The following is a 72,089-nucleotide window of genomic DNA, read 5'->3' as shown; positions in this document are numbered from 1 at the left end:
TGTCTTATACATTATTATTTTTGTAACAAATAAAATACATAGGCTTATGTATTTATTTATTATTTTATAAAGTAATCTCTAATTAATCAAGATATAATTATAGTTAGGTTTTCATCTATATTTTTATTTTTATTTTTATCTGTAATTAAAAATCTAACTAGATATAAAGATAAGTAGAAATTCTAAAACCTTATAAATCATCATATATTATATGAACGGATTTTAATCAGATAAACGGCTAACATCATACTACTTAAATAATTTCAGATTCCGACCCCCCCTATTCAGGATCCCGTGGACATAGCTATCGAGAGTTGATCATTGTCGTAGCAACGTGAACGAGTGGTTGTTTGGTATTTGCAGTGATGGTGAGTAGTCTTATCCCCTAGACGTCTTTCTCAAATTATGTTATATTATATATTATGTACATGCATGTTTTGGCCTCCAGCATGATTATATGACTTTACCTATTGATGATTACAGTCGAGCATATTTTATCATGCATTTGATTATGCTGATATGGGATATGAGTACATTGGTGATATATATAGAGATGTTTACAAATGATTCTATTGTTATGATTGTTTACCGAGTTGATCTGTAGCATGAGTATGCATGTAATAGATTAGCATGAGTATGCATGTGTTGACGATATAGTTGGAGACTATATTGCATCATTTTCTCTTGATTCCTATTCCACCTAAATTCCTGTTATGCATTGACTTGTTATACTGGATATATGCATTTGATCTGTCATTTAGAAGGAAAGCATAAAATGTGATTGATAGGATAGTTGATAGAAAGCGTGAGGATACCTGAGTGGGTGCGAGGGTTAGGATGCGCTTGGTGGATGATTGATCGCTCGACATAGTCACGATCCTGTTGGCCTTACGTCTGAGGTCGTTAGTTTGTGTGCGCAGCAGACATTCGGACATGTGCCGTTCGCTAGGGCATATGTGGTGAGTTATCCTCATGAGATTTCTATTAGCTAGAAGGGTGCCCGATCTGGATGGATGTTGATACCCTTAGCGGATGGCAGGTTATGATTATATTTGAGATACTCCTTGCGGATGGCAAAGTATGCTCTAAGCCTTCGGGCATGATGTTGAGACTGGGTACCGAATTTTGACTGTGCACAGTGGTCTAGTATGATGATATTATACTGAGATGTCGGTGATGATTGATGATTGTGATGTTGAGAAATGCATATGATTTCATTATCATTTGGTTACCTGATTATCGAGTGATCAATATGCATTATATATTGTTGCATTTGATATCATAGTATGGTCATGGTCAGCATGCATCATGTGTCATATTTGAGAGAGAGTTATGATAATGGTATGACATGGAGATTTATTTATACATTGTTGAGGATTATATATTCTATCAGTTATGACATGACATGTTATCTATTTTTCATTTATGTATTATTGATGAACATTCATATACTCATTCATGACATGATGCTCTTTCTGATTCATATTATCTAGTACATGATTTACTCTCTGTTTGACATCACTGATTCGGGGTAAGGTCTATTCATTGAGCCTTTTGCTCATGACTCTTTTTATTTTTTTTCTAACCCTCTCAGATACGTGGTATGTGATAGCGACTTGAGATAACTTGAGAAGATATTTTAGAGTGATGATGAGGTGAGCTATAGATGCGAGACGGTATAAATGATAGTTTATATAGGAATTGAGTTGTACCAGTATTTGATATTTGTACTCTATTGTATTAGACGATGAATTGTGTAATACAGGTCGAATCATAGTGTACTCTTATATTAGTCATTTAGTTGTATCTTGATGGTTTGTTGTGGCCTGTGTGGGTCCTGCCAGATTATGTAGTGGCTTAATGTATATTATTGTGGACTGGGACATTCATATGTTAACATGTTTATTTGGTTAATAATATAATTTAATTAGTGATGGGTTATGTGATCATGGATATGTTAGCAGGTAGTATTTGATGATGTTATGATTGTATGTATACAGGAGAGTATCGGTGTGTGACGGGCTCCGCTCGACCTGTCGCGTGCGTCGTGCGTGCCGTGTGGGCGTACACGTGCCCGTGCCGGGCACGAACATTACAACTTGCATAGCGGACTACAGTATTTGGAGACATGGCAGAAAGGTCGTATCTCTTATTTAAATGAAGCAGTGGTTCTCATCTCCGTATGGTTTTACAAATTAACAATTAAGATGGAAACGAGCTCAGACAACTCTCCTCTCTTGTTCTATTGGACAAATGTTCCTATAAAAAGGCGAGAGACATATCAGCAGAACATCATGGAGCTCACTGTCGGGAAGGTAACCTACCATTCACCACATTTTTTTTATATTTTTTTAAATTAAATATTAGTCTCTATTTTAACCTATATTTTATGTATTTTAGCTATTTACTACATTGCTTGGTATATCGTACAAGTCCATTGGAATACCAAATAGACTAGCAAGTACAAATGTTGGAACCAATCAAAAGCCAAGCACAACTAGAAGAGCCTCCTATGCAAAAGGAGGAGGATGCGGTGTAATTTTGTGATTGTTTTCTATATGGATCTTTTTAATAATATCTATGTATCAGTAATATTAAATATGAGTGTGAAAAATTATATTTCCAGTGCTAGGGATTCCTTTGCACTATAGTGCAGAATTATATCCGTAGTGCTAAGAATTCCTTTGCACTGCAGTGTAGAATTATATTCACAGTGTTGAGGATTCCTTTGCACTACGGAGGAATATGTCCGCATTTATTATCCATTTTTTTAAAATTTGCTTATTATTCATTTATTCACACTTTTTAACTATATTTTTAGGATAAAATAAAGATTTTGATAAATTCTTGAACCAAAGATAGGCTACGCAACGATTCCTTCAACATCTGGATGTATTACAGGAATTAGTCCGCGCAACTATGAGAAAATATTCGTCAAATATTCTCCGGTAGTCAGCAAATTGCGAAACTAAGTAGATTAGATCCGTAACTTCTTGATCTACAACTTTCTTATTTATGCCCTTCTCAGATTTGAATTGCAACGGGGATGAAAATATGGAATAATATGTGTGATGGTGGTGGTGACAAGTGGAGTGGATGTTAGGGTTATGGATGGGTATGGAGATGAAGGTGGATTGTGGATGTGATCAAGGGATATAGACGAAGGGAACGAAGTGGTCAAGATCCCAAAGAAGAGGGGTGGCTCGATAGTCGAGGGAGATTAGAAGTTAGGAGAAACCTTGCCAATGGTAGAGGTGGAATGATGGTGAAGAGGGAGAATGGAGATTAGGGTAGATAGATAATAGAGAGGCAAGAAATAAATATTCCAATATCATTCTGAAGTTGGCTACCATCCAAATATTTATAGAGGCTAGCCAACAAGTCCTAAAACAATAAGTAATCATAATTCTAGAAGATTCCCGTCGATCGCGTTCGAACAAGCCCGATCGTGTTCGAACGTGCCCGATCATGTTCGAACGCACAAAAGACATTCTCTGTATGTGCGAACGCGATACAAGAGTTTGAATGCGGGTGTTCGAACTCGCCCGACCGTGTTTGAACGCACAATATGCGTTCTCTGTATTTGCGAACCTAATACAAGCATTCACAAGGGCGTTCGAATACGACCTACATGAATTTTATTTTAATAAAAATAAACAACTAATGCGATAAGAAAAGATCCTAACAAAGTGTATCAGACAAAGATGTGCAGCTTAATGCCGTTCGGTCTTCGCCGATTCCTGCGATGTAGCCTATGGTGGGGCTACCTTGTGCGTATGATTTAGCCTATCTTCTTCAGTTAGGATCAGCAGGAGATGAGCCTCAAACGAGTTCAGATACTACCATTGAATTGCCTAATTTATTAGATAACTTTTCTGGACTGTTTGAGGAGCCACAGGAGTTACCACCGAGGAGAGCGGCGGACCATCACATAGAGATTGTACCCAGGGCTGCACCGACGAACGTGAGGCCATATCGGTATCCACATGTTTAAAAAGAAGTTATCTCAAAGATAGTAGCCGAGATGTTGGAGCAAGGTCTCATTCAACCAAATCATAGCTCATACTCATCCCCCGTGCTATTGGTGCGAAAAAAGGATGAGACATGGCATTTTTGTGTTGACTATCGGGCACTAAACGCTATTACCATCAAGGATCAGTATCCTATTTTGGTTATAGAGGAGCTACTGGACAATCTTGCAGGGGCAACTATATTCAGCAAGCTTGACTTGAGGGCTGGATATCAATAAATTAGAGTTCACCTAGCGGATGTGCACAAAACTGCGTTTCAAACTCCAGACGGGCATTACGTGTTCCGAGTGATGCCTTTTGGTCTCACCAATGCTCCAGCTACCTTTCAAGGCCTCTGAATGATATTTCAGCCTCTCTTGCGAAGGTATGTCTTGGTATTTTTTGACGGTATTTTGGTGTATAGTATGACTAAATTGGAGCATTGGAGGCATTTGGAGGATGTGCTGAATTTGTTGAAGAAAAATAAATTGAAGATTAAGAAGTCCAAGTGCCTGTGGGGACAATTAGAGTATTTAGACCACATTATTTCAGCGGATGGTGTAGCGGCGGATCCTCAAAAGGTTGCATGCATGACCGCTTAGCCTATTCCCACTACTACCACTAGATTGAGAGGATTTTTGGGGCTGACCGAATATTATCACCGATTCATCGCCGGATATGGTAAGATCGCTGCTCCTCTTACTTCTTTGCTGAAGGACTCTTTTAGATGGACGGATGAAGCCACTTTAGTTTTTGAAAAACTGAAAATAGCAATGACGACGGCACCCGTTCTAGTTCTACTGGACTTCACCAAAGAGTTCATTATGGAATGTGATGCGTTAGGTGTTGGCATAGGAACTATACTAATACAAGGAGGACGTCCCATTGCCTATCTTAGTAAGATTTTATCATAAAATCTCAGCAATTATCGACTTATAAGAGAGAGATGTTGACAATTTTGCATGGGGTTACAAAGTGGAGGCCTTATTTGATCGATAGACAATTCATTATACGAACCGATCAAAAGAGTCTTCCATACTTTATGGGATAGTATATACACACTCCAGCACAATAGAGATGAGTCACAAAATTGTTGGGGTATGATTATGAAATACAATACAAGAAGGGAACGAAAAATAGAGCGACGGATGCACTATCGCGCAAAACCGATACCGCCGAGCTTGCAGCCCATTCTTCTCCTATCTTTCCCTTCCTTGACGAGCTGAGGTATGCATGTACATCTGACCCAGATGTTTTAAGATTATTGCCGGAGGTGTTGGATGTTCCTGAGCGCTATCTAGAGTTGGAGAATCGAGGCGGTTTGCTGCTGGACCGGGTGCCCGCAAATATCGAGCACATTTGGGTGCTCGCAAATGATGGATTGCGGCAGAAATTGTTGGAGCACTTCCACCAAACTCCAGAGGCTGGTCATGAGGGTGTCTTGAGGATTTATAGGAGAATATCTCAGAGTTGCACATGGCTAGGATTGAGGTGGGATGTGAAGAGTTTTGTCCGTGCTTGTGAAGTCTGTCAAAGGGCTAAAGCAACCACATTGAAACCGGCCGGATTACTTCAGCCTTTACCTATATCGGACTGTGTTTGGGAAGACATTTCTATGGATTTCATAGAGGGTCTTCCGCTAGTACGTGGTTATTCCGTTATCTTTGTGGTGGTTGATAGATTGAGCAAGTATGTGCACTTTTTGACATTATCACATCCGTTTTTAGCCAAGTTGGTGGCTGAAATTTTTGTTAGAGAGGTTGCTCAATTACATGGCATGCCACGCACGATTGTCTTGGATCGTGATCATGCATTTATTAGTGACTTTTGGATGCGAGGAGCTGACATAGTCCTTGGCACTAAGTGGTTACAGAGTTTGGGACTAGTCATATTTGATTTCCGAAGCATATGAATGAAATTTAAACAAGGAGACAATGATAAGCTCTGATACCAACTGATAGGTTTTTGTACCAAAAGATCGACTACGGAACAATTCCTTAAGATCTGAATTTATTGCAGGAAGCAGTCTGTGCAACCAAATATTTATCAAATATTCTTCAGTAGTCATAAAATTACGAAACTAATTGGGTTAGATCCGTAACTTCTTAATCTATAACTTTTGTATTTACGCCTTTCGCAGATTCGAACTGCAACTGGGACGAAAATATGAAATAACGTGGGTGATAGTAGTGGTGACGGGTGGAGTGGATGTTAGGGTTATGGATAGGTATGGAGATAAAGGTGGATGGTAGGTGTGATTAAGGGATGTAGACGAAGGGAACGAGTTGGTCGAGATAATATGCATTCTCTATATTTACGAACCTGATGTAGGCATTCGCAAGGGCATTCGAACGCAACCTATATGAATTTTATTTTAATAAAAATAAACAACTAATGCAATAAGAAAAGATCCTAACTAAGTGTATCAGCCCACCACGCTTCCCCTACCTTGCCTTCATGGTGAAAAGTTAGGGAAACGCTCCAAAATGTTAGTCTCCATATCACATGTCACCTCATCGGATGGCTTACCAAGCCATTTAACTAAAATCTCCATCTCCAATCTGGTACCATGTCGTCGTCAGCGTCTAGCAAGTAAAGCCCACTTGGCTATGAACAACTAGGTTAGGATGATGGGATACGGGGAAAGGGAGGTGATGCCTCCCCAGACCCGAGAACGCTCAGCTAGAGCGCATCTAGGGTCAAGGTTGGTAAGTTTAGCCTCATCATTATTCCTTCACGGAGAAAGACTATCACTAACCTAGGAAAGGAAAACCCTAGTGAGAACACTTCGGCTACCAAGGTTGATCTGGGAGGTTATATGGCGAGCCCTGAACCCTTGTTAGTAGAAGAGATAGTGGCTCAGGAGGATTCCACCCGAGTGAGCGAGAGCACTGCAAGAGGTGAGGGGATGGATATGAACAACCATACCTTGATCATCAAAAGAGCGAGAGAAGCCCTGATAGGGATGCAGAGCCTTGAACATGGAGGTCAAAAGGTGCATGCCATGGAGGAATCTGATGATGAGTGGGCCGAGAAGGAGCAAGAAGAGAATCGAGAAAGCATGGACACTACAACGGGTGGAAGCAAGCATGTTAGAAGATCTGGGGAGGCAAGTGGAAGCCTAGATGTAGCTCGAAGAGTTCTTTGAAAGAAGGCAAAGAAAAGTGGACCTAAACCCTATGCCAAGGGAAAAGGAGGAGGAAAAGAGAAAAATACCTCGGATGGGGAACCTCTTCTTAATCCATGTCAATAATAGTATGGAATTGTTGAGGGGCCTCAAAACTAGACACAATCAATCGGTGTTGCAAGCTAAGTATACTTTATAAACCGTTTATATTTATTCTATTAGAAACAAGAATAGACTCTATTAAAGGTGTTTTTATGGCTAGCAAATTAGGGCGAGAATGGAAGGCTGAGGCGATGCCAAGTAGAGGATTCTCTGTGGTTATCATAATGGCTTGGAACCAAGAAATGGTGCGAGTGTCTCCTTTCTGCACGGATGATCAAGTAATACAGGCGATAGTTACAGTACCAGGTATGAACCCTTGGATAATATCAGGGATATATGTGAGTAATAATTATTTTATTAGACATAATATGTGAGCTAAATTGGAGGTTTTAAACTTGATTAGTACGATTTGCTATTTTATTGGTGATTTTGACGTTATTTTGGATGCGGATGAAAAGAGAAGGGGTAAAAGGTTTTATCTCAGTCGTAAAGTGTTAGGTTTTTAATTATTGGCAATTGTGTATAAAATATTCTAAGTGTATTTTTACATGTATATGAGCTTTATACAAGTCTAGAATATCTCTGGTTTGAAGAATTGCAAAATTATTGAAAAAAAGCTGTTGAGTTCACACCGCGTTCACAAATGCGTTCGAACGCAGGTACTGCGTTCACACAGACTGAAAGCTGCGTTCACAAACGCATTCGGACGCGGGTACTACGTTCACACAGATCGAGAGCTGCGTTCATAAACGCGTTCGAACGCGGGTACATACGTTCACACAGACCAAGAGCTGCGTTCACAAACGCGTTCGAACGCAACCTGAAGAATTCAAGCTGTCGCGTTCGAACGCACTCGGGCCCATTTGAACGCACCTGAGATCAAGTTAGGCCGTTCGAACGCACTCGGGCCACGTTCGAATGCACCAACGAAGTTTGAAAATATTGGATTCTCGTGAGTTCGGATAAGACTTGGATTTGGCTCTATCTTGGAGATTATATATAAGAATTGTGATGCCCTATCTGCCTTATCTCTAGGGTGGTTGAAGAAGCATTATTGAAGGAGACTTCTTAAGGCTACATCGGTTCTTCAACTAACAAGGTTCCACTCATCTACAAAACTTAATCTTTCGTCTTAAAGGCTATCTAGACGAAAGATCAATCTCGATGGCTACTGAGGTTGGACTTCAATCACGAGAAGCAGTGAATCATGAGTTCTAGCTAGCAAGACTGAGGAAAGGGCCAAGGTGTGGGCTAGGCTGGACGAGACCTTAGCCAATGAGGAGTGGATTAATTCCTTTCCTCATAGTTCTGTTAGATATCTTGAGAAAACTAGGTATGATCATGCGCCGTTGCTCCTAACGCTTGATCTCCCTCGTGAAAGAATAAAAAAGCCTTTTAGATTTGAGAATTTTTGGTTTGAGTACCCGGATGTTAAGAATATTATGGCTAATGTATGAGTTGGTGGATTTGATAGAATAAGCACAGTTTGACTCACGCTAAAAATGGCTAGGGTTATGCTTCACGCTAAAAATGTTACTCAAAGGTTTTAGGCAAGAGGAGTCAATATAGCGGTACATGTGATAAATCGTGTTTATCTAAGACTAGGTACAAAAATGATTGCATATGAAATCTGGAAAGGTAAGAAACCTAGTGTTAAATATTTTCAAGTTTTTGGTAGTAAATGTTATATCTTGTGTGATCGAGAACATTTGACTAAATTTGACATTAAAAGTTTTCTTAGGGTATTCTAATAATAGCAGAGCCTATAGAGTATTTAATCTTAACACTTCTACTGTTATTGAATCTGCTAATGTTATGATAGATGAATCCGCGACTGATGTAACTAAAGCTACTCCTATTTTTGTTTCTAAAGATACATATGACGAAGAAATTGGAAAAGCGCTTGATCTAAAAATTGAGAATCAAGATGAGGACAAAGTTGAAATGAACAAAGATGACTGCAACGTACCAAGACCATCTGCCAGAGTGAAATCAAATCATCCACTGTCACAAGTGATCGAAGACATGAATGAACCAATTAAGACAAGACGACAAATCCAAAGTGAGGTATCATTTACTTGTTATACATCTTCTTTTGAACCTAAAAATGTGAAAGAAGCATTGTTAGATGATTCTTGGGTTAATGCTATGCATGAGGAATTAGAGCAATTTTCTAGGAATGATGTTTGGTATTTAGTTCCTAGACCTAAGAATGTGAACGACATTGGAACAAAATGGATTTACAAGAATAAAAGTGATGAACATGGCAATATAGTTCGAAATAAAGCTAGACTAGTAACATAGGGATATACTTAGGTTGAGGGTATAGATTTTGATGAGATATTTGCTCCTATTGCTAGATTAGAGTTTATTCGTATACTGCTTGCTATTACTTGTCATTTAAAATTTAAATTGTTTCAAATGGATGTTAAAAGTGCTTTCTTGAATGGTATTCTGAATGAAGATGTTTATGTGAAACAACCGAAAGGGTTCGAAGATCAAAAATTTCCTTCTCATGTGTTTAAATTAAAAAAGACCCTCTACAGGCTAAAACAAGCTCCAAGAGCTTGGTATGAGAAGTTGACCATTTTTTTAGTGGATGCGGGGTTCACTCGAGGGGGAGTGGACAAGACATTGTTCATTAGACGGTTGAATAAGAGTTTAGTTATGACACAAATATATGTGGATGACATTGTCTTCGGGGCAATGAGTCAATCTTTAGCTAAGGAGTTTGCATATCTCATGCATAGTTATTTTGAGATGGGCATGATGGGTGAGTTGAAGTTCTTTTTGGGATTTCAAATTACTCAATTGGAAAGAGGGATATTTATCGCTCAAACCAAGTATTCTAAGGATCTTGTGACTAAATTCGGTTTAGAAAATACAAAACATGCTAGAACTCCTATGAGTACAACTACCAAACTAGGTAAGTATATTTCAGGAAAAAATGTTGATCAGACACTATATAGGAGCATGATTGATAGTCATTTGTACTTAACTGCTAGTAGACCAGATATTGCATTTAGTGTTGGTGTGTGTGCTAGGTTTCAGTCTGAACCTAAGGAGACACATTTGTTTGCTGTGAAACGTATCATAAAATATGTCGGTGGCATAGTTGATTTAGGTATCTAATTTACTTATGACTCGAGAGCTATCATATTTGGATACACAAATTCTGATTGGGTAGGTTCATGTGATGATAGAAAAAGTATCTCAGGTGGATGTTTTTATATTGGAAACAATCTGGTTGCTTGGCACAGTAAGAAACAAAACTCGATATCTTTATCTACTGCAGAGGCCGAGTACATTGCAGCGGGAAGTTGTTGTTCTCAGTTACTATGGATGAAACAGATAGTCAAAGATTATGGCATTGAACAAGATACTATGGTGCTTTATTGTGACAATATGAGTGCTATTAATATATCGAAAAATTCTGTTCAACACTCGCGTACAAAACATATTGATATCCAACATCATTTTATACGCGAGTTAGTTGAAGATAAAATAATAGCACTGGAACATGTTGAGACGGAGAAATAGTTGTGTGATCTATTTACAAAACCTTTGGATTTACAGACATTTGAGTATCTTCGTACTTCTTTAGGGATTTATGCTTTGGATTGATTTTTTTTGTTTTGGTTTGCGTGTTTTTTTTAGTATTTCTTTTCGTTTCTTTTTAGGTTTTTTTTACTCTGAACTTTTCTTTGGTTTTAGTTTCAGATTTGTCGAGAGTTTTTGTCATAAAAAAATTGATGCACTCCTAGATTCAATAATATACTCTTGACGTATAAATATAATTTTTCTCTTCATTATGAGTTATTATAGTCAATTTTGTCATCTTGTAGTATATTGTATCATTTCTGATTTTTTCACTCTCTCGACTTCTATAATAATTAAACTAAATTTAATGCACTCATAATGTGTGTATATTCTTGAGTGAGTATGACATCATAAATTTTTTTTAGATAGCTCACTATTGACTTTGATTTACACAGTTTGACCTCATTCTTAGTCATCACAAATATGTTCATAAAAGATCAATGAAAAGGGCTACAATAAATAAGTGTGAAAGCCATCTTGTTTAGAGTCTAGTTTGACTCAGTACATTGCTTGCAAATTAAATAATTTTTTTTTGATATTTGTGAATATCTTCTTGCACATTGTTTGATATGTACTACAAGAAAAGTGCTACATACTCATGTGTGAAAGCCATCATTGCACCTATATGGTTTTAGTATAAAAAACAAATTACAGAAAAAATTCTTGTCCTGTTATGGAGAATAAGTTGAAAAGTGCAAATTTAAATACTAAGTCAGTTTGACGACTGTGTTGTATCATTGTTTAAATAGGAAAGTTTATTTAAGAAGAATGTTTCATGTTATCTATGCTCAACTTGCATATGCATATTGTTATGATCAATCAAGATTAATTTAATTTTAAGTGATGGATTAGAATTGATTATAATATGCTTTTGATGATTTGATTGATCTGTGTATAACTTATTTCATTCGATTGTCATATTCTATGTCTTGAATCTATTTTCAATTTCTAGAAGTGCATCTCCAAAATTTTTTTTTATTTTTTCTTAGACTTTTTACTTAAAAAAAAGGGCGTTCGAACGCAGATTTTTGAGTTCGAACGTGATGACTGGCGTGTTCGAACACGCAGACTGGTGCTTTCGAACGCACTCGAGGGTTCTTTAAATATTGCATCCGAACCCAAGGGTTTTCATCTTCCATCTTCCAAACCCTAGAAACCCTTCATTTTCTCCCTCTCAAATCTTCAAGATCTTGGTCTTATTCATCAAAATTTTCACTTCAAACCCTTTTAGAGGGTATTTGTCCTCCGGATCTAGCGTCTTTCGGCTGAATCTTTTAGTTTTTTTCTTCACTTTTGCGAGGTATGATCATCCATCAATTTTCCTATTTTTTATTCAATTAAGTCTCTTGATCTTGATTAATTTCGTGCGTTTTCGAGTTTTGATCACGTTAAAGTTACTATCTTGATGTTTCTTATGTGATTGAACGTTATATCTTAGCGTTTTCAAATGGAAGATTGATTTCATTTAGAGCCTTCATGATTTCTAGAATTTTTTGGATTTCTTGTTATCTTTTTGTTTGCTTTGGGCATGTATTGAATCTTGCAACTTGTTTCTTTCTCAAGAATGCCTAGAAAAAGCTACAGTTTCCAAGAAACCAAGGCCGCCTTCGTCACCTACTTCGGCTCCCAAGTTTTCTACATCTACGGCTGCAGGGCGATATAAACATAATTTTGGCACTCGACCTGTTATCTGTGAACGGCCAGTGGTCATTTCTGATTTTTCTGCCTTGGTGATTGAACAGATCTTTATTGAGCGAGGATGGTTATCCGTGTGTCGGATGAGTGGGACTGCATATGTGGAAGTTGTCAGGGAATTTTTTAGTAATGCCACGGTTTTGGAACATTGTATACGTTCTACTGTCCGTGGAGTTTCGATATACTTGGACTCCGATATCATTCGTGCTGAACTCCAACTTTCTGATGGCGAGTTCTAGTATCCATCGTCTGCTCCGCTTCCTGATGTCAAAGACTATGATGGTACTGTGTTAATCAAAGGGGAACATTAGAAGGAAAACATGATGCCTCATGCGAAACTGACATCAGTGGCTCGCATGCTTCACCTACTGTGTCTGTACAACGTTACCCACAAGACTCGACATTCCAGTATTAGTCTGGATTGTGCCTTCCTCCTTCATGTGATGCTGTCGGGAGTTTCTATTGATTTGGCTATGGTGATATACAATTCCATTCTGATAGCTGCATAGAAAGAAGCGCCTCGTGAAGGGTTGCCTTTTGGCATTTTTATTATCAATTTGTGCACTCAGAGTGGGGTTCAAGTGGATGCCTCAGAAGCTTCGCTTACTTCGCATAAATTGTTGGATCGGATAACTCTTAAGCGGAGTCAAGCTCATGATCAGTCGTCTCCTCTCAAGCCATCCTCTTCCGCCGCTGGATGTTCATCACACCTCGACATTTCTGATGACAGTTCTAACGATGATTCATCTCATACTTAGGGGGAGTTACCATAGTTCTCTAACTGTTTTGATCAGCTTAGCACTCAGGTGCAGGACTTCCATTCAGTTGTGAATGATTTACGAGCTGAGCAAGCTCGTTAGGGGACCGTACTCGACTCCGTGTTGTCGATTCTTCATCGTCAGTTCCCTCAGAGTTCCTAGACTTTGACATTTGTGTCAAAAAGGGGGAGAGTGTGTGTGAGTTTAGATGTATGTTTAGAGTTTAGGAGTTTATTAGTATAGGGGGAGTGCTGGCATAGGGGGAGTTTACTAGTTTATGTTTACTGCATAATAACTTTGCTTGAATACCTGTGAACTTTGTTTGCTTGAGTACTTGTGAACTGCTTGCTTGATAACTTGTGTTTGGATTGTTATTCATGTCAGATTATTTTCACTTGATCTTGGATTGGTATATGTTTATTTGCAGGGATTGATGTGCTAAATGTACTAGACTTGTTGAATGCTTATTTTGAAGTCTTTGTAATATCTTGTAATCTAGATGTTTTGTCACAAATTGCCAAAGGGAGAGATTGTTAGGGTTTTAATTATTGGCAATTGTGTACAAAATATTCTAAGTGTATTTTTACATGTATATGAGCTTTATACAAGTCTAGAATATCTCTGGTTTGAAGAATTGCAACATTATTGGAGAAAAGCTGTTGAGTTCACACCGCGTTCACAAACGCATTCGAACGCGGGTACTGCGTTCACACATACTGAGAGCTGCGTTCACAAACGCGTTCGAACGCAACCTAAAGAATTCAAGCTGTCGCGTTCGAACGCACTCGGGCCCATTTGAACGCACCTGAGATCAAGTTAGGCCGTTCGAACGCACTCGGGCCACGTTTGAATGCACCAACGAAGTTTGAAAATATTGGATTCTCGTGAGTTCGGATAAGACTTGGATTTGGCTCTATCTTGGAGATTATATATAAGAATTGTGATGCCCTATCTGCCTTATCTCTAGGGTGGTTGAAGAAGCATTATTGAAGGAGACTTCTTAAGGCTACATCGGTTCTTCAACTAACAAGGTTCCACTCATCTACAAAACTTAATCTTTCGTCTTAAAGGCTATCTAGACGAAAGATCAATCTCGATGGCTACTGAGGTTGGACTTCAATCACGAGAAGCAGTGAATCATGAGTTCTAGCTAGCAAGACTGAGGAAAGGGCCAAGGTGTGGGCTAGGCTGGACGAGACCTTAGCCAATGAGGAGTGGATTAATTCCTTTCCTCATAGTTCTGTTAGATATCTTGAGAAAACTAGGTATGATCATGCGCCGTTGCTCCTAACGCTTGATCTCCCTCGTGAAAGAATAAAAAAGCCTTTTAGATTTGAGAATTTTTGGTTTGAGTACCCGGATGTTAAGAATATTATGGCTAATGTATGGGTTGGTGGATTTGATAGAATAAGCACAGTTTGGGGAAACTTGAAAATGTTTTGAAGTTGGTGAGGGATAGGATTAATTTCTTGGAGACTAGGGACAGTGATGGTGCCTTGAGCTATAATGAGTCCCTAGAGCTCCAAATTGCCTATAGAAGGCATATTGCTCTTCTGTGGCAAGTGGACCAAAAATGGTGGGTGAAGTCTAGGAACAATTGGTTCAAAAAGGAGAAAGAAATACTGGATTTTTTCATACTACTACTATTATTCACAAAAGGAGAAATCGTATTATCTCGAGCTTAGTGATGATAATATTTATATTGATAATTGGAATGGCTTTGTGAATTGCTTTACTAATTATTATGCTAAAATCTGGGCGCATGCTAATGATGTGAATGCCGATAAGGTGTGGCTTGTGTTACCTATGGTTAATCCTCTTTGCAATGATGAGCTCACCAAACCTTTGTCTTATAATGAAATCTGTAAGACCCTTTGGTCTATGGTGGTGGGTAAAGCCCCTCGGCTTGATGGCTATCATGTTGAGTTTTATAAAAATTATTGGGATGTTGTGGGGAATAATCTTTGTGAGGCTCTAAAAGGATTTCAAAATTCTAGTAACCTGCCCAATGAATGGGGAAGAACACATGTAGTTCTTATCTCAAAAATTCCTAATCCTATGAATGTGAAAATCTTTAGACCCATCTCTTTATGAAACATTATTTATAGACTGTTGGCTAAAACTGTTGCCTAAAGTTTTGGTTAATTGGATGAAACCGTGGCTTTCTAGTTTAGTGAGAACTGAGCAATCTGCCTTTGTAGCGGGAATATCTATTGTAAATAACACAATTTTAGCGCAAGAGCTTGTGCATTCTATTTAGGGGGGTAATAGAGATGAGCATACATGATCATTAAATTGGATATGGAAAAAGTGTATGATAGGTTTAGAGGGGTATTATTGATGTTATAAATATGATGGGTTTCGACAAGTATTGGCATGCATTACTTCTCCATCTTTTGCTTTTATGATAAATGGGTTGGCGTTGTCTTGGATGAAGAGCTCATGTGGGCTGAGACAAGGCGAACCTTTGTCCCCATATCTATTTATTTTATGTGCGCAAGTGTTGTCTATTCTCCTTAATACTGGTATGGATGATGGGTCTTTGGATGGTTTTCAAATTACGAATAGTTTAAAAATTTGTCTGATGTTTGGTGATGACATTTAATTCATTATTAAACCAAATTCCTTTAATTGTGAGATCTTAAATGAAATTTTGGATAAATACTTTGTGCTTACCAATCAAAAGGTTAACCAAAGCAAATCGGCCTTCTTTTTTCCTACTTGGGCTGGTCACCACCTAGGTCAATCTATGGCTAGAGGGCCCTTAATATGAGACAGGGGAGCTATCCATTTACCTATTTGGGCATTAATATTCAACCATCCTATCCTAAAGTTAAGCACTTTGAGCATATTATAAATAGGGCCAAGAGTAAACTTAATGGGTGGAAGCTTGCAACCCTAAGTCAGGCGGCGCGAGCTACCCTTATCAAGTCTACAATTCATGCTATTCCTACTTATGCTATGTGTAGTACTGTGGTGCCTCTCACGGTGATTGACAAAGTGGATAGGGTGGCCAGAGCTTTTCTATAGGGTAAAGGCAAGGATGCCAAGGGGCTTCATCTTATTGGATGGGATAAATATTGTTGGGAGCATAAGGCTGGTGGGCTAGGTTTAAGGCAGCTTCAGGATGCTAGAATTGCTCTTTCTGGTTCTCATGCTTTTGATTTCTTGCATGCCAAGGACAAGAATTAGGTTAAGCTCATGATCCGAAAGTATGGGAGGGTTAAGCCGTGGAGGAGGCTGCGGGGGAGGGCTAGTAAGTCTGTCATTTTTCGGAGTATGGTCAATGCGTTGCAATCAATCAAGTTGGGCCTTGTTAAGTCTGTAGGAAATGGGAGGTTTATACGAGTATTTTGGATGATCCTTGGATTTCTAATATTCCCGTAGCTATGTGGCCTACGTTTGTCAATATGAACCTTAGGTTGCATGATAAGAAAGTGTGTTGGTTAATCACCGACCAACAATGAGATAGAAGGAAAACTCTCAAGTGTTTTGAGTCGGTTCTTGGCAATATCATTATGACTAAGCAGATACCTCAATTTGAGGTCAATGATACTTGGGTTTGGGGCCCAAATCCCATGGGCAAACCAACCTCAACGTTTATTACTAAGTATATCAGAGAGTCTAGGGCTAAACCGGTGACTACTAGGTGTGATTGGAAAATCGTTTGGAGGATGCCGATTGCTCGAAAAATTAAAATGTTTTATGGAAATTCTTATGGAATAGATTGCCGACTAATTCCTCCATGAGCTTTCATTATGGCCTAGCAAACTTTGCCAGCTATGCTGGCAGAAGATGAAATTGAAAAACACTTGTCGATGGAGTGTGCTAGAGCTAAAGGCCTATGGCAAACCTTGGAACAACACTTGGGTTTGACTTTCAGGTCAAGCAATGACCGGATAGAAGGAAGCTGGATGAAGGAAGGAGATAGTATGACAAAAGAGGCTGCGACATTTGTGAAATATATGGTTGCTTGTGGCATGTGGATTATTTGGAAGGCCCGAAATGAAGAGCTGTTCTAGCAGAAAAAGAGTACAAACAGGCAGCTTATGTTAAGAAGACTGGCCCTTGCACTAGAGACTATGCAACAAAACAGAGTCACCAACAAGCCCCCTAATGCTAGTAGCGAACCAAGAAGATGGAGGCCACCACCGAGAGGGAGGCTTATACTCAAATTCTGATGGATCATTCCTTAAACAAGATGGATCTTCTGGATTGGGTTAGGTATTTAGAGACTCAGAGGGGGTTGCTAATTCTATAGCTGGGGCCCTGGGTGGGAATGTTGAAGACCCACTGAAGGCAGAAGCAGAAATGCTGAAGGCTGCCCTTATTGAAGCAAGAAAATATAATCTATCTGAGTTCCTAGTGGAGTCTGACTTGCAAATGCTAATCAACATTTTTCAATCCAAGAAGGATTATCCCATGGCAATGGCGACATAACTTTTTGAATATTTTCAACTTTTTCTTTTTCTTAAGATCGACATTTTCCCCCACTATTGTTTGAAGGCCAATCTAGTTGTTCATTGGTTGGCTAACCAAGGGAGAGTTCAGTCCTTCTCCACGATTTGGTTTAACACCCAATCAAATGATGTTTCTAGTCTATTGTATAGGGATGCTTTGGGTATCTCGCTGGATACCAGATAGCACTTTTGGTCCTCTTTTGTGGTAATAAATATATAGATATATGTTTGTTGCCAAAAAAAAAGAAAAGAAGTGATCAAGCTACCATCCTCATGCCTTCTAATAGGGCTAGAGTTTCACCAGTTAAGATATCAGATAGTGATTGAGGTAGGTGCTTTTCGCTTCACAAAACTGATTCGGATATTTGCTGATAAGGATGCCGATACCACTCGAGCAGTTACCCCTCTAGGAGGCATCTACCCAACACACAAGGTCGCCACTGCTCGACTTCTCTTGCACCATCTGGCGAGTTGTAACAATCTCGGCTTTGTTTTGCTGGTGTTTAGGCTGAGCTTCATCCCTTTTCGCCTTCTCAAGCACAGAGCTTCTATGATTCTAGAGATCCTTCCACGTTCCACACTTTTGATAGGGCATTCCTAAGCCCTGTCATGCTGTAGGATCTGTCGGATATGAGCTTACCTACGAGGGGTTGCGAGAAGGAACAATACTATCTTCCTACAAGGGGATGGCTACTTCCATGTTGTCACTGGAGAGAAGAGATGAGAACCTTTGCAGTAATTCCTCATCTATCGACATAGTTGTGGAGCAAGGATGAACTGGTCTTGATAGAGGAGAGGATGGTGGGAGTGGGAGGAGCAAGTCACGAATGAGGTCAGGGAATGGATAGAAGTGACAAGGCGGCATGGATAAAGATGAGGGAGTGAGCCGATAGAGGAACCAGGTACCAGGTAGAGGGACGTAAGAATGGAGGGTGAGGGATGGAGGAAGGGAAACGAGGTGGCAAGAGGAGGATAGTGAAGAAGGAAGAAGGAAGGTCACAAGTGAAGACAGATAAAGGAAGGAGAGCCCTAGCAGGAGCTTTGGGGTCAAGACAATGGAGAAAGAGGGTGGAACCTCAGGGAAACCCTAGCAGAGCTAGAGGAAGAATGCATTTTTTTTTTCCATGCGTGTTGGTCCATTTATCTAATAGCCAGACCAATGGCACAGCCAAGCTATACGATTTTGTGATCATATTTGAGGGATTCATGCTGAATGATCCCCACTTCAAGGCTCACATCTACACTGAAAGACCCCACAAGTGTGAGGTGAGGTATGACAGGAATAAAATAATTTCCGGAATTTCAGCACAACAAAATTCCTAGATTTCAGAAAGAAAACAAATCCAGATTTCAATTTTCTGCACTTAAACGGTTTCAGATTTCAGAAATTTTCAGTTTCAGATTTTCAATAAATACAATTCAGATTTCTGTAAATCAGTAATTTCAGCACCATAATTTCCAGCAAATAAATTTTAGAATTTTCAGTAGTATAAAAACAGATTTAAGCACCAACGCTTTTATAAATTTCTAATTACTTCCGAGAAAATTAAGTGTCAAATACGTATCAGTAAAAATGTGCTAAGAGCATCCAAATTCGTCTAAGGTCAAGAGAGAATATGAAAATGAAATCCAACCATAGCAACAAAGTTTGTTAAGACTGCTCTGTTAGGACAGAGGAAATCCGATAAAAGGCATACAGTCCAAAACATGATACATTAATAAATTCGAACAAAAGGGCCGAAACCTAATCCAATAACAACTGCCCTAAACCTCTAAGTCAAAGAAAACATCCAAGTCACAAGATGCATCAATTTGAAATTCAATAAGCCAAAAGAATATGATGATAAAATCTACCCAAAAATACAAGATAAATCAATGCACTCCGTGCATCAATGAAAACCATCATAAGGGCCAAAATGTAAAACAATAAAAAATGTCCAAAACTTATAGTCAAGTACAAATAAATTTCAAAAGGTTCCCTGACAGAAATAATCCAAAAGTGGATCACTCGGGTACACCATCATGAAAGGGTGCAGTGCAATCACTTTTCTTCACCTATACAATTTGGTTTTCAAATAAGTCACTCATGCAAAAACATAATTCATGGTTCTCTTTCTTTTACTAACACCCATATTATGAAACACATCTTTTGTTCCACCTTTATACATTCTTCTCTTCAATTTATTATAACTGGGGTTCCCATCGACTCTCAAGAAAAAAAATTGATATATGAACCATTTCTTATCAATTTCCTTTCTTTTTTTACTTGCTTTTGTGCTGATAAAAAACTCAGAAGTCCACAACACTACAGATAGAGTTCCGTAGGTGCATTCCATAGAAACATCACACTTATAGACAATTCCCATCAATAAACAACTCTTCTATATGGTGTGACAAATGCTATAGAAATCAAAGACATTGAATTGTATGAGATTATATAACAGCAAAGAGGCCTAAGCTGTGGGCGTAGAAAGATGAGACAGTCTTTCAATTTCTTTGACAACTAAATCTTTCTCCTCTTCAAATTGCTCATCTTCACCTGCTAAAGAAACAGTAAGTCAAGGGACTGTTAAAGAGGAACCATGGTGAAACTGATATAGCTGAAAACCTGCCAATTCTATAACCTAACAGGTTTCTTGACAGATTACAATAAATAGCCAACCAGACCTAACAATTGGCAGGTTTTACCAAGTTCTTGAGCAGGCTTTACCAAGTTCCATTTATGAAGTCATTAAGAAAAGAAGGCATCCAATTGCAGGAGGCTCCCACCAATGGGGGTTTACAAAAGGGAGATGAATAGTCTTTATTTTCATTTATAGAGGTGGATTTTCCAAACTTGAATGCATTAGATGGGTGATACAGAGTTGCACCAAGCGACGTCCTCATGATTATCAATGAAAACACAATCTATACATGCTGTGAATGTGTGTAGATGATGCCAAATAATTTTAAAAGCATTTGATTGACAGAAAAAACACATCAATTAGTGAATATATTTTAATAGATATATCTCTTACCCTCATGCCCTCTTTCATTTATGTGTAGGTACAACGAATGGCTCAAAAGGTGTTACAAGTTTTTATAAACTTTTTGTCACACAAACACACATGTTGAGTATCCTTTTCCTATTAGGTTTGGAAATACAATAACACAAAGATCTTAAGTTTTTGAAATAGTGTAATGTAAAAAAGAAGAGCTGCAAGATTGAGGCTAAACAGTAAAAACACTTCGAAATAAATAGTTAATCAGTGTGGTCTCATATTGGGATCAAATTCATTATTTAAGTGGGTTTTCAAGTATTCATCGAAAGGAGTGAAGATGCAATTGCTTACTCTATAAGGTATTGTCAAACAAAATTTACTTATTATATAAGAACATAGAGTTTCTAATAAGTACAGTCATTTTAACTAATACATATATAGATATTTTATATAAATAGACAAATAGTATACAAAATTACAAATAGTTAGATATTTTCTAATTTCATAATATAAGTTTCTATATATAAAAATAGCAACATGTCATCAAGCTGTGGAGAGTGCCATAAGAATGATCTGAGATGAATGTATGTGTTGGGTCCACTTTTTTAAAGTACATGTGATAAGTTCTTAGACTAAGCTATATAAAACAGATAAAGTTCACCTTTGCTTGTAGGCAGTTTGTGGAGCAGTTTCAATAACTCCTCATTATTGTTTATGAGGAACTGAATAACATCACGTGGCTTATTTGGATTAGCAACAAATACCTGCTTCCAGACAAAGGAACAAATAAAAGAGCTAATTGTTAAGACAGGTTTCATGAATTGTCATTGTTCACCTAAAAGATCTTAGGAAGTACAAAATTTACATATGAGTAGATTTAAATTTCCCAAGATCATAAAACTAATAAACTATCATATATTTCACAAAATGGCCTCAAGATTCTTGGTTAATCTTCCTCTGATGAATGAAGATTCCACAGACTCGAAAGGTAGGCATCATTTGACCAAGATTGCATAGATAGAACATTAACATGTATGACAAGCCAAAACAGAAAGGAAATATTTTTTTATCCTAATGACCGTTAGATGTTCTAGGGAAGAACCCTTCAAGCAAACTTTAAAAATTAACATCTTTCATAACAAGTCTAGAAGCTGAGAAGAAATTCAAAAATTCCTTATAGAATTAAAGCTCTTTTACCATATTGGCAGGATTAAAGTTGAAGATGGCCATAGCAAAGCAAGGAAAATGCTCCATGTAAATGATGAGCAAACCTCAGTAACTCTGGATGAAGACTAACTGCTGTCTCAGTTTTTTTTTTTTTTTTTTTTTTTTTTTTTTTGGTTACTTGGTCTATGTGATACTGGTGTTGTATTTTGTTTGGTGATTGTTACTATGGGTTCTTGGTACAGCTCAGGTGTTTGATATGTGCTCCCTTCTGGTTCTGTTGTTAGACAGAACAGGAGGTAATTAAAGTTTCGGCCTTTGCCCCTTTGCTAAAAAAGAAAAAGAAAAAGAAATTCAACATGACTAATTGAAAAAAGAGGACTCTGTTAAATTGGAAAGAAGAATATCTAGTGCAATTAGTTCCAAGGAGATATAAAATATTCAGAAGCAAGAATAGAACAACAATTATTGTCTCATTGACAAGTGACAACCACTTTTTGCACTTGGCAAAGTGGACTTATTAAACTTCATGTGCAAGCATATCAAGTCTTCTTCATAGTTCATACATACCCACTCATGTGCATAAAAACATCAGGAAACTCAGTACTCATTTTGAATTTTTGATGTCATGTCATAGTCACTAGTTAGCAAATACTAAATCAAAAGTACAAGTACTATATATGACAATATTTAACAGGGCTAATTAACTCTTGAATCTGGATAGATAACACAAACTTAACAGATCTAAAGATATATTCATGAGAAATAGCTATTGATTTTACTTATAATCCTTGACATTACAATGAATATGTTTCACTAATTACAACTTCAGCTTCAAGGGAGACCTATCGCTTTTCGTTTATAAGGTTAATGACAATTATGGGTTAAATCCATATTAAGAAATTATTGCCAAGTGCTTTTCCTTCAACGGTAACAGCAGCGCCAAAAACCAACATGGCTACAGGAAAAAAGTGCTCTTTACGTGTAATATTACCTTAAAAATGTGGAAGGCACAAATCTGGATGTTTTTGCTCGAGTCCTGCATCAATATGGTACTATTAAAATTGGCAAAGCAGAGAGAGAGAGAGAGAGAGAGAGAGAGAAGAAAGAAAATATCCGAAGAGGTATAAAGTATAAACTGACAAAACAACAACCTGATTCCCCCAATTTGATGATCAAACATGAACTTTTATCGCACCCTCACAAACCAAGCTAATTTTAACATTAGTAATTTTTGAAAGAATCAGTTCAAATTTGTAGTTTTTTACAATTAAGAAGCTGAAAAGTGCTGTTCTAACAATCAGGCAACCGAAATTATATATAATAGAAAAAAGTGGACCTTTGATCTCTATGCATTTCAAAACCATGTATAATTTTCAAACCATATCACTTGGCCAAAAAAAAGGCATTAAATATGCTGAGGTTCATTTAACTTTTTTTTTTAGTTTAAAGATAAAGAATCCAGCTTCCAATTTATTGACTGGCACAATCCTCCAATATTTATACTTAACCACTCATAAGCAATGCCTAGCACTCAGATAAGCAATAATTAGTCGTATCAACATGTGAGAACCATTAAGGCTGCAAAAAAAGTTCATCAAATTGTGAATGACTTATGAGAAACTAAAGAAACATATTTCCAACTAACAAAAATTCTGTTTATGCTACTTAGTCCACGAATATGGATATTTAACTTTTACCTTACAAAGGAAAAGATTGAACGCATGACCAAATTTATTCTTCCCTTCCAAAGGGGAAACAGAAAAAGAAAAAACAGATCAATTGCATGACCCAATGAACTTTCCCTTAAAATGAAAAAGAAAAAAGAGTATTTGCACGACCACATTAATTTTACCTTACAAAAAAAGAAAGAGTATCAACTTGCATGACAAAATTGACAATTGCAAGTGGCCTTCCTGATTTACTATATGACCACCTAACAGGAACAGATCCAAACTAGAACATACTTCCTTATAAAAATTACACAAAGTTCCAAAGTTGAAACTAACTAATAGTTATAAAAAATAAAATAAAGAAGACATAACCCAAGACAAAAACTGTAATCTTTATTACAGAGGACAGAATCCAAAACCATCTTTATACACTAATTATCAGTAGATACTATAACTTCATCACTTCCCATGTCCAAACTACAAGTTTAATATGTAAACTTATTTTGGTGGTGTTGTTGCAAAGGTTCCGAAAATCAGTACCGATATCAGGATCGACTATCCCGAAAAACGATACGTATCGGCTTGTTGTATTAGATCAGACTATTTTAAGTAAATAAAATTCTAAATTTTATTTTAAAATATTGAGAAATTTCTAAAAATCTAGAAAAAATTATAAAAAACTAAAAAAATAATAATTACTCACATATAAAGCCTAAAAATATCTCTTCCTCTCTATCCCTCTAACTATTAGTCTGCTGTACCCTCTCTCTATCTCTCTCTCTCTCTCTCTCTCTCTCTCTCTAGGCTACTGCTGTAGCAGGCCTGCTACAGTGTCAAAACCAGTCAAGCCCGGATCGAGATCGGCCGAAAGTGGGATCTATGGTTGCAAATAATATCTCCATGTTATGTTTTCTATTTAAGAGTATATAAATGGCACCACGATGTTCTTTAATATTTTTGTTATTGAATTTAGTATATTGAAAAAGGGAAGAAAATCAATTGTCATAGTATAGGTAGATAATCAAATATTACAGGCATTTGAGGTATGTTATAGGTCTTGCGCTCTATTGAGCATTATCCTAAAAGGGTTGCGGCCAGTCATACTCGTCTATTATAGTGTTAGCAGGTGTGGCAAAGAGGATTTGCAAAATAAATACTTGAAGTAATAGTGAACCAACAACTACTTAACCCTGTCCTACCCTTAAAATTAAAAATCAAGAGATCATTCTGGTTGTTCATTGCAGTAAACTCCTAAAGCTAGAAATTTTTGCAGTTCTTTGTTACTCAATTAAGACTGTATTTCCTACTGCATTTATGCATTTAGTTGACAAGGTGGAGATGAAAGTTTACTGTAAAGAAGAGAATACAGAAGAATGGTTCTCCTTAGCTAATCGATCAGGCCAGTTTATGCCATCGAAGTCCTTTTGTGCAAAAATCTAGACAAGCAAGTGATGCTTATTGAGAACAGGAAGTGTGCTGAATCAATAAAATTAATAGCATGCAACTTTAGTTTACTTTACACCAAAATTGTAGTTATGGATAAAGTGTCATGACATTGTATTTCTTGTAAGTACAAGTACATCTCTTACAAAAAAAAATATATATATACACATACATATTTACCATTTAAGTGATAAACTAGGGCATCGCTGCAGTTTATAGCAGCTAGGACAACTATCCTCCAAGTACATGACTAGGGTTTAAATTCAAGAGAAGTTCTGCTCTGAAGCTTCTGCATGCTATATCAGCTTTCTACAACCCAGGAAAAAAAGAAGGAAAGCAGCCCAACTTGTCAAGTTTCATATGTTAAAACAAAATATTTAGGTGACAAGCCAAAACCATTTGGTTGTCCAACTCCAATTTTGCATTTCCAAAGCTAATGATTTAATATGACAGGAGGACCACAGAAGGAGCAGAATCATCCACCAAATCTAAAATAGTAAAATGTATAGAAAAGATAAAGGTATAAAATAATCAAGCACAGAATAAGAAGAAAGATTTGTATAGTTTCATTCACTTAAACCCACTGTAATCTTTCAGATGGTTACAGTAACAAACAAGGAGTCAAGAAAATCTAATTCTTCTACTTTGATTGGCATTGAATTGAACAATTGCTATAAATATATAATGAAGAGCACACAATGGAAAATCCCAACTGAATGACTCAAACTGATTAAACAGACAGTATTACACAAAATTCTCCAATATGGTCATACCTCGGTCAAAGATTAAACAGTAAACAGAGTAAGAATTTGACAAACAAAGATTGTAACTTAAAAAAAAAAGTTTCCCTTCATCATGTATTTACTTCATTTCACTCATATTTCAGCAACTTGGTCATGAAAAAGCCAAAGGAAAGATGTTAATACCTTTAGTAGTCCCATCATAATTTGTAAGTATCGTACTTCTAAAATGTACCGCTTCATTATTTGTGAATTAGGAGGCTCCAAAAGAAACTCTGACAGAAACTGAAATATAACAAACTGTTAGCAGTTCATTGTTTCAATGACATTAAATAAAGGAAATACCATAGCAAGATAGATTGGCTAACCTTCACCGATTGTCTTCTTGTTACATAATTAGTAGAAGTCAAAAGCTTTTCATAAAGCTCAAAGAACTGGAACAACACTTTATGTCAGATCAGTTGCATAAAACTTAATATGAAAATCTAGACTCCACAATTGCCTCTTCTGAAGAACTTTGAGCATCTAAATTCCAAAAAGTATTGTACATTGTGAACTTATAAGCTGACCTGCTCATAATTGGAGCTCAAGAATTGAGATACAGCAATTTCATGTTTAGTAAGCAAGTCCTGTCAAACATCTTGTTTAGTACAGATAATGACTGAGAAGCATTTGATAAAATTTATGACATACAGAACTTTACTATTAAATGTCAAAAGCACCATCATAGAATAAACCTTGAAAGTAGCAAGAGCATCTGAAGCAATATCAAAGGTTGGCAATTCCACATACTTGAAGAACAGTTCGAAGCTAGTCGACTCCAATATATATCTGAAAGAGCACCACAAATCAAAATGCATGAAAAATCAAAATTTCCTTGTCTTAGGATAAGAAAGCATGGAAAACATGGAGTATATGACTTTAAACAAATACATCAAAACTACAGTCTGCAATTTGCATGAGAATGAGATGGATTGTTTTGAATTAGTCATTGAGGATTCACAAACAAAGTCGGATCTAGAAAATGTGTGGTTTAACCTAAAAAGTACTCTGTCGAGGTAATTCTGTTAAGTTCATGGCCTATCGTACATTAAACGACTACAATAATACAATTTGTGCATGTACTCCTGGTAAAATATGGACACTTTACTCCATTTCATTGATCAAGAACAATCGAAAAAGAAAGTAAGACGAGGATGATATCTCTTAAAATACTGAATTGAATATAGTAATACCACCAATTGTACTCTTCCATTTTTACTAGTTCTTATACTAGAACTTCCACGTTCACTACCACTTACATTTTCAGTACAAATGAAATTGTAAATGTAACAGTCGCTGGAATTGTCAGTACCACCTAAGATGGAACTATTAATCAATCCTTTACCTGGATTTTAATGAAAAAAATACTTCGATTTGAATAGAATATGCTATAAATCCCTAGCCATTTTTTCTCCTATGACTACTGCAAATCCTTGTTTATCAGACAAGCAATTATTCTGATAAGGCCCTTAAGTTATCAAAGTCTTAAAAAAGTAAGGAACACCTCAGACAACAAAAGCTAGATAAGTTTCTCTGGTTGTGAAAAGTGGAGATCTAAAGACAAATTTTACAATTCAGCAAGCTAAGTAGGATTACAGAATCAGAAACAACAGATACTGAATGAAAAGTCATACTGCCAATTTTCTAACTTATAATCGAACTGACGTAACAAAAATGACATGGTCATATACTCATATGACAGCATACAGCCACCAAATCAATATTAAAAAAATTCAAGTCATTTAAAAGAAAAGAATTTTTACTAGGTCCATATTAATCTGCTCTCGGATTGACTTAGCAAATTGAAGCAAGTCATCAAGTATGGAATACCAACAGTGTATTAAAAGACGGTCGCGAATTGCGCACCTAGGCAGAAGGTAGGCGCCAAGGCGGACGCTAAGGCGGTCTAGCAATTTAATATATAAAAAAAAAAATTGTATATGATAATATATATATAGTATTTATAAAATTTTAATAGTGCAATTCACAACTATAAAAATAATAGATTATAAATTTATAATTCACAAATATGTATACATATTCTATTAACATCTTAATAATAAATTATCATGATCTGAAATTAAATGCATTAGTTGGTGGTTTGAAATGCATTAATAGTTGGTGTCTTTGGTGATTTCCAATGTTTAACATGAGCCGGGCTCTCTTTTCCATATGGCCTCTCTTTTTCCCACCACTCTCTCTTTCCCACGTGGCCTCTCTATCTTTTCCAACACTCTCTCTTTCCCACTATTAAAGCACAGAGAAAGAAAGACAAAAAAAAGGTGGTTTTGATGCCACAGAGAGAGAGATAAAAAGAAGAAAAGAGGAGGAGAAGATGAAACAATTAGCAATCCTCAGCCTGCTATGCGACTTGGCGGTCTGCCACGCGACTTGGCGGCCTGCCAAGTTCACCTAGGCGGTATGGCACCATTCCTGTTGCTGGGGCGGCCGGTGTGCCGCCCTGCCAAGGCGGCCGTCATAGCCGCTTTTCAATTCAATGAATACCAATAATTGTAAATTTAAAAAATCATGAGATATAGTTCGCAGAGAAGGTCAAGATTAAGAATTTTGATAAAACCATGTTCATCATAAATTTTGACCCAGTGTTAAGCAGGTATTTTCAACAACTAAATCCAAAGGCCACAATATTCCCAATGGTTTCTAAACTCATCTGAATTCCATCTTATTTTATCCAATTTTCATAACATAGCCTCTCCAGATTCCAGATCTATTTATAGTGTGCAATTATATATACTTTTGCTTTATTAATGTATTATGCTACAACATAAATTTATTTGAGTAGACCAAGATCGATTCTTCCACCCAACAATAAAAGTAGAACGTCTGAGCTCACCCTGCATACTAGGTGCTTACATGCACCACCATGTTCTTATAACATTACCCTTCAGCACTAATCTGTTCTGACTTAATTTGCCTTCCAGAAACATTGCAAAAGTCAGATGAACCTACGTCAACTAAATATGCTTAAACATCCAATTCTTTTGATAAATTTGTGTAGATAAATATCGCCGGTAATCTAATAAGCTTTGGAAACTATTGTACAACTCATGCTAGACTCTGAATCATGTTGAAGTAAAATTGAAGCTAGACTAGATCTGTTATGAGAGGAAATCAACATCTTATTCAACAGGAGTTTTAATATTAAGTTACAAGAAGGTCCCATACAAGGGGAAAAAATCATATCAGCAAGGTCAGGAGGAAGCAGTTTAAGTATGCGTTACTTAACTAGAAATGGTATCATCCAACTTCAATAAAAAAAGACAAATTAATAAAACTGACAAATTTGAAAACCATCTTCATCTAAATTTAACCATTCAATTTCACACATCATCATGTCATGATAATTAAATCCAATAATAGGTAAAATATTGACCATATTCACATATAACTATATAAGGCAACTTGTCATAATATCTAGCATATGTAAAAATTAACAAATAATGATTGGCCTAGCCATTGCAAATCTAACAAATATTGATTGGCCTAGCCATTGCAAATCAAATATTATGAAAAGGTCCTGAATCACTATTATTGTATGACAGTAAATGGAAGAACTGATCAAAAGATACTAAAATCTTACTTTGCAAGTGTTGGATACTTAATACATTCTCTCAGCATATTGCCACAATTCAACGCAATTTCCTTGTTATTATAGCTGTCTCAAAACAGTTTGAACTGAGTCAAGTTTCAAAAGAGAATGCATTGACAAAACTTAGCCAATAATCAACAAAAAACTAGTACAAAAGGAGGAAAACTCTATAAAACCCCACACATAGAGACTTTGTGATTTAAACCCTGCAGTTTCCATACTTCGAACTCAAACTTATGTTTTCCAAAATGGTGATAAATCACTCCAAAAAAGTTCTAACTTGACAACATCTATAAAGACACAAAAAAAGATATATTTTATCCGATATTTATTTATGTGATACTAATACCTAGGATGTACCTTCCCATCCATTTCTTCTATATTATCACCTCAAAGTTCTTATACATTAGACTTCATCCTCCTCTCGCTCCTTCTCCCAAAGAGGAGAAAGATGTATTTATCTAATTAAATAGAGTTGACAGTCTTAAAGTTCGGTGCATACTGGAAATAACACGTCATGCTCACTCTCTCGCATTTGAGGTGTAAGGTTCGTTCAGGGCATCAACCCCTATTAAAAGTATTGATATGTTGGCATCTGATGTGGCAGGATAAAAAGCAAATAGAGGCCACTATTTCAGTAAACTACATCTTGTCTCAAGTTCAGTTTGTTGATAGCCTTAATGCTGTATTTTGTTAGTTCATAAAATTTGAAAAATTACTCTCCATTCATCACTGAGTACTTCATCTTATTCTTATTGTCAAAGAGAGAAAGGATCTGACCACGGAATTTGTACAAATATGAAATTCACTGGGTTGCAATCAGAACAAAATTGAACTTGTTTCTCTCACTTTATCTAGGCGGGATTTATGCAGCTTTTACAGGGTAACACAACTTGTGTCCATCCTTGACATACCTTTGTATTAGATCATAGGTTCAAACTGTCTTACTATATGTAAGACATTTGTAATTGAGAAGCAAAATGTAAAAAACTAAGTACATCATGTCACACTTAATAATCTTACTGTTTTTCAAGGGTACACAGTAGAAATGGACAATTTAAAATGGACAATTTAAAATGGACTTTCATAAAGGAAATGGAGAGTGAAGAGTACAAGAATGAGAATAGAAGACTCCAGGGAAACACTACCAGATACACTCAAATAAAGAAGTCTTCTTTCTAAAAAGGAAAAAAAGAGAGCAGAAATGTGAATATTTCAAGAGGAACTTTGGGAGGGAGGAAATTACCTCTATAGGGATTCATACTCAATAATCTCCGTGCCTTTTAGAGAGCTTATAACACAACAGAGATGGAAGATTGCAAATTTGGCTTCTTGTAGAGAAAAAGCTAAACTTTTCTAATAAATGGAAGTAAAGAATACAAGAAAAAAAATAAGAGGTTCTAGGGAAGCTCTTCTCCACTCTTAGTACAAAATTTAGTTTTGAAAAAGAAGAAAAGAAGAAAATCCATGGATATTTCAGTTCTCTTTTTCTCCTTTCTATTCTTCTCATCGCACTCATTATCGCCAAAAAGGGGATCCACGCTCTCAGGCATTTTGGCAGGAATGTCATCACAGACTCACAGCAATGTCATCACTATCACTCTTAGTAAAAGTTAGTCATACTATCACCTGAATCATGCATTTTTGGCAACGAGGAAAATACTGGAAGATCTGGTCCCTATTCTTCTACGCAGCACAAGCTTGTAATCATCAAATCCTATTGATGTGTTAGTTACTGATCATGATCATACCTCACAGCTGAAGTGCTCCTCAACCTACTCTTAAGAACCACTAAAAAAACAAAGGGTATGATGTAAGAGAGAGCACGAGGAATGAAAGAAGAGGGAGATATTGTACCTTGAAGAAGGGTTGAGCTTAAGAAGAAAGGAGGCCCAAGGAGGAAGAGAAGTAGACGACTTCAACGGGAAGAAATTGAAGGAGGTAGAGTTAGAGAAACCTGGATGATAGCAATCTCTAGAGAAAGGAGGTTGGTCTAAGACTAGTAGAGGAAAGGTACACAATATACAGTCATGAGTATTAACACCATTTTGTGGGTCGTGCAGACGTGTTCGAGGCATCATGCCGATGTAAAAATTGCAAAATAAATAAATAGGGCAAAGAGAGACATCGGGAGAGAGAGAGGGAAAGGGAGAGAAAGAGAGAGGGTAACTTCATTGAAAACCTCTGCCACCCTCGAAAGCACTCGCCTTCGCCATTGCCTTTGTAGTAGTTGTGGCAGAGAAGAGGAAGGAATAGTAGTGGAATAGTAGTAGATCATAAATTATAACAATCTAAGCAAATTTAAGTTAGGATCCATTTAGGGCGGATCTAACTTAGGAAACGATCCGCTTGGGCATATGTCTTGCTCCTCACGCTCAATGCTATTGCCGCAATTACCACCTTCTTGATCCCTTTTGTCATCATCTCCCCTACCCCTATGTCTACTACAAACACCTCCTCTGACCACCCTTCGCTATGAACTACCTCTAAGAGCTCTTCGCAACTACAAATTGCTACAAAGATGTGAGAGGGGGGTGTCATGTAGCATCCCTCATGCCACAAGCTGATACTACCTTGGCACAGTAATTGCCTGACCGACAAATGTCGGCCGACACCTCGTGCCAATCGGCCCAACCATTCTTGCCCTAAACACCACAAAATAGAAATGACATAATATAAACTACTCAGGATCAAATTCCTTAAGGGATCATCAGTTATTGGTGCCACTTCCGCTGATACATGCTCCAGCATGATCCGTCAATGATGCTCGCATTATAAGAGAGAATGTTGGTGCAATATTATGTAATGAAAAATTTGTGGACACAAAACACAAGTAATAATATACAATCTAGGATTTTATGTAACCAACAAATCTGCAACAAATGGTTTGAACCGTGGAACTAATTATGCACCGAAACATATGAGGAATATGTAACATCCTGTATCATCATTAAAAAAATGGCACATGCACTGCTATACAAACCCCTCCCTAGTTCTTCTCCCTCTTTTCTTTTCTCCTCCCCCCCCCCCTCACAGCCATCATTCTCCCCCTTCTTCTTCCCATTGCGCCGAAGGGCCATCAAAGCCCGTCGACACCGTGGTTTAACTCGTCGGTAAGTCTAGCTTACGAAATTAATTTTGGTTTAATTAGCTCCTTGGTATGCTTTCCCTTTCCTCTCCTTGTTTCTATCTCATTAAGCAATTGGCTGGCCGACGATCTCTTGTCGACCTTGCACCAATTCGAGGAGCTTCCCATCATCATCCTCTCTCATTGGGTACCCTTCTTGGTACTATATACTCTCAATGGAGACTACACCCCGTAACCTCCCATCACTGGCTTCTTGATGTTTTTTCAACCGTTGTGGTAGATATGCTCCCTCTCCCTTGGTTTAGTTGTATTCCTCTCCTTCTCTAAGAGCCTGTGCAACCGTCTTTTGGGGCTCTCATGGCCTAGTGGGTTGAAGTGGAAACCTCCATAGCCGCTAGCTATGGGGATAGTTTTCCCATCACTGCCAACCGCCCTGGCTGGCCAATCCTTGGTTCCCGTCGACTTCCCCTTTATGATGGATTCATTCTTCTTTCATTGTCCCCTCAACATTTTCCTCGACATGCTCTTCTTTGCCTTTGGGTTTTTCTCATTGAGGTGAATGCAACATTGCTTCACTTCTGGCCGAGGACCCACCTCAACCTTTGTCGCTAGTCCCAGTCGGGTCCTAGCTTGGCTGGCCTTGACTGCTGGCGATCACCATTGACAGTCACCTCACCACTCCCTTGGTGTATTGTTTTGGGAGAGGAGAGAAGAGAGGTGTGCTGGGTTGGGCTGTCAATGAAATCTAGCATGAGGTGGGCTTGGTTGGGTGCAGCCCAACCCAGGTAGCTGGTGGGTTGGGTTGCGGCCCAGCCCATATTAGTTGAGTTGGGCTATGGCTCAACCTAAGTGGCATTCTAGGCTTTGGACCCAATCTTAGTAGGTTTGTGTTAGGCTTTTTGGGCTTTGAGTTGGCCCAAGTAGATTAGTTGCTCCCTAATTTACTTTAATTTACTTTAGTCATTTTATTTATTTATCCTTGTCAATTTGAGCATTAAAATTAATTATCAATATAGAGTGATTTTGTTAGTTATAGTAATTGCTATAAATCAATTAATAAATGATGCGGTGGTATGAGAGGACCAATACTAATTGCTATTAATAGGGATTTGTCTATAACTGGAGTTTGGTAATAATATTAGACATGCTTTTATATTCAATAAAGTTAATTAAATGTGGTCTATTTTATTTTCTTTTAAGTCGATAGCAATTAGTGGAACGGTGTATATGATGATGATTGTGTAAATAACATTTAATAGTGTAACAGACCGTCATAATTAATATACCAACTTTATCTAATTAGTTAATTCAGGTAGGTTGAAACTCATGCTTTATTACTTTTGTTATCAAGGTGAACTCTCTACTATACGAAGATGATTTTTGACGCAATTGGAGTGGATTAACTTAAAAACGATGTCAAGCAAGTGAATCCTCCATAGTCTAGGAATAGTGTAATATTGAAGTGGTGTTTGACTTTATGTTTTTAAGGCATTCATATCATACATGTACAGATATTTATTTACTGTTTAGCATAATCATATTTCCTTTACTGGTTCATAGTTATTCATGGATTGGGGATGCATGTCAGAGTATGAATAACTTCGATGTACATGTCATATGACTGATGATATTGATCATTGCATCACTTGCACATATTACCAGGTACTTAAGTCCAAGGTTTCCAGTTTTAACCGATCCCCTCTACATGCCTCTCTTTCTCTCTTTTCTCTTCTTTTCTATCTCTAATTCTTCTTCTTTTTTTCTCACTTCTTTCACCGACAATCAAGCAAATCTCGAGCAACCTCAACTATCGGCGACGTTTTTCGACAACCTCAACCTCCAATGACCTTGAGTGAGTTTTTCTTTAATTTCTAATTCTTCTCTTTCTCTTCTTACGGTGAAGCAGCAGCAGGTGCTGCGGTGCCCCTATAGTAGGGGCAGGTAGTGCTGTTGTGGAGCAGCAACTGCTTCTTCACCGCAGCAACAATGGCTGCTGAGAACCTAAGAGAGAGAAAGAGGGTGAAAAGAAGTAAAGAAAGAAAATTAGAAAAAAATTTGAGAGGGTTTTACTTTCTTAAATTTTAAATTATTTTATACTTTATTTTAATTTTTGTTTATATTTTTTTAGCTACAGAGTTACAATGAAAAATATAAAATAGCAATGGCTTCAAAACATAAGTTATATGATACAAACATCAAGTGGCAACATTGCGGCACTATTGGACAAGATAAAAGACGTATTAAATACAACTGGTGTAGAAAGAAAATGAGTGGTATTGTTAGCCGTTTGAACAAATATTTAATTGGAAGATAAAAAAATATAGCAGCTTGTACTTAGGTGTCTTAAAAGTTAGAAAATAGATGTTGGCTCATCTAATTGCCAAAAATAAGAATAAACAATGTACATAACAGAGAGAGTCAATGAAGAATTGATATATAATCTTGTACATATTAATGATGATAGCAGTGAGTAGAGTAGGGAGGATGATCATATACAGAAAAAAAGAGAATATGAGGGCAACAGTTTTACCTCTAGAACTCCTAGTGTTACAGCGAAATCTGAAAATATTGGACCAATGGATACAAATCTTTAAATAAAAGAGATTATACACAAACTTCGATTAAAACAACTCTAAAAGAAATTAAAAATAGAAAAAAACACATTAATAAGGCTAGCTCTAAATTTTTCTTCTACAATCATTTTTTTTCAATGTAGCTGAAAGTTCTTATTATCACACTATGATGGATGTTATACAATTATTAGGGCCTGGTATTCTGCCTTCTAGTTGAAATGATATGGCTACTAAATATCTTGACTTAGAGGTAGATGAGCTTCGTACTTACATTAAGACATTTAAACGGTATTAGGACGAATTTGGTTGTACACTAATGTGTGATGGGTAGAGTACACAAAAATATTTCAAAATGCAGATTATATCTGTCAGTTTATGGATGAGGTGGTGTAAGAAATAGGTGAAAAAAGAATATTCCAAGTAATTACTGATAATATGGCCAATTATAACGCCGTTGGTAATTCACTTGTGATAAAATGACCTTATTTATATTGGACGCCGTGTATTGCACATTGTATTGATTTAATATTAAAAGATATCACAAAAAAACCTAAAATTGGCAAGGTCATACATAAAGGTCAGAGATTGACAAATTTTATATATAACCATAGTTGGATTTTAATTTACTTAGACAGATGACTAATGGTAGAAAATCATCAGACTCGGCGTCACTAGATTTGTCACTCATTTTTTAACCTTGGAGAGCATCATGCGCTACAAGAATGATATTACGCAAATGTTTACATCACAGCAGATCTATAAAATTCAAGAATATGAAACTTAAAAATAAAACTTTAAGTGAAACTTTGAATAGTATGGCTCTTGAAAATATATTTTGGAATGATATTACAATGTCACCGCAATATTTGAGCCTCTTGTAGACATTGATGACAAGTCTGAAATAGGTTTCTTATATGAGGCAATAAATATAGCAAGAATCAATTAAAAAATAATATGGGCCAAAGTTATAGGATGTGGAAAATTATTGATTCTAGATGGAACATACAATTACATAAAAATATATATGCTACTGGTAAGCGTGTTTTTAAGTTTTAATTTACTAATTTACTTTTATTTATGAAATATTTAAAAATTTGAATGCTTACAAATTTTAAATTTTTAAAGAGTATTTTCTTAATCCAAGATTTCAATTCTCAACAAATATTAATAATTATAATGAAGTCTTCTTGAGAGTTAGGAAGATAATGAGTAGGCTTGAGCCCGATATTCATAAATAAATCTTTTGTGATAAAAAAGTGAGTTATGATTAAATTAAATAATTTTATTTTTATTTATTTCAAATTTTAACTTTTAATATGATCAGTTTCTTATTAAATGTATATAATAATATATTTATGATTTTAAATGGAGAGATATAAATTGAGAGATGGGCAATTCAATACTGCTAAAGTTACTGCAGCTATATCTCATAACACTCCAACTTAATAGTGATCAATCTATAGATAGAAAAATACACCAAATTTAACACCAATAGCAAAGAAAATTTTAAGTCAAACTATATCTTCATCACAGTGTAAAAAAAATTAAACTACTTTTTCTTTAATCCACACCAAAATATGTAATTGATTGATAATGAAAAGATTAGAAAAATTAGTTTTCTGTCATTATAATATGAGATTAAGGGAGAAATTTTTTAAAAAAAATATAAAAAATGAATAATTGATTGATTTAAATTATGTTTTTGATAAAGAAGACCCTTTTAACTCCATAGATCAAAGAAATAGATGACAAAGATAACCCATAGTTAGATGAGATATTGTGAGAGACCACAACAAGGGTCTGATATAAGTCATTTGACAGTGAGAAATAGTATATCTATCAATGTCGGTCATAATTCTGATGATACATCTGGTGGTGAGATCATCCTATATACATTTGCTGAGGAAAGTCAAGAAGGCAGAAGAATTGAAAAAAAAAAGAAATTGAGAATGTATATACATATTAATGACGTCATGAGAATATTGCTTCATATGATTATAGTGCATCGAGTATTTATTGTTTGGAGCCATCACAAGATCCATATGCTAGTTATTATCCTTATTATTTTCAGACACAATTCATATGCTGGTTATTATTCTCCTCAGACACAAGTCACACAATAAAATCCATACAATATGACTAGTATAATGGAATCACTTTTGAGAGCATCAAGTCTTAAGCATCATTATTTACAAACTTATGATAATTATGATAATAAAGATCATAGAAATTTACGAGAGCCAACTCGGTATTCATCAAAGTTTTAAATTTTGAGTAAATACATTTTTTAAGTTTTTAAGCTTCATATGTGAGTAATTTTTATTTTATTATGTTCCTATCATATTTTCTAAATTTTTAAAAAAAATTCTGCATTTTTAAATAATATTTAGAATTTTACGTAATTAAAAAATAAGCTGATCCGATACGAGTGGCCAATACGTATCATTTTTCTAGACAGTCGATACCGATTTTGATCCTGATACTAGGATCCTTGGTTAAATCCTGATTAGGCAGCCCTCCATTAACTCAACCTGGGGTTAACGGTAGAGTTCATTATATGGTGCTTATAATATTAGCGGTCTATGTCTGAGGTCGTTAGCCTGTGTGGCATTCCGACAATCACACTGCCTTATTAAATACTAAACATTAGGTAATATGAAACCATGATTGGGAGGTAGGGATCGCAGATCTAGCAGAACTCAATGACGCAGGGTCAAGACATTAAGCTGTGTGCTCTTAATTTTGCTATGTGTGATGATGATGATGATGATAGAGGTAGGGTTGTGGGCTTACGACTGAAGTCCTTAATCTAATGGCCATAGACAACTAGTCACATGCGATGTCGCCAAGCATGTACAGGCGATATTATTACTAGATGTCTATCCCTCATAAATGTATGAGTTGATGTGCGAGCATATGTTTATTATGTGATGGATAGCTCTATAAGCATATGTTTATTATATACTGGATAGCTCTGTAAGCATATAATGATAATTTATAGCTATGGCTCTATGTGAGCATGATAGAAAGGATTTGATAGTTTGAATGATACATATCATGTGTTCCTTTAGTAATATATGCATGGTTCGTCAGATCGGCCGATTCGAATCAGGATCAGCCAAACCTGATCCCGATTCGAGCTCTCTCTCTTTTTCACTCTTTCTTCTCACTCTCTCTTACTCTCTTCCACTATTTCTTTCTTTTTTTCTCTCCTTACCATATAACTATTGTTTCTCTTATGGAGAGATATAGCTCTGATGAACTCCAACAAACTTTGGCAAACTCCAGTATATAATTTTTTAATTATTTCTTTATTTTTCTCTCAATTTTTTTCATTTCTTCCATTCTCTCCCTTTTTCTTCTCTTTTACTCTTCTTCTTTTTCAGTGCACCATAGTTTTTTTCTTTTGTTTGATTTTCTTCCACTCACTCTCTTTCTAATCTTTTCTTCTTTTCAATTTTTATTCCACCATAGTTTTTCTTTTTTATTATTTTCTTTTTTTGATAAATTTTTAGAAGTTTTCTTGCATTTTTAAATAATATTCAGAATTTTACGTAATTAAAAAGTCCAATCCAATCTAGGTGACTGATACGGTCGATTCGACCGTTACGTATCGTTTTTTTGGAAGGCCGATCCCGATGCATTACTATAATTATTTTGGCATATACATATATATTATGTGGCATCCTTCTTTACATTACTTTTAGATTATAAAAGTGTATACTTGCTGAGTTTTATGCTCACCATTTTTTAGTAGAAATATTTTTGGATCAAGAGATGAAGCTAAGTCTATGGAGAAGCTGGTGAAGATTTATCTATAATCTCTTTTTATCTATGTTATTGTTGTAAAATAAGTTAGATGGATTATAACCCCTACGCGAGCATTTATTTAGTTAACATGTACCTGTGATATTTTGGACTTCTTTTTACTGGTATTATTTGTGAAAATGTTGGATTTTTAGCTTTTATTGGTATATTGTGTTGAAACATTAACCAACATATCACGTATAAATCGCATGGGTCCTACCAATGTAAAGGGCACGAGTATTTGGTGGCGAGTGTTTTAGAATATAAGTTCGATGTGAACCGCACTCAAATCAATTCGAATTGGTCGTGTAGAACAGTAAAAGAAAATTTAGAAATACAATCAAACTTGGTAGTTCCTTTATTGATTCTTCTAGTAAGAACCAAAGATGTTACCCCACATTCATAAAAGCATACTAAGGATATTAGACGTTAGAACAATTGAGGAAACTACTGAAGGGAGATCAAAGTTCATAAACTTTAGAGTTGTACTTTCTTCAAAGAGCTTTATTTTCTACAAATCTAAGGATAGTTCATTAGTTTGTGAACTTGGAGATTTGCTACCATGTATTAAAGCACAACTGAAGAGCTTAAAGGATAGAGGACATATGTACTACCTTCAACGAGCGAGAGTGAGGTTATCCATATCAAATTAAGGGCAACATACAAAAAACAATCTATGTTCATAGAGTAGTTCATTGAAAAGGAATTCGAGCAAAAGAACTTCAATTTAATGATTATTCGGAGTACGATAGGGAAGATTGCAAGTGAATCTTGTATCTAAGAATTTAGAGAAATAGATTGATCCAAAAAGTTAATTGGATCCGTAATTTTTTCCTCCCTTCAGTGAGAGAAGTTTTTTAAAAATCGTGTCTCGATCTTTTGCTTTTTTCCTATTTAGTTTTGGATTTGGTTTTACATTCCCTACTCAGTTTCGATTTTCTAAGTTTAATTTCATATCAATCTTTTAAACCTTGTGGGATTCGATCTTCCTAGTTTGACTCAAATTTGACTTTCCATAATTCTTTTCCTAGTTGGTCAAGAATTCCTATATTTCCCCCGAAATTTTCAAAGACATTCCCTCTCTCTAGTGATGGTGCAGAATCTAATGAGTTAACCAATATAATTCGGTCCTGATCAGGTCATATCGGAGTCCGAGTAAGAAAATTAGTCCGTCTCAAAATTGCAGAAAATTACAATCTACGCATTTCCAAGAAAATATTCATCAGATATTTATGCAATATTAGGGGTGAAAAGGGATCGGATACGAACCGGAGATTGCTCAACCCACAACCGAATCCACATTTTTAGTCCGAATACGGATTCGAATACGGATATTGAACGATAGCAAAATTTAAAACCATATCCTAACTAAACAGATACGAATAATTTTCAGATAGAGAATCGGATCTTAAATAGATGTTATCGAATTTTAAACTAATTATTATCTTTTATTTAAACATAATTAACACAAATATTAAGAGTTTCACAAAACATAAATTTTTTGTATGTCAAATATAGATAAAATTAGAAAATTTAATATCTACAAATAATATATAACACATCATTAATAACAATATCAATATTCACTATTTAAATAAGCAAACTAAAAACTATAAATTATTCAAAAAATTATGAAAATAAATGGATATTCAATATTCGTAACCGAATCCGAAAATTATATCCAACCCATATCCGAATCTATATCCAGATTTTTTTCAAAAATTCTATCCGTATACGAATCGGATAGGAATTTTTTATCCGAATCCGATATGATCGGGTCGGATAGCAGGTCGGGTTGGAGTTAATCCGACCCGTTTTCACTCTTACGCGATGTCCAAATAAAATAAAACCAGATGGATCAGATAGGTGATGTCATGATTTATATCTTTCGTATTCTAAATTTCTTTCGGTTTGGACTCTATCTATATTGGGCGAAACAAAGTTACAATTCAAGGAGAGGACAAGTTAGATAGGTTTAATTATTTATTTTTTATTTGATTTAGAATTCTTTTGTTCCATTCGCTATACATAGAGTTTTATAGTTTTTATCATAGGCATGCTTTGGAATTGAATGAATTTATCTTCCTCAATCTCCCGATCTCTCCCGACCTAACTTTCTCTTTATCGTCTAGTAAGTCTTTTTTCTATTGTAGCCCTCTCCTCTTAGTGGCTTTTCACTTTCACTATAATGGTACTATTTCTCATCCTAAACAACCTTACCAAAGTCATTGCCACAGGTATAGGCCAATCATAGCAATTAGCTATCTATTGTATCCAATGTTTAGGCGGAGCAGCTGAGTGGGCGATTCGTGTTAGAGGGAAACGCATGTTTAAAATGGGATTAAATGAAATAGCGATTAGTGTTTAATCGGTCAAAACACATTGTTGTGGTTACGTGTGTTTTGTTTATAAGTTATATGACTTATGGATCTGGTTTCAAAAGATCCATATCCTTTAAAGTAATATACTAGTCAAAACTCAACATGTGTTTACCTTTTCCTCACCTAACCACAGCAATATAAATTCCAATCACCACCAAGAGAGAGCTCTCCCCCATCTCGAGCAAGGCGGCAATAGAACTAGAATTGACACAACCAAAAAGGTACACTACTAAGCTCTCCCTCCCTCCCTCCCTCCCTCTCATTTTTTTCTCGGCATCATCACTGTGCTCACTGTGGGCAGCGGCAGCATGCATCGTCACAACCAAAAAGGTACACTACTAAGCATCATCACTGTGCTCACTGAGGGCAGCGGTAGCATGAATCGACACAACCAAAAAGGTACACTACTAAGCTCTCTCTCTCTCTCTCTCTCTCATTTTTTTCTCGGCATCATCACTGTGCTCACTGCGGGCAGCGGCAGCATGCATCGTCGCTGCGCTCGTTGCAGGCAGCGGGGATGTACATTGTCACTGCAATCGCTGCGGCAGCGGCAGCAGCGTTCGTCGCTGCGCTCGTTGCGGGCAGCAGCGGCATTCATTGTCACTGTGCTTGCTGCAGCAGTGGCATTCTCTGCGGGCAGCAACAGGCATGCGTCGTTGTTGTGCTCGCATTGCGGGTTGTGGTGGCATTAATTTACTACTCTTTTTAGATAATATGCAGATTGCGGCTATTATAATGTCTTCGGGGACGTCAGATATCAATAGCAAAAGAGATCCAGGTTGAAACTTGGAAGTATTGCATAAAGCCTGACCTAAAGGATAACAATAAACTGAAGTGTAATTATTGCGGCATATTTCAAGTGCTGGTATCTTTAGATTCAAAAAACATCTAGCTGGTTTAAAAGATGATGTTGCAGCCTGCAAAAAAGTACCAAAGGAAGTTAAACAAGAAATTCAAGAAGTCTTCAATGAAGCAAAACAAAAAAACAAATGAAAAGGCAAAAGAGTTGCAAGAACTACATAGTAGAGTTAATAATTTAATATATCCAGAGGAGATGAAGACAATGATTACGATTATGGAGACAATGATATTGTTGTAGTTGAAAGTTATTTGGTAGACAAAAGCGACCTCATACCAAAAGGGCTATGGACAAATTTATTGCACCAGATCCTAAAATGCTTCTGCATGAAAGAAATATGAGACAAACAACTATGAAGGACAGTTTGAAAAAGGAGGAAAGATGGTCCTGGTTGAAGCTATATATCAAGCAGGAATCTCATTACACACAGCTACGTTGCATAGTTTCCAAGTAATGCTTGAAGCTATTGGTCAAGATGGTCCTGGTTTTATAGGGCCAACACTTTATGAACTTCATGAGAAATTACTCAATAAAGAAGTGCAATTTAACAAGAGAGGGACTACAAAGTCATATAGATTCATGGGTGACATATGGTTGTTCCGTTATGACAAATAGTTGGACTGATAGAAAAGATAGAAGCATAATGAATCCTTCTGTAAATTGTCATTTGGGCATGAGCTTTTTGAGGTCCATTGATGCCTCTAGTGAAGTGCATACAGCAAAATTTGTGTTCAAGCTTATTGCAAAATGTATCAAAGAAATTGGGGAGAAAAATGTGGTACAATTAGTGACTGATAATGCTTTATGCTGCTTCAAAGATGATAAGAGATAGATGGCCAAACAAATTTTGGACACTATGTGCAGCTCATTGTTTGGATCTTATGCTCGAAGCTATTGGAAAAATGCGCAAGATACAAAATATGATTACTAAAGTCAAATCTATTACAACTTTCATATATAGTTATCATATCACCTTGAGCATGATGAGAGAATGCACAGGTAAAAGAGACTTGGTAAGACCTAGTGTTACACGTTTTGCAACAGCATTTTTAACTTTGCATAGCTATTTAGAGAAAAGAGAAAAGCTCAAGTATATGTTCACTTCTAATGAATGGTTAAGTAGCAAATGGTCCAAGAATACCAAATGGAGTAAAGTTACAGCAACAATTCTCAGCAATAATTTTTGGAATGGTGTCGTTCATACATTGAAATTATTTTATCCACTTGTAAAGGTGTTACAACTTGTAGATGGAGATCAAAAATCGGCTATGGATTTTATTTATGCTGCAATGCAAGAAGCAAGAAAAGACATCGTGAAAACTTGTGATAATAAAGAGAGTTCATACAGAGTTATTATCGAACTGATAACAAATGGGATTCAAGGCTTTATTGCCCATTGTATGCGGTTGGTCACTTTCTCAACCCATATTATTATTATGGCAATAAACAAATTGAAAGAAATAATACTATGATGAATGGTTTCACATAATGTGTTGAACGTTTCTATCATGGTAATCTCATAACACAAGATAAGATCACCGATGAACTTGACGCTTATAAGTATGCAAGTGGCTCTTTTGGTAAAGAAATTGCTATGAGACAAAGGGCTAATCCAGATATCAATCCAGGTATTAGTTGATTAGCTTTATAGTTATATTTGAATACTTCTAGAATTTTATTATCTTAAAGTTTAAAGTGCCTTATTTTATTTTTATTTTTCTCATTGTTTTGAGCAGTTAAATGGTGTCTTTATTTTTCTGAGACACCTCATCTACAAGAAATGGCTTTAAGAATTTTAAACTTGACATATAGTTCTTCTAGTTGCGAGCAAAATTGGAGTTTTTTGAGATGGTAGGAAAGAAAAGTTGTGATACTTATCTTTCTATTGTGATTGTTTCTTTTTTATTTTATGGTTTTTTCACAGATCCATACCAAAAAATGAAATAAGCTTGAGCAACAAAGCAAGAATTCACAAGGAAGGTTCGAAGAAAGATCCTATAGCATCAAAGAATACAAAGAACATTGTTGCAAGGCTATCTAATTTAAAAATAAATGAAGAGGAAGTATTCCTTCGCTCTGGGTTAACATGGAGTATGGTTGAAGATACCTCCGGTGCAATGGAAGTAATGCCTCCATGAAAAAGTTCTAGATTTGCAGCATTAGGTGTTTCTAATTCTAGAAGGTTGGATGACATTGATGAAGAACATTTAGACTCTGAGGATGACACAGACGAGAAAGTAGAAGTAAATTTGGAATTAAATAATGATGATTCTTATGACAAGATAAGATCCAATGAAGAGCTTCATATTGATTAAGCTGAAGCTTCAGGCTCAGAGTGATAATTATCTTATTTTGATTATGATACTCGATTTCTTTGCATGTACATATCTTTCCTAAGTAATGCGACTTAATCATGTCTTTTATTTTTTTAGAATTTTACAAATATGGATGTAATGATTTTGTGGTGTTTTGTTCTTCATCTTAGTTTTCTATGGGTGCTATAGACATTATCATTAGATTTTTGAAACAATCTTTTTGATATATTACTAGCACTCAATATATTTTTATTATAGGATGATTAAATATAGTTTTCTATGGATAAATATAATACTTTGTATATGTATCGCCGCCTTAATTCTAAGCGCCCGCCTATACTTTGTATATGTATCGCCGCCAATTTCGATTAACTTCGACCTAACTGGCCAACTAACTCGACTCGGATATAGGATTCGGGTAAGAAAATCCTGTCCAATCCGAATACAGATACGGGTAGAGTTTTTAGATACGGATATGGATGCGAATTGGATAGATTTTTTCATATACGGACATGGATATGGATATCTGATATCCCTTTATCCGTATAGAACTAAATAATAAACCAGACCCCAAATTCCCTCACATTCACTTCATTATTCTTCATTCATCTCTCTTAATCCCACTTCTCTAGTCTCTCCTCAGAGTTTTGGCGCCTCATTTATCGCTCCTTCACCCTCCACCTCGCCATATGCTCTCCCCCGCCATTGTCGTGGTTGTTGCACGCCGACAATGTATGGTCTCCACCGCCTCCTGTCTCTATCGGATTTCTCCATCCATATCCACACCCATGCCGTCACCCAGGAGGCCTTGATGGCCATCCCCTTCACTACTCCTCTTGAGTCCTTCCGCCGCTCTCCTGTGACCGGGGTGGTCGAGACCTCTTGCTGAAAGGTAACACAACACCTACGACTAGGCTTGTGGCACAAAGTTGCGGAAGTGCAGTTGGGCTCAGCTTCACCAAGATTCGGTCTGATCAAACTTGCTCTGAGTCTAGATTTTATATTCTAGTTTCGTCATTCAATCGAAGTCCAAATTGGTTTTGGAACACTTTCCTGAATCTTGATCTAAACTTCACTCAAGATTGAATATATGTACTTTTCTTCATTCCATTTTTCTTTAATGGGCTTAAGTACCGATTCAAGTTTTTAAGTAGCAATGAAGCTTGAACCATCACTTCTTCAATAGCTACTACCAGCAGAATGGCAACTCCGACATTGCTTGTTACTTCAGCAAGACTGCAGCGATTGCTAGCAAGTAACTCTTCTTCCATCTACCTTCTCAAACCAAGTTTTTAGTTTTTTTCAAGTAACACCTTATAATATAAGAAATTTATACAATTAAGACCCTGTTTCTAAGCTATATACAGCCAGACTTTTTTTTCTCCAACTATAGGAAAAATGCAAACGCCTTGAGTAATTGAGTAACAAGTTAAGAAAATGTATGACTTACCAAACAACAAGGAAATCTAAAAGTTCTGAATTGTTCTCGACATACTCCACACAGCAATAACTAGAAGTAGAATCAACCTTTTGCCTCAACAAAATGCACCAGCAGTGCACCAGATCTTTTCTTGCCTGCAATACATAGCGGATTAAGTTCCTGCGTTCTGAAAAAACTGAAAATCATATTATATAGATGGAAAACATACTTCCCACCCCAATGATGGTAACTTATGGACAAAGAGGGAAAGAACATCCTCCTTGCAAATTTCAAGAGCTATTTGCAAAACCTGCTCCTGATTTGGTTCAGCTTCTCCATCTCCAGTAAGTATCTGTCTCAATGAAAGGATATACTTTTCAACTTCTTCCAGAGCCTGAAAAATGCAAGCAAATAAATGAAGTGATTTTCTAATTTCATATAACTAGACATGCATGTGCATTACATCTGCGAACACAGAAACTGAAGGGAAGGCATCTATTTACGGACCTAGGAAACAGGTGGCTTATCATTATTAACAATCAAATTTAATAATAAAAATTTCCAGTATAAGAACCTTTTAGGACCAGCAGCAAGGGGGTTGGGACTAAACAACCCACAGTAGGACCAGCAACAAAGAATCAGAAACATGCACACAGACACACCAGAGAAATGAAATCCTAGCTGCCTGCCATGGTGGCACTCATCAACACCCAAATACTTTGCAATTTTGTGTTACACATATGTAAAGAGATTGGAGATATAGTTTAATCACCATCATTGATATAAAAGTGAGCGCAATGAACAAATATTTGGAAAACCAGATACTTCTGTAACGACCCAGAATTTTAAAACATAAATAAATAAATAAATAAAATAGAACAGAAATAAACATTTAAATAATTAGGATTTTCATTTTATCTTTTATATTTTAAGATTCAGATTAAATTAAATTAAATTTTTAAGTATATCTTCAAGATATTAATATCTCTATTCTAATAGGACTCTTATTATATTTTTTTAATAATAAAAGGGGGCCTAGAAGAAAACCCTAGGTATGATTTTAAGAAAGTAGGTAAGGGTGGCACGGTAGCAGTGCTACAGTACCGAAATTAGGGAGAAAAAAAAGAAACCATTCTCGAGAGAGATTAGAGAGAAGAAATATAGGAAGAGAGGAAAGAGAAAAGAGTAGAAAAAGAGAAGAGAATAGAGAATAGATAAAAAAAAGAGCTTATCATACCAAAGGAAAAAAAAATGAAAGAAGACAATAATGGAGTGCATTGAAATCCGTGCAGATTATAATTAGGATGCAAAAATTAAATTATTTTTAGATTGAGCGATCAAGGCAAATTCCCACTCATATTTATTAAATTTTTATTATTCAAAAGTAGAATTAATGAATTGAAAAGTATCTCTTTTTATTTATTCTTATCCTGTTTAAATTATGAGATAAAAAATTATGATATGATGATGTTGCGGTTCTTGATTTAGGTGCATAGTGGACATGATTAAACTGCTTCAAATTGCATCAATTTTTGTTTATGTTTTAGAAAAATAAGATAGTTTCTGGCAGATGCGTTCGAATGCCTAATTTGCGTTTGTACATACAAAGAACGAGTTTTGGTCGTTCGAATGCTTGATTCGCATTCGCACATCTAGAGGCCTATTTTGGGGCATTTGAATGCGATCGGGGTGGTTCGAACGTGCAACGAGTAAATTGAGTTGTAATAGGATTTGTTTAGGGTTTTTAGATAATTGGCTAGCCTCCAAATATATAGGAAAAGCAGTCTCTTTGGATTATTGATCATTCGAACTTGTTTCTTTTATCTAGGTTTGAGCCAACTTCTCCCTCCTCCTTTCTCCCCCTCAGTATCTAACCCAAACTCTTGTCTACGGCTGAGGTTAATCTTCTAGCACTTCCCCCTCCTCCCTCTAGCAACCAGCCATACCTGGAAGCTCCTTTCTCCCACCTCATCTAGTTCAAAGCACTAACTCATCCACCATACCCATAATCATATCCCATAACCCTAACCACATATTCCACATCCATCTCACTACCTCCTGACCTTTGGTTATTGTTTCCTACATAATACTAACTCAATCGACAAGATTCTGATTGCGTTGAATTCCTAACTTATAAAGGAACAACATATCCGAATCTTAGATCGTTCCGACGGTTGGATCGATCCTAATTGCCTTCGCAAGTTCCATGTTGAATTCTGTCCAGATTATCAAATCGGATAGAAAATCATCTTCACCAAAAGCGACCATAACAAATTATGTCAATTATACAACACGTATAGGAAAATTAAGAATTAAGAATTTTCAATGATAAATTAGAGATGTTAAGATTATTTGTATTCTATAGAAAATTCAGATTTATTATTTTCAGAATAAAAAAAGGATTTTATTGTTTATATTTTTAGATATCTGAAAATACTTATTTTTATTTTAGAAAATAAGATATAAATTAGAAAGATTTCAGGAAGGATTTCAGTTTAAAATAATTTCAGATTTCTAAAAATATTAAATATTTATTTTTATTCCAAAAAATAAGATATAAATTGGAAGTATTTAAATTTAAATGAATTTCAGATTTCTAAAAATATTTTATATTATATTTTATTTTCAGAAAATAACATATGAAATCTTTATGCTAACACATTTTATTTTCTGTAAATAAAATATAAGAGATTTTTATTAAAAAGAAAGTTATTTGAGAAGATGATCAAAAATAAAATATTATATTTGAGATGTGCAATTTTACAAGACCAAATATTAGATCATTATTTATTCATATTTTCTGACTTATTAAGAATAATTTATGTTATATTAGAGAAAATAATAGTATTTAGATTTATGGATTATTCATGCATATATTGTATTTGAAAAATTAAGAATTTTGATGACCGAGGAATATGATATATGAAATCATTATGAATAATTATAATTAAATACTGATAAAAGTGAGATCTGAAACCTAATTTATTTTCAAGAAGATAAATCTAAAACATTATTGGAATGTAACGTTGCGACGTACTACCAAGTGACTCTGGCGGGATTAGCGAAAAAATTCTTGAATTTTTGTCCTAATGACTCTAATCTTACTCAATGGCTAATGAAAAAATCGGTAGGGCACTATAGAATACTTACTGTAACCCTAGACAGATCGGCTATCTAAAAAAGTCTCGGCCGTCATTCTGCTGGTGACTAGATAGTACGATGTGACCACAGGTCAGAGCACCCATTAAAAAAATAATATGGCATTTTATCATTTTTGGTGAGTTTCCATGATAATACACTTTTATCAGAGATTGATTCGTTTTATATTAATTTATTTAAATTGAGATATTATAAATGATTTATAATTCGATTTCTATGATAGTACACTTTTAGCATAGATTGATTTATTTTATATCAATTAATTTAAATTAAAATATTATGAATGATTTGTAATTCGATTTTCATGATAGTACACTTTTAGTAGAGATCAATTCTTTTTATATTGAAATATTATAAATGATTTATAATTCGATTTCCATGATAGTATTTTATAAAGATTACTTCTTGTTATATTAATTTACTCAATATGAAATAATATAAATGATTTCTGATCTTAATTTAGCATAAATTGGATTTTGAAATTTAGTATAAAAGATAAGAAAATTATTTATTTTTGAAGACGGCTTATATATATTATTATGATTCTTTTTCAACTACTATATGTATCACATGTTAATATTTATCATTAGACATATTCTTAGTAGAGTGGGTTAATTACTAGGCGTTTAGTTCATGAAGACTTATTATTTTGCAGGATTTTAAAAAATCGATTAGTGAAGACTTTAAATGTCGAGTTCCATTTCGTTGTATCAATTTACTTTTAGGATTTGATAATTATTTAATCTTTCGTGTTTTCTCCGGGTTTTATCCTACAGATTCGCGACCATCATGTTTCCGAATTGGGGCACGACAACTTTGGCATTTAATAGTCATCTAGTGGCATTAACTAAATGTGAGAATATGTTCGCAGTAACTGCAAGCAATTTCAGAAAGTATTCAACTGTAGCAAGAAATGGTTCTAACATACCCATATGTATCAGTTTCCATATGTAATATAATATGTATGAGCAATTATAACCTAAAGTATGATTCATCACATTGTAAGACTGGTCAATGATCTTGTCTAAGATTGTTTGCATGAACCTATATTAGTCTATGTGAAAATTTTCATACTAGGTAGTTGGACGCCAAGATAGGTAGGTATGCTATTCTTCCATCTATAACATACTCTTATGATGATCCTAGTGGAATAAATTATCCTAACAGGAAGATTATAAACAACTATGTTAAAAATGCATAGTAATTCATGAACAAAGCACTTAAGCAATTTATCAAACCAAAACAGCCAGCAAAACCCTGTCATTATAATAATACTTGAATCACGTAAAAGATCCAAGTACTTTGTTTGCCAGAGAGTTGCTGAAAGGAGCAAAATGAGGTACCATATAGATGGCCCAACTTTTAATAACGAAAATGATGCTTGTTTGCAGCATATTTTGGAGGTGTTGTTTATCATGATTTTTGCTTCTGTTTATATTTTCATAAAGCATGAAGGAGGTTTGTTTCGTCAGAACACTTTAGTTAAAGAAGACTTGATTTGAAATCTCCAGAACTAAAAGAGCTAGAAGAGTCACCGGAGGATTTTTCTATTGTTAAAAAATGTATGATTTTATATGAGCTACTGAGCTATATCTTCTTCTTCTTTTCTTATTTTTGTACGATCAGTTCTTAAATTAAAGAATGAGTCTCTTTTTCAATCATTTAGTTGGATAGTAATGATTAACTTTTTGTATCTAAAACTGCCCTATGCTATGGACGAAGAAGAGGGAGAAACCATACAGACCTATGGGAGGGGAAAAAGCCAAAAAGGGCATCAACATTTGTACAATTAAATCCTAAATCCGGGCCAACCAACTTGATAGTCAGCTAGCAAATTGATCACACTAAATCAAATCAAATTGTACGAAGCCTACATCAATTGTTAAATGCTAAGTGTTAGCTAATCAAGAATAGTCTGTGAAGCATGGATATGGAACAAGGATGGCCGTGTCAGTAGTAGCACGATATTTGGCACGAGGTGTGCCAGTGGAGCCCTTTTTTTTAATTTTTTCTTATTTTCAACAATTATTATCAAATCAACTTATCAATTGATCATTTAGAAGGCTTAGATAAAATTGATGATGATGAGACTAGAAATGATAATGATAATGATAATGATAATGATGGTAATGGTGATAATGGCGATAATGGTGATAATGACAAGACTTAGTCTGATGGCGGTGATGATGGAGATGAGACATTCGTCCCTATTACACAACTTTCTTAAAGAAGTGTTATTTTTACATAAGACTTAAGTCTGTAGATAACAAGACATCAGGAAAGGTGCGTCACAATACTCTTACCATACTTTATATCCACAATCTACATATGCTTATAGTGTGTATGTGTTTATGCCGGTGCCGATCGTTCCCGTGCATATTTGATTATTCATAACATATTATAGTTGAATTATAAAATTTTATTTATATGAAGATTATTTGAGACGTTACAGTAAATAATACTATCAATGGATGAGCTTTGAAGAATATTAACAGTATTTAATGCAACATTTTTGTGTTATTTTTATGCCAACAAATAAAATATTTGATCATCCTCGTCATTCTCTGTTCAATTAGATATTAGTTTTAATTATTAAATTATTATTAATTAATATTATGTGTTGAATGTTATTATGTGTTCAATTTTATTATGGAGTGTTCGATCATTAATATTAGTTTTAATGAATGTATTCAATCCTATTATGTGCTGAATAATATTTATATTTAACTGTTGCTTTATCTTTAATAAAATTTGTCATTTACAAAAATAATCTAAAAATAAAGCAATATAATGTAGGTTTTACATATATTTAAACAAAAACCAAAGATTAACATTCTAACAACTTAAAAATATCTCTAATTATGGAGTGTTCGATCATTAATATTAGTTTTAATGAATGTATTCAATCTTATTATGTGCTGAATAATATTTATATTTAACTGTTGCTTTATCTTTAATAAAATTTGTCATTTACAAAAATAATCTAAAAATAAAGCACTATAATGTAGGTTTTACATATATTTAAACAAAAACCAAAGATTAACATTCTAACAACTTAAAAATATCTCTAAACATCCTAAAAATTTATTAAAAATATTATACATACATGCTAGTGGCACGTAGGAGCGTGCCAACGACACGTGCCTCTAGCGCGGCCATCGTTAATATGAATACAAGAATGCGTCGATATGAGATATGGGGATACAACAATTTCTTAGGAAATATGATATGGATACAGCTAAGGTTCCTAATATCGGAATTAGGATCGATATCAGTCGTCCAGAAAAACGATATGTATTAGCAATATCTGTCGCTCGTATCGAATTGGACTATTTTTTAATTACATAAAATTCTAGGTATTATTTAAAAATGCAGAAAATTTTCTAAAAATTTAGAAAAAATGAGGAAAATAAGAAAATAAAAATTATTAACATATGAAGCCTAAAAACTTAAAAAAATATTAATTTACTTAAAATTCAGATGTTTGATGAATATCGAGCCCTCCTTCCTTTTCCTCCTCTCAAAATTCAAAACTTACTAAAAAATTACTCACATAGACAAAATTCTCATTTTTTTCTTTACTTCTTCCCCTCTCTCTCTCTCTCTTAAGCTCTCAGCAACTGGTGCTGCTGCTTCACCTCAGCAGCAATAGTAAAGGTCATCGTATCTACTCAGTGCAGAAAAAGAAAAAGAGAATGAGAGAGGAATTTAAAACTAAAAAAAAAATTAAAAAAACTCATCCGAGGTCGCAGGGTTGAGGTCGTCGAATCTTCGTAGGAAAATGTCGCCAGAGGTCGGGGTTGCCGAAGATCTACTCGGTCGCTGGTGGAAAAGATGAGAAAGAAGAGAGAGAAAAAGAGAGAAAGAAGAAAGAGAGAAAAGAGAGAAAGAGAGGCAAATGGGGGGTGGGGTCCGAGTCAGATCCAACCCATTCCCGCCCGTTTCGAGCAGGATCAGCTAAGGCCGATCCTGATCCGTTTCGGCCAATCCCACTCGTGATCGGCCAAAACTGGCGCGATCGGCCAAAACTGGGATCCTTGAATACTACAAAAATAAGTTAATAAACAAATTAATAAAAAGAACATTTTACAATCTTTTGTCAACATCAAAATATTTGCAAACTAACATATTTCTCTCACCATCCCATACTAATATATTTCTAACATCAAAATATTTTGTACAAATTCTATGGCCTATACTAACATATGTCTAACATCAAAACATTTTACCGCAACCATCTTTAAGAAAAAAAAATGAAAGGAAAAGAAAAGAAATAAAAGCTTTTCAGGCTTGCCAAGACAAAAGAAAAAGAGAAAAAAGGAAAGACTAGTTACATATGAGAGAGAGAGAGGAAGAAGTGGAAGACCTACATTGAGAGAGAAAGGCACCCATCAAGAAAGAAAGACTAGCAAGCACTAGGGCATGTTGTCGAGAGAGCAAAATGAGGGGAACAGGGCTTGATAGCTTCTTTCTCCCACTTAAAGTTTAATGGGTCGATAGTTTCTTTCCACCCGATATAACTAATAACCAATAGAAAAACATATCCATTGCATATCCAGGCATATCTCAACCGTATCTGGCAATTAAAATGATTTATTTTTAATCTGAATACTCCCGATATGTATCAAACATGTATTTGGGCGTATCTGACCCATTTCTGCATCCAATACAAATCAGATACAGATACTCCACCTATTTTGGAGTATCCATGCTTCATAGGGAATAGTACATTTAATTTAGTTAAGGGACTCCCTCATCAAAAAAAGAATGAGATAATAACCTATCACCTAAAGAAAGTCAAAGCCAAAACAAAAGTACAAAACTCAACTCTTTAGATTAGTTTCTCGAATTCTTGTTAAATAGAGGACCTTACCAGCATTGACAACCAAAAAGTCACAAATACAAGGAGCTATAATGAATTAAGCTTCATCAAAGAATAAGAAGACACTAAACACTAGGCAAGTAGATACTAGAATCTGACTCATAAAGCATTCTGTTGCATCATAGCCATGTCAATTAAAAGATAACAGTCATATTGGGAACATCATTAAAAACCTAGTTGCAAAGAAGAAGCAAAACAGACATGAGAAGGGTTTAAGCAATCATGATTAGTTTTCCTGAAAATAATACAGTTATAGAGTATCCCACCTAGGATATATGAACCTTTCAGCATTCATTCCAAGCCTACAACAATAACAGCTCTAGACTCATGGGAACTAACGAATATGTGTATTGTTCTTAATGCACATAAAAGTGAAATGCATTTACATGCATATCGTATGTAATGGGTAATGAAACTACCTATTACTGACGTTGCCAAATGTGAACAATGGAAGCTGTCCTATCATGTTACTAACGAAATTGCAAAATAATATGGAAAAGAAAATGTTCAGTTAGAGTTCATATCAGATAACTAAATGCATGTGAGGATTTGTACAAATTGTTGATTCATTGGTCAAATCCAAAAATTAACAGTCTCAAATGCGTAAAACTAAAAATAGAAAGTCCAAACGCATTCTATGTCACAGCTGACAACATTATGCTATTCGATCCATATGACAGCAATCGGCCACTATAGAAACAATGAAAATTGGGAAAACTAAGAACAATCTCATAGATATAACGAATACATATTAGCACACAAGATCACCACCCAACTCATCCTAGGGTACAAATCCATCAAGACGGGAGCAAGAATTGAACAGAATCAAGCAAAACCCATACTAGATCCTTAAAGGTAGAACCGGTAGAGAGTAAAGATAGGCCTTTTCCAAGATTTTTAGAGAAACCCAATTCGATGGGAAGGGAAGGTATTTTACCTTCACGACGGTCTTAGTGTCGAGGGCGAGGAGGCTTTCCTTGATGGCCTTGACGAGCTCTATTGGAGTCGACCTGGGCTTCGAGGCCTTGAAGAAGAAGGACATTGCGATAAGCTCCCGCCGGCGACTCTCTCTCTCTCTCTCTCTCTCTCTCTCTCTCTCTCTCTCTCTCTCTCTCTCTTTCTCTCTCTCTCTCTCTCTCTCTCCTCCCGCGATGAAAGCTAGCTACGGCTTTATGCTTTGCAAGGACTGACACATGAGAGTTTTTTTTTTTTTGACGAGTTTTCGACTAGCACGACCTTTTTGCACATAAACGCAAGATGGTTTGATACAGTGGGTCGATCCCGTTTCATATATTCATTATAAAATCATCTAATTTTATTATTTTCTAACTAAATTACTCTTACTTAATTTTTGAGCAGAAGATAGAAATTTCTGTTTTTCATTTAATATCAATTTCTTATTTTTCAAAATAAAACAGCATTTCTTCTTTTTTTTTAGAACGAGTATATTCAAATTCAACCCTTCCAAGGCTTTGAATTAGAATATAACAACCTCAAAAACTAAGTAATGTGTTTTTCTTTCTAAGTAATTCACAGTCTAAGGATAGTTAGGTGAGAATGGACCTTCACGGCCAATTATACAAAACTCTAACCCATAACTATCCGGTGTGTTGCCCAATCAGCCACTTGCCACCTCTAATAGTATGTTGCACTCTACCTTTGCGAAGTCCCCTGATTAACTCCAAGCACTCTCCCTTAATGGCTTTGACTGCCTTTGAAGAGTCCATCTCTACAACCATATCAGCCTCCCTAGAGACCAACTTGAGGCCCATCTGGATCGCCCAAAGTTCTAGGAGTAAGGTCGACACGCTAGGACACGGCTCCCAAGCTATGACTCTAGGTAATCCTTTATCATCCCGAATGATCGCTCCGGCTCCGCCTTGCTACCTACCCTTGGTAAAGGCTCCATCCGTATTTAGTTTGAGCCACTCCATCTCCAGCGGCTCCCATCTAACTACCTTGGTTATCTTTGTTTGTGGAGCCTTGGTCGGTTTGTAGTACTCCATGGTCTGCTGGACAGCTCTTGTCACCACCACCCTTGGACTTGCACTCTCTCCCATGAATGCGAAGTTATTTCTCTATTTCCATATGGCCCAAATAGTCGAGGCTATTAGGCACCTGTGTAACACCCAAACTCTAAACACATGCATGGCACGAGCTCACGTGGCACGTGCGTGGCACTTGACCATTTGATTATTTACCGACAATCAAATAAATTTATATCAACATCATAATTTTATCCACAACATCTAAACTAATAATAATTCAAGTCTGACTGTCAACAGCATATAGATAACCCTACTAGAGCCCCACACAAGCCACAACATATCATCAAGAATTTTTCACTACTACATATACATAACGGTGTTATATACATGATTATACAAGTACAAAGTCACATGCTAGAATATGAGATAAGGATAAAGACACACTTTGGAAGATGTTAATTGATACATCATATAACATAACTCATCTAGCATATAACACTAACTATAACAACCTGCCAAATATATATATATATATAATTTAAAATAAAAAATAAAAAGTTTTTGGGCATGATGTGGCCGACCACACTGTGGTTGGCCTCGTGCCCATGCAAGCTGCATGAGAAGCTTGTGTGGTGAGGCGCCACGCGCCCACCGCCGCTACTGCAGCCAACCGGCTGCGGCCAACTAGCCACGGCGGGCCCCGGCGCCGCCGCCCTCTATTGCCTCTCTTTGTCCCTCTATATCTCTCTTTCTCTCGCTCTCTCTCTTGGTCTCTCTCTCTCTCTCTGAGGCCGGCCTATCGCCGCCACCGCCATCCTTGGAAACCATCGCCGCCACCTCCGTGAGCGTTGGTGAGCTCCTCTCTCTCTCTCTCTATCTATCTATCTCTCTCTCTCTCTCTCTCTCTCTCTCTCTCTCTCTCTCTCTCTCTCGCTCACACCCGAGCTCGGGCTCGTCGGAACCGAGCCGCCGGCGAGAGGCCGGCTTCTGGCTGGTGCCCTCCCCACCGGCTCGGGTCCGCACTTCCCTCCCCTCCTCCCTTCTTCTTCTTCTTCTTCTTCTTCTTCTTCTTCTTCTTCTTTCTTTCTTTTTTTTCTTCTTCCTCGGCTTCTTCTCCTTCTCTTTTTGCACAGTGCTGGGCTCGGCCCAGCACTAATAGCAATGTTTCAATTATTTATTTATTTATTTATTTTATTAATGTTATTTATTTAGGTTTTCCTTCTTAATAATGCAAATAGATTATTTAGATATTAATTATTTTAATAATAATATATATTCTTCAATATGATTAGTATTAATTATAATTTGTATAATCAATGATTAATTAGGTATAAATATAGGTAATATTCATATTTATTTATTTATATCTCTATTAGATTAATATATAGATTTGTAAATTATAATTATCAAAATTTATATACTAATATTTTTATGAGATACATTTTAAATAATTCTAATAATTTATTATACATTATTATTTTGTAACAAATAAAATAATAGGCTTACGTATTTATTTATTATTTATAAAGTAATGACTACATAGTCCCTAATTAATCAAAGTATAATTTAATTATAATTAGGTTTTTATCTATATTTATATTTTTATTTATAATTAAAAATCTAGCTAGTTATAAAGATAAGTAGAAATTCTAAAATCTAATAAATCATCATATTTTACATGAACGGATTTTAATTAAATAAACGACTAACTTCTTGCTACTTAAATATTTTCAGATCCCAAACCCCCTTATGTGAGGCCCCGTGGATCTTGCTAGCAATGAATTATCACTCGGTTGATTAGCGGATGTGAGGGATATGTGTATTGGGTCTTCGATTCAGACTATGAGTAGTTTTATCCCCCATATGCCTTTCTCAGATTATGATATATTATATAATTATGTATATGCATGTTTTGGCCTCCAGCATGATTATATGACTTTATTTAGAGATAATTTCAATCGAGCATATTTTATCATGCATTTGATTAGGCTGATCTGGGATATGAGTACATTGGTGATATATACAGATGATTGGAGATGACTATACTGTTATGATTTTATGTCAGGATGATCTCTTTCATGAGTATGCTTGTAATAGATTAGCATGAGTATGCATGTGTTGACTACATGGTTGGAGACTAAATTGCATCATTTTTCTCTTGATTTCTGTTCCACCTAAATTTCTGTTATGTATTGACTTATTATCGTACTAGATATATGCATATGATTTATCATTTAGAAGAAAAGCATGAAATGTGATTGATAGGATAGTTGATAGAAAGTGTGAGGATACCCAAGTGGGCGCAAGGGTTAGGACGCGCTTGGTGGATGATTAATCGCTCGACATAGTTGCGATCCTGTTGGCCTTATATTTGAGGTCGTTAGTCTGTGTGCGCAGTAGACATTCAGACACATGCTATTCGCTAGGGCATATGTGGCGAGTTATCCTCACGAGATTTCTATCAACTAGAAGGGTGCCCGGTCTGGATGGATATTGATACCCTTAGCGGATGGCAGGGTATAATTATATTTGAGATACTCCTTGCGGATGGCAGAGTATGCTCTGAGCCTTCGGGCATGATGTTGAGACCGGGTACCGGGTGTTGACTATGCATAGTGGTCTAGTATGATGATGACATATAGAGTGGACATTGATGACTAAGATGTTGAGAAATGCATATGATTTCATTATCATTTGATTACCTGATTATTGAGTAGTCAATATACATCATATATGGTTGCATTTGATATCATAGCATTGTCATTGTCGACATGCATTATGTGTCATATTTGAGAGAGAGTTATGATGATAATATGACATAGAGATTTGTTTATTCATTGTCAAGTAATTTATTAGTTAAGACATGTTATCTACTTTTTATTTATGTATTATTGAGGATACATTCATATATTCATTCATGACATGATTTTCTTTCTAATTCATATTATTCATTACATAATTTACTCTCTATTTGACATTACTGATTCGAGGTAAGGTCTATTCACTGAGCCTTTTGCTCATGACTCTCTCTTTATTTTTTTTCTAACCCCCTTAGATATGTGGTAGGTGATAGCGACTTGAGATATCTTGAGGAGATATTTTAGAGCGAGGATAAGATGAGCTATAGACGTGAGATGGTGTAGAAGATAGTTCAACCAAATATTGAGTTGTACTATTATTTGATATTTATACTTTATTATATCAGACGGTGATTTGTATAATACATGTCAGATTATAGTGTACTCGTGTATCAGTTGTTTAGTTGTATCTTGATGGTTTGTCGTGGCCTGTGTGTGTCCTGCCAGATTATATAGTAGTCTAGTGTATATTATTGTGGACTTCGATATTCATATATTAACATGTTTATTTGGTTGATAATATGATTTATTTGGTGTTGGATTATGTGAGCATGGATATGTTAGTAGGCGGTATTTGATGATGTCATGATTGTATGTGCATAGGAGTGTATCTATGCGTAATGGGCCCCGCACAACCTGTCGCGTGCGCCGCGCGTGCCGTGTGGGCACGTAGGCATGCACGTGCCCGTGCCGGGCATGGGCGTGCATGTGCCCGTGCCGGGCGTGGGCGTGCACGTGCCCGTGCCGAGCGAGGGTGTTACACTAACCACACTCTACTATTCACCCACCGGTAAAACTTCTAAGGGAGTATCCTGCTCCACTAGTTCACTTGGGTTTTAGGAAAGGAGAAAAAAAAGTCATGAGCTAAATGCTCATTAAATAGACTTTACTCCGAATCAATGAAGCCAAATAGAGAATAAATCAAGTATTGAATAATATGAATTATATAGGAACATCATGTCATGAATGAGTATATAAGCAATTCCTCGATAATCCTAGATTTGTAGTAAATGTCATGTTATAACTGATCAAGAACACAAACTTTTAACAATGTATAAATAAACCTCTATGTCATACTATCATCGTATCATTCTCAAATATAACACATATGATATATGTCGACCATATCATGATGTCAAATGCAATGATATATAAATTATGATAATTACTCAATAATCATATAAAATTCTTCGTATTATAATTATCACTAGCATCTCGGTATAATACCATCACACTAGACCACTATGCATAGTCAACACCTAGTACCCGGTCTCAACATCATACCCGAAGGCACAAAACATACTTTGCCATCCACAAGAAGTATCTCAAAATAACATCATACCCTGCCATTCGCTAAGTGTATCAACATCCATCCGGACCGGGCACCCTTCTAGCTGATAGAAACCTAGTGAGGATAACTTGCCACATATACCCTAGCGAACAGCATGTGTCCGAATGTCTGTTGTGCACACATAGTAACGACCTCGGACGTAAGACCATATGATCGCAACTATGTTGAACAATCAATTATCCACAAAGCGTGACCTAACCCTCGTGCCCACTTGGCTATCCTCACGCTTTCTATCAACTATTCTATCAATCATATTTCATGTTTTTCTTCTAAATGATAGATCATGTGCATATATCCAATACGATAACAAGTCAATGCATAAGATGAATTTAGGTAGATCAGAAATCAAGAGAAGAAATATACAATGTACTCTTCAACCATGTAGTCTACACATGCATACTCATACTAATCTATCACATGCATACTCATGCTATAGATCAATTGGATATAAAATTATAACAGTATAATCATCTCTATTTATTATCATCATATTCATATCTAAGATCAACCTAATTACATGCATGATAAAAATATGCTCGACTGTAATCATTTCTAGATAAAATTATATAATCATGCTGGAGGCCAAAACATGCATTTACGTAATAATATATATCCTAATTTGAGAAAGGCATCTAGGGGATAAGATTACTTACAACCACTATAATTACCAAATAATCACTCGTTCACACTACTATGACAATAATCAAGCCTCGATAGCTAAGTCCACGGGGTCTTGAATAGGAGGGTCAGAATCTGAAATTATTTATGACATATAATGTCAGTCTTTCTATTAGTTAAAATTAACCCGGGTAAAAAATAATTTCTCATTGTAATCATACACTCTTCATTCCTATATTTGTTTTGTTATTTATTAACCATAATTATATTATCTAATAGTATATTTAAAACATAATTATCTGCCTATTATTCTCTTTGATAATTAAGAAAATAAACATTAAGTTACTACAAATAATTACACAAGCATATACGTACATAACCCTAATAATTACTATACCTAGCTAGGATTAATATAGTAGTTTATGTTGCAAGTATTTTGCTAAATATGATATAATTATATTTATTTACTTACTATGAAATAATTAGATTTAATTTATATAAATTAAATACATTAGATTAACTAAACTAATTAAATAATTAATATCATAATCAAATATAATTTAAATAGTAATCAATAATATGTATATATATATATATATTTATATATATATTTTAAAAACTATACATAGTGTTGGGCTCAGCTTAGCACCTCAACACAGCAGGCCGAGCCCAGCACCTTGTTGTAGGGTGCTACTCGAGAGGAGAAAAGAAGAGAAGGAGAAGAAGAAGAAGAAGAAGAAGAAGAAGAAGAAGAAGAAGAAGAAGAAAATGGGAAGGGGGTTGGGCCGCAGGAAAGGGGTACGGCCGCTGGTGGCCACTCAACGGTCGGCCTCTCGTAGGTGGCTCAAACCTCCAGCGGTCTTGAGAAGAAACCGAGAGAACCAGAGAGAGAGAGAGAGAGAGAGAGAGAGAGAGAGAGAGAGAGAGAGAGAGAGAGAGGAAGGCTCACTACTAGATAGAAAGGCCGACGATGGCTCTTCCTAGCGATCGATGACTGATGGGGAACTAGAGGGAGAGAGAGAGATGGTCATGCGGTGGCAGCGGAGTGGCGGGTGGGCTAGGTCCTAATTCCACACATCGCCACGACGTGGAGAAAAGTGGCTCGGTGGAGGTGCATGGCACCTCCATCCCCGGTTTATGCCTTTTGAGCTCCTAACAAACCTCCATAGCATATCTACATGTGAAGTAAAGGTTGGCCACGAGTTCTTCATGCTGCAAGTTAATACACTTAGTTAGAATCTTTTCTTGTTGCATTAGTTATTTATTTCCATTAAAATAAATTTTTTGTAGGTCGCATTCGAACGCGGTTGGGGGTGCATTCAAACGGCTTTGCGAACACCTACATCAGGTTAGCAAAAACAAAGAGCGCAACATGTGTGTTCAAATGCGATCAGGCGCGTTCGAACATCTGCATCATGTTCGCATTAACAGAGAACGCCTTTTGTGCATTTGAACGCGATCGGACGCGATCGACAGGAGTCCACTAGAATTAGGGTTAATAATTGTTATTTTGGCTTCTTGGCTAACCCTTATAAAGGTGTGGATGGTAGCCAAAATTATTATGCTATTGGAATATTAGTTTCTCGCATCTCTATCTTCTTTTTACCCTAATTTCCTTCCTCCTTCTTCACTAACCTACCACCTCTACCATTGGCAAGGTCTTTCCTAACTTCTAATCTCCCTCGTCTGTCGAGTCCTCTCTTTTCTTTGGGATCTCGACCACTTCTTCCTCTTCGTCTTTATCCCTTAAAATACATCAACTATCAACCCTCATCTCCATTATTATTCATAACCCTAACATCCACTCTACCCGTCACCACCACCATCATCCGCACTATATCGTATTTTTATCCCATAAATACAAAAGACATATATTACGGAGTTACGGATTGATTCTACTTGGTTTCGTAATTTTCTGACTACTGGAGAATATTTAGTGAATATTTTCCCTTGGTTGCGCGGACTGCTTTCTGCAATAAATCTAGATCTTGAAGGAATCGTTCCATAACCTATCACCAGCAAAGAACATAGCTACCTTTTGGCGCAATGCAGAGAGAGTGGAGATATGCTATAGTTGGTAGCATGTTCCTGCAAACTTTCTAGCAAATAGTTTTAATGCGATGTGTTACTTGCAGACCCCACAACTTGCTCCATCCCACCCATCTATCTTCATTGGACTTGTTTATGAGTTTGTAGATAAACTTCATCCTTCGCTCTCTTGAGGGATGTGTACTCCATACCCATTGGTCCTCCAAAGAAGTCAACCCACCTTGTAACTAGGGCTGTTAAGCTTGACGAGTGGATCGGGCTTGGCTTGGGCTCGGCTTGGCTGAAGCTCAAGTCTGACTTGGCTCAGTCAGAGCTGAGGCGAGCTCGATCTGCTGAAATCGGCTCAAAAATAATATCGAGTCGAGTCTAAGCTAGAGTCGGCTCGCTTAGGCTCGGCTTGATAGGTATTATTACAATATTGGCTGCCTCACCCCTTACCCTCACGATCACCCATCACCCTTGCCAATCATGCTCACCCACCTGACCCCCAGCCATCACCCTCACCCTTACCCTCACCCATAGCCCTCACCCCACTCGAGCCCTCACCCCACTCGAACCCATCCGGCCTCCTATCTATTGGCCTCCACCGGCAAGCCGCCACCATGGCACCACCTCCTCCTCTCCGTTGGCCTCCTCCTCCTCTATCAACCATCTCCTCCAGTCTCTTTCGGCAATTTCCTCCATCTGCATTGGGCTCGGGGTCGGCCTCCTCCTTCTCCTTTGGCAAGCTGTCGTCCACGCCGCCACCGCCTCCTCATCCTCTAATCAAGCTCGAGTTCTACTCGGGCTCAACTCGGGCTTGGTTAGGCTCAACTTGAGCTCGGTTCGAGTTGAGCTGAGCCAAATTTAAAGGCTCGAAAGTAATTTCGAGCCGAGCCTAAGCCGGTGCCGACTCGCTCGAGCTCGGCTCGTTTACACCCCTACTATAACTTCATGGTCTAGAATGCCACCTCCTCCCCTCCTTCAATGATTAGTCTTTGCCGTGGCCACTGATCTCTATTCAGAAGGTTGGCCATAAGAAAATTCTCATCTAGCAAAGTTGACTCATGCATTGTGGTTGCTTGTTCCAAGGGATTGCCAATTGCCACGAGGTCATGGCCACTCTGGTGGATCTGCCATTCGCAAGTATCTTCCTACATCTGCCTTTTATGAGACCAAGCAATGAGTTGATGGCCCTCCAAACCGAGGATGAAGCTGGTGCCACCTTAGTCTCCCATGGATCTAGATCGCCATATTTAGCTCTTAATAGGTTTACCCAAGGCAAGTTTTCCTTGTTTAAAACCTTGAAGGCAAGCTTGCTCAGGAGAGCTATTCTTACTTGATTCAGTTTTCTAAGTGCCAGACCTCCATTTGCCTTGTTTTGGGTGACCACTTCCCAGCTTATGAGGTGCATGCCCCTCCATCGGCTACTACCAAAGAGAATATACCAATCGATGTGTTGATACGAATTGAGTCAGATCGGATCACATCAAGGAGAGCTTGGGCTCAATGGATTGAGTTTAGTTATCTTATCTGCTTATTTGCTTTAATTAGAGTCTCATTAGGTTAGAATTTATTAGTTAACTAATTTAGCTCTACACAATTTCGGAAAAATATTCTTAAGATATTCCACAGACATTCGAATAATATCAAACTAGTTGGATAAGATCGCCAACCTCCATATCTACAACTTTGGTATTGATGACTTCTTTAGATTTGAAATCTATCTACGATGAAACGAAGGGTTAATCTAAGAAGATAAGGTAGACTAGTTTAATTAAATTTCTTTAGGACTTTTTCATTTAATCTATATAAATAGGGCCTTATGGCTTGTATCTTAAACATGCTTAGAATGAAAGATTTATTGGTTTTTGCCCTTGCATCTCTTAACACTAGGCTGTCGGCTTGTACATCTCCCTCCTCCTCTACCAACCAGCGCCACCTCTTTTATTGGCAAGATCTTGTCTAGCTTCTAGTCTCCCTCATCCGTCAATTCCCCTAGTCTTGTAGGGTATGCCTATTTCTCCCCCTTCATCTCTCTATCTTAACCGTCTCTACCTCCTGTATGATTTTTATCTTTACCCGCTAAATTGACCCTCTAATTTGAGAGGGCGGAGTAGTTTCAGAGGCACTCTAGGACACACTCCGCATTGGGCACATTTGCTTGCACAGTGATTAGCATGTCATCCATGTCTCAGATCGTGATCGTGTAATTATGAGTGACTTTTGGACTGAGTTTTTTAAATTATAGGTGACTCAATTGAACTTCAGTTCGACCTACCATCCGCAGACGGACGACCAAACTAAGGTGGTTAATCGAGGCATTGAGCAGTACTTGAGGTGCTTTGTTGGAGAAATGCCGAGATGGTGGTTGGAGTTCTTACTGTGGGGGGAGTGGTCTTACAACACCGCTTACCATAGCAGCTTTGGCATGACTCCATTTGAGGTGGTGTATAGACGCACGGCTCCGACGTTACGCGCTTATGATCCAATGGCATTTGTAGATTGGATAAAGGTGGACTTAGCTTTGATGGATAGAGATGTCACATTGAGCTGGTTGTATGCTCATCTTAAACTTGCTCAAAATTGCATGAAGAAAATTTATGATCGTAGCCATAGGGAGTAGGAGTTTGACATCGGTAGTTGGGTGTTTGTGAGGGTGCAACCGTATCGACAGGTGACTTTACGTTTAATGCGAAACCAAAAGTTAGCACATCGCTACTGTGGTCCGTTTCGGATGTTGGAGTGTATTAGTTCGGTTGCATATCGTTTGGACCTGCCAGAGGGGTCGAGAGTGCATTTTGTCTTTCATGTTTCATTATTGAGGGAGCGCATTAGAGATTATAAGATTGTTGGATCGGTTCTACCAGAGCCATTGGAGGAGATAGAGATCGTAGAGCCAGTTCGAGTACTTGCTAGACGCTGATGACGACATGGTACCATATTAGAGATGGAGATTCTAGTTGAGTGGCTTGGCAAGCCATCCGATGAGGCGACATGGGAGTTGGAGACTGATATCTTGGAGCATTTCCTCGACTTTTCACCTTGAGGGCAGGTTGGGGGAAGCGTGGTGCCATACACTTAGTTAGGATCTTGTTTTATTGCATTTGGTGTTTATTTTCATTAAAATAAAATTTTTGTAGGTCACGTTCGACTGCAAGAGGGGTCGCGTTCGAACGCCCTTGCGAACGCCTACATTAGGTTCGCAAATACAGAGAATGCATATGGTGCGTTCGAATGCCTGCATCGCGTTCGCACATATAGAGAACGTGTTTTGGTGCGTTTGAACGCGATCGATGGGAATCCTTTAGAATTAGGGTTTCATATTATTTTAGGACTTGTTGGCTAGTCTCTATATATATGTGGATGACAACCAAATTTATTATGCTATTGGATTATTGATTTCTTGCCTCTTATCTTCTCTCTAGACTTCTTCCTCCTCCCTCTTCATCAACCTTCCACCTCTATCGTTGGTAAGGCTTCTCCTAACTTCTAATCTTCCTCGACTAGGGATGAAAACGGGTCGGATTAACTCCGACCCGACCCGCTATCCGACCCGATTCGGATCGGATTCGGATAAAAATTTTCTATCCGATTTGGATACGGATAGAATTTTTGAAAAAAATTCGGATATGGATTCGGATATGGGTCGGATATATTTTTCGGATTCGAATACGGATATATCGGATATCCGTTTATCCGCATATTTTTTAAAAATGATTTACTATTTTTAATTTGCTTATTTAAATAGTAAATATTAATATTATTACTAATAATATATTATATATTATTTATAGAGATTAATTTCTCTAATTTTATAAATTTGACATACAAAAAAATTATTTATCGTAAAACTCTTAATAATTTTGTGTTAATTATATATAAATAAAATATTATAATTATTTTAAATTCAATCAATATCCGTTTAAGATCCGATCCTCTATCCGAAAATTATCCGTATCCGTTTAGTTAGGATATGGTTTTAAATTTTGCTATTCGTCTAATATTCGTATCCGAATCCATATGTGGACTAAAAATATGGATCCGGATATGGGTTGAGCACTATTCGATCCGTATCCGATCCGTATCCGATCCGTTTTCACCCCTACCCTCGATTGTCGAGCCACCTCTCTTCTTTGGAATTTTGACCATTTCATTCCCTTCATCTATATCTCTTAATCACATCTACCATCTACTTTCATCTCCATACCCATCCATAACCCTAACATCCACTCCACCCGTCACCACCACCATTATCCACATTATTCCATATTTTCGTCCCTGATACAGTTTGAATATGTGAAGGGTGTAAATACAAATGTTGTAGATCAGGAAGTTATAGATCTAACCCAATTAGTTTCGTAATTTTCGGACTACAGGAGAATATCTGAAGAATATTTTCCCACGGTTACGCGGACTGATTCCTATAATACATTCAGATATTGAAGGAATAGTTGCGTAGCTTATCTTTGGTTCCAGATCTTATCAATTGGTATCAGAGCTTATCAATTGTTATCAAAGCTTATCAATTGGCATCAGAGCTTATTAATTTGGTATCAGAGTCTATCATATTCATATGATCTATCATATAGAAGGAAATACATAAATCTCATTGATAAAAAAGTTAATAAAAAAGTATGAGGATACCCAAATAGGTGACAGGGTTAGGGGTGCTTGATGTGATGTTTATGGTCACTAATATGCGATATCTCATGGCCCATGTTCGAGGTTAATTGAGTCTAGTGAGCACAGACAATCGGGCATCTACTATTCACTAAGGCATGCGTGTGGCAATTTACCCTCATATAATTTCTATTAACTAGTGGGGTACCCGATTTAAATGAAGATTGATATACCCTTAGCGTATGACGGGGTATGATTATGATTGAGATACCTTTAGCATATGATAGGATATGCTTTGAGCCTACGAGCTAGATGATGAGATCGGGTACTGAATGTTGACTGTGCATAGTGGTCTAGTATGATGATATTATTTAGAGTTGATATTATGGACTAAGATGTTGAGAAATGTATATAATTTTATTATCATCTGATATACCTGATTATCGAGTAATCAATATGCATTATATGTAGTTGCATTTGATATCATAACATAGCCATAGTCGGTATGCATCATATGTGTCATATTTGAGAGAGAGTTATGATGATGGTATGATATAGAGTTTTATTTATACATTGTCGAGAATTATATACTTTGATTATGTACGATATATTTATATAGTAATAAGGATAGATTCATATACTCATTTATGATATGATGCTCCTTTGTGATTCATATTATCTCGTACATGATTTACTCTCTATTTGACATCATTAATTTAGAGTAAGATGTATTCATTGATTCTTTAGCTCATGACTCTATTTTTTTTCTTTTCTAACCTCCTCAAATATGTGGACGTGATAGCAATTTAAGATATCCTATGAAGATATTTAGAACAATGATGAGGTGAGCTATAGATGCGAGATGATATAGATGATAAATTATATAAAAATTGAGTTGTATCATTATTTAAAATGTATACTCTATTGTATTAGATGATAATTTGTATAATACATGTCAGACTATATTATACTCGTGTGTTAGTGGTTATAAGTTGTATCTTGATAGTTTATCGTGGCTTGTGTGGGTTCTGTCAGATTATGTAGTGGTCTAGTGTATATTATTATGGACTTGGATATTCATATGTTAACATATTATTTAGTTAATAGTATATTTTATTTAGTGATGGATTATGTGACTGCAAGTGTATTTGTGCGTGGTAGCCTCGCCTATCTTATCGCGTGTGCCATGCGTGCCATGTGGGTGGGTGGGTGTGTACGTACCCTTGTAGGGCAGGGGTGTTACAATCCATGTACAATAGATGGGATGCATGTGTCCAATGGAGAGTCTAGTTAGCTTCCCATCTCTGGTCTTGGCATTGAGGGTGTTGGATAGGATTTGAGAACAAGAATAAAACAGTAAGGTGACAATGGGTCGCCTTGCCAAGGACCGTGGTGAGGGTTGATCCAATTGGATGGTGTCCCGTTGATGAGCATGGCAAACCTCGGGGAGATGATGCATGCATGGATCTATCTGCGTCACATACTCGGGAATCCCACGCGCTCAAGTGTGCCGAGTACCACTCCTTAGCTTCCCTTGTCATACACTTTCTCCATGTCCATTTTGATCATCATGATTGAAGATTTGTTTTTGTCCTACGCCATGCTGTGAGCCACTTCTTGAGCCGCAAGGGTGTTGTCAATGATGGATCATCCGGTGACGAAGGCCGCTTGCTCTAGCCAATGAGCTTTCGTAGGAGTCCTTTCATATGGCCCACTAATACCTTTGCGATGACTTTGTATGCAACATTGTAGAAAGAAATTGGTCTATAGTCATGCACTCTAGTAGGGTAGGCTCTCTTTGGAATCAAGGTTACATACGCTCATCTCCATCTCCTTGGTAGGTTAGCTGAGGTGAAGAAATATCACACTGCATTGTAGAGGCTGTCTCCGAGGATGTGATAGTAATGGGTGTATACCTCCACTTGGATGCCATCCGTTCTGAGTGCTTTCCCTTATTGGAGGCTCCAAAGAGCCACCTTGATCTCCTTGTTGGTCATCGGGAGGTGAGACTTGTTGTGTCGTTCGTAGAGATAGCCGGCAACTCATGCCATCCAATATCTTGTTGGTTGGGTTCTACCACTGACCCCAGAGTTCATAGTAGAATTCTACAAAGGCAGCATTAGCTTCCTCTTCACCGTGTCCATTCTCCATTATTCTTCTAGATTGCTGAAATGAAGTTGTGGCGTTGACGCAGAGATGTGGTGATTTGAAAGAATCTGGTATTACAATCCCCATCGCCGGTCCATTTCAACCGAGCCCTTTGTTGCCATTTAATATTGAGTTGCTTGCTCAGGGCAGCCTTTCTTTGATACTGACTGAGAAGATTACCATAACCCACCTCATCGAGCTGCCCCACATCAAGGTCCTCTAGATGTTTGATGATAGTTGAGGTTTCTTCGAGGCGTTTGTCTATATTCCCTATGGCCTCATGACTCCATTTATGTAGAACTTGGTGCATGGAACATTTTATGAGTGAAGGCATGCATAGGGTTGCCATTAGCCCCACTAGCCCATACTCCCGCCACTACTCCTTCACTTTCCTCATGTTCAAGCCATTGGAGCTCAAATCTGGTTGGCCTAGCCTGTCTTTGACTCATCATCATCACTGATAACAAAAGTGACGCGTGATCTAATGCAGTCTTATCCAAGTGGGTAATTTTGCTAAGTAGGTGATGGCCAAGCCATTGGGCATCACCACTGATGATCTTGTGCCCTTGTTGATTGTTGCACCAGGTAAAGGGGGGGACCCTTTGAAGCCCAGATCGCAAAACCCGACCTTGTCCACAGGCTCCTTGAAAGCCTTGCACTTTGGTCCCATCATCACTGGATGGGAGCTCTGTTTCTCTTGGGTGGAGAGGTAGGCATTGAAGTCTCCCACCATGATCCAAGGAGCTTCGATGCTCATTACATTGATCAGCTCCTCGCAAAGGTCCCTTTGTTCGCTCAACTGGTTGCTTGCATAGATAGTCGTCTAGCCCTAGGTTTGACTTGCAGCATTAGAAATAACCATGTGAACCTCATACCTTAAGGCTGCAACAAAATCTACCTTCCCAACTTCTTTCTTCTACAACACCATGATCCTTTCATATCGGCCTTCTATTGGAACTGCAAACCAACTCCAGTATCTTCCTAAGGACTTAGCCACCCCTTTAGCTATGTCCCAATTTGTGTGGGATTCCAATAGTACCAAGAACTCTAGGTTGTGTTCCCTAGATCTCGACAACGATCGTGCACCTCTTTTTTTATTGCCCCACGACAATTCTAGAAAATTGCTTTTATTATTAAGGCAGAATAAAACTCTAGATGAGGACAGCTCATTTGGTCCTTCCCTTTTTTGATGTAGGAGGCATCCTCTCGTCCGCAACCTCCTTAGTAGTCTCCGAGGCATCGGGTTCGGAAGTTTGCAACGTTGAGTCTCCCCCTTCGTATGCAACAAGGGCAAGCTGGGCCTGCTGTTGATATATTTCCACGTCTTCTTGGTCCATTTTCAGCCCCTAAGTTAGACCTATCTTTAGCCTCCTAACTATTTTATCATGCACTTCAATAGCCCTTTCCATAGGAGTTGTTGTCGGCTTAGAGCTAGTATGAGCAAGGTCATCTACCAAAATCTCTATTGGGTACAAGCCATTTGGCTTATCCTCTTGTAGTCTGACTTTGTTGGTTCGCACAAAAGCTGAGCGAGGTTCTCTAATTCAGTCAGAGACTAGTTGGACTTGCACCCCATTGATGATCACCATTCCTGGGTTTGTTCGACCCATTGAGGTGGTGGACTAATGTGGTTTGCATACTGTCTTCTCGTTCCATTCGATCCCTCTGGTATCTTGGATCTCCTCTATGTTGATTTGCTTATCATTTATTTGGCATGTTCGATGGTGAGCTTCTTTCAGCACGATTTTCAGTTGGGAGATCTTTGAGGAGGTCAAGTGTAACAAACTATCCTTAAAAAAAATCAGAAGTCTTGGCATGACGTGGACGACCTCGTGCTGAGCTAGGGAACCTGGCATGCGCTGAGGGCGCCACGTTCCCCTAACCGTCGGTCCGACCAACCTGGCCGAGCCAGCTAGCGCGATAGGCCCCGTCACAGCAACCACCGCCAACACCCCCACTGCTTTCTCTCTCTCTCTCTATTTCTCTCTCTCATTCTTTATCTTTCTCTCTCTCTTGCCCTTGGGCTCGGGCTAGCCGAAGTCGAGCCGCCGTTGAGAGGCCAACCGTTGGCTGGCCAGCAGCAGCTAGTACCTTCCTCGCCAGCACGGGTCCGCACTCCCTTCCATTCTTCTTCTCTTCTTCCTCTTCTATTTTTTTTTGTTTTCTCCTTGCTATAATAGTGCTGGGCCGAGCCCAGCACTTTGGCAGTGGTATTATTTACATTTTTTTAATTATTTTATTTATTTAGTTAGGTATTTCTTTTCTTAGTTAATGCAATAGATTATTTAGACATTAATTATTTTAATAGTAGATATATATATTTATCAATTTATTGTTAATAATTACAATTAATATAATTAATGATTATTAGGTTATAAAATATTACACATAAATATAGGTTTATTTATTTATGTTTCTATTACATTAGATTTATAGATTAATACTAATATTCATATGATATACATTTTAAGCAATTCTAATAATTTATTAAATATTATTTTGTAACAAATGAGGTACTATGCTTATTTATTTATTTTTATGAAGTAAAGACTACATAGTTAGATTTATAATGTAAATCTAACTAAT

The 72,089-nt window shown here is 36.7% G+C and overlaps 1 protein-coding gene across 2 annotated transcripts; it reads right to left on the bottom strand.

The window, feature by feature from the left end:
* Positions 1-19,839: 19,839 nt before the first annotated feature.
* On the bottom strand, positions 19,840-55,107 carry LOC140790923 (uncharacterized). 2 transcript variants are annotated; one of them, XM_073141239.1, is made up of 11 exons: positions 54,827-55,036; positions 46,078-46,242; positions 45,879-46,003; positions 29,397-29,471; positions 26,491-26,584; positions 26,323-26,382; positions 26,122-26,187; positions 25,940-26,038; positions 22,892-22,936; positions 21,395-21,497; positions 19,840-20,294 (listed from the first exon to the last, which is right to left on the bottom strand). In XM_073141239.1, exons 1-11 carry the CDS (start codon positions 54,929-54,931, stop codon positions 20,206-20,208), a joined length of 1,026 nt encoding a protein of 341 aa, XP_072997340.1. In that variant the 5' UTR covers positions 54,932-55,036; the 3' UTR covers positions 19,840-20,205. The 2 variants fall into 2 exon arrangements, with proteins under 2 accessions (XP_072997340.1, XP_072997341.1); XM_073141240.1 differs by having other exon boundaries at positions 19,990-20,291; positions 54,827-55,107.
* Positions 55,108-72,089: the final 16,982 nt, after the last annotated feature.

The sequence above is a fragment of the Typha latifolia genome, chromosome 6 (genome assembly GCF_019914945.1).
Source record: "Typha latifolia isolate L0001 chromosome 6, TyphaL0001v2, whole genome shotgun sequence".
Taxonomy (NCBI): Eukaryota; Viridiplantae; Streptophyta; class Magnoliopsida; order Poales; family Typhaceae; genus Typha; species Typha latifolia.
Note: the sequence above shows the minus strand (reverse complement) of the source record. Positions and strands in the feature narration are given on the sequence as shown.

Bases quoted from the DNA above. Each gene is read 5' to 3' on its own strand.
- LOC140790923 (XM_073141239.1), bottom strand. From the start codon at position 54,931: ATGTCCTTCTTCTTCAAGGCCTCGAAGCCCAGGTCGACTCCAATAGAG. The intron at 26,383-26,490 runs GTTTATTCTATG...GATGTTTGACAG, and splicing joins ATGCTCTTGCTACTTTCAAG to GACTTGCTTACTAAACATGA. The intron at 21,498-22,891 runs GTAATATTACAC...GTCTGGAAGCAG, and splicing joins GTGCCTTCCACATTTTTAAG to GTATTTGTTGCTAATCCAAA.